Source organism: Zea mays, chromosome 5, assembly GCF_902167145.1.
Source record: "Zea mays cultivar B73 chromosome 5, Zm-B73-REFERENCE-NAM-5.0, whole genome shotgun sequence".
In the NCBI taxonomy this organism is placed as follows: Eukaryota; Viridiplantae; Streptophyta; class Magnoliopsida; order Poales; family Poaceae; genus Zea; species Zea mays.
The window spans coordinates 3,652,793-3,722,026 of NC_050100.1; the positions used below are offsets into that span (position 1 = coordinate 3,652,793).

At 45.0% G+C, this 69,234-nt stretch overlaps 8 protein-coding genes across 12 annotated transcripts; 3 read left to right on the forward strand and 5 right to left on the reverse strand.

The window, feature by feature from the left end:
* The first annotated feature begins 910 nt into the window (after positions 1-910).
* Positions 911-5,473, forward strand: LOC103625788 (probable protein phosphatase 2C 80). The gene is made up of 5 exons (XM_008646187.3): positions 911-1,170; positions 1,347-2,036; positions 3,878-4,202; positions 4,528-4,677; positions 4,847-5,473. Exons 2-5 carry the CDS (start codon positions 1,393-1,395, stop codon positions 5,132-5,134), a joined length of 1,407 nt encoding a protein of 468 aa, XP_008644409.1. The 5' UTR covers positions 911-1,170; positions 1,347-1,392; the 3' UTR covers positions 5,135-5,473.
* Positions 5,474-7,967: 2,494 nt separating this feature from the next.
* Positions 7,968-9,051, reverse strand: LOC100274425 (DNA-binding storekeeper protein-related). The gene has a single exon (NM_001148784.1). It carries the CDS (start codon positions 8,932-8,934, stop codon positions 8,164-8,166), a length of 771 nt encoding a protein of 256 aa, NP_001142256.1. The 5' UTR covers positions 8,935-9,051; the 3' UTR covers positions 7,968-8,163.
* A 2,171-nt stretch (positions 9,052-11,222) lies between these two features.
* LOC103625789 (protein WHAT'S THIS FACTOR 1, chloroplastic) lies at positions 11,223-15,801 on the forward strand. Of its 5 annotated transcripts, none has more exons than XM_008646190.4 (4): positions 11,223-12,943; positions 13,568-13,676; positions 14,436-14,939; positions 15,478-15,801. In XM_008646190.4, the coding sequence occupies exon 1, from the start codon at positions 11,248-11,250 to the stop codon at positions 12,781-12,783; it is 1,536 nt and encodes a 511-aa protein (XP_008644412.1). In that variant the 5' UTR covers positions 11,223-11,247; the 3' UTR covers positions 12,784-12,943; positions 13,568-13,676; positions 14,436-14,939; positions 15,478-15,801. The 5 variants fall into 5 exon arrangements, with proteins under 5 accessions (XP_008644412.1, XP_008644413.1, XP_008644415.1 ...); XM_008646191.4 differs by having other exon boundaries at positions 13,572-13,676; XM_008646193.4 differs by having other exon boundaries at positions 11,223-13,676; positions 15,415-15,801.
* Positions 15,802-16,147: 346 nt separating this feature from the next.
* Positions 16,148-20,324, reverse strand: LOC100193514 (Calcium-dependent protein kinase 7). The gene is made up of 8 exons (NM_001138626.1): positions 19,622-20,324; positions 18,884-19,004; positions 18,516-18,659; positions 18,274-18,426; positions 17,806-17,921; positions 17,499-17,666; positions 17,161-17,391; positions 16,148-16,615 (listed from the first exon to the last, which is right to left on the reverse strand). The coding sequence occupies exons 1-8, from the start codon at positions 20,141-20,143 to the stop codon at positions 16,466-16,468; spliced, it is 1,605 nt and encodes a 534-aa protein (NP_001132098.1). The 5' UTR covers positions 20,144-20,324; the 3' UTR covers positions 16,148-16,465.
* Positions 20,325-30,194: 9,870 nt separating this feature from the next.
* LOC100533151 (uncharacterized) lies at positions 30,195-31,763 on the reverse strand. The gene is made up of 4 exons (NM_001365447.1): positions 31,663-31,763; positions 31,387-31,572; positions 30,621-30,697; positions 30,195-30,433 (listed from the first exon to the last, which is right to left on the reverse strand). Exons 2-3 carry the CDS (start codon positions 31,560-31,562, stop codon positions 30,622-30,624), a joined length of 252 nt encoding a protein of 83 aa, NP_001352376.1. The 5' UTR covers positions 31,563-31,572; positions 31,663-31,763; the 3' UTR covers positions 30,195-30,433; position 30,621.
* A 1,489-nt stretch (positions 31,764-33,252) lies between these two features.
* On the forward strand, positions 33,253-35,413 carry LOC100274254 (Polygalacturonase QRT2). The gene is made up of 3 exons (NM_001148620.1): positions 33,253-34,219; positions 34,323-34,551; positions 34,644-35,413. Exons 1-3 carry the CDS (start codon positions 33,572-33,574, stop codon positions 35,228-35,230), a joined length of 1,464 nt encoding a protein of 487 aa, NP_001142092.1. The 5' UTR covers positions 33,253-33,571; the 3' UTR covers positions 35,231-35,413.
* A 648-nt stretch (positions 35,414-36,061) lies between these two features.
* LOC100277775 (Chaperonin-like RbcX protein) lies at positions 36,062-37,643 on the reverse strand. The gene is made up of 5 exons (NM_001151259.2): positions 37,227-37,643; positions 36,959-37,050; positions 36,788-36,845; positions 36,607-36,672; positions 36,062-36,507 (listed from the first exon to the last, which is right to left on the reverse strand). The coding sequence occupies exons 1-5, from the start codon at positions 37,470-37,472 to the stop codon at positions 36,385-36,387; spliced, it is 585 nt and encodes a 194-aa protein (NP_001144731.1). The 5' UTR covers positions 37,473-37,643; the 3' UTR covers positions 36,062-36,384.
* Positions 37,644-38,609: 966 nt separating this feature from the next.
* On the reverse strand, positions 38,610-40,611 carry LOC103625791 (40S ribosomal protein S2-3). Its single transcript, XM_008646196.4, has 2 exons — positions 39,726-40,611; positions 38,610-38,968 (listed from the first exon to the last, which is right to left on the reverse strand). Exons 1-2 carry the CDS (start codon positions 40,386-40,388, stop codon positions 38,807-38,809), a joined length of 825 nt encoding a protein of 274 aa, XP_008644418.1. The 5' UTR covers positions 40,389-40,611; the 3' UTR covers positions 38,610-38,806.
* Between the last annotated feature and the right edge of the window lie 28,623 nt (positions 40,612-69,234).

Here is a 69,234-nt window from a genome sequence, read left to right on the forward strand (position 1 = left end):
GAATTCCCGAGAGTGAAGAGTTGGAGTCTGAGTCCCCTGGTGCACCGGACAGGTACTGTTTACTGTCCGGTGGCACACCGGACAGTCCGGTGCGCCAGACCAGGGGTGCCCTCGGTTGCCTCTTTGCTCCTTTATTGAATCCAAAACTTGGTCTTTTTATTGGCTGAGTGTGAACCTTTTTCACCTGTATTATCTATACACTTGGGCAAACTAGTTAGTCCAAAGATTTGTGTTGGGCAATTCAACCACCAAAATTATTTAGGAACTAGGTGAAAGCCTAATTCCCTTTCATGCTCGTATGCCCTTCAGATTGCACGCAGAATTTCTTGAGAGGATCAAGGCCGAGTGTAATCTATTACCTATAGCTGGAGCACTGCTCCTCTGAAAGTTAAAAAAACTTTAATCCTTGGTTGTGAAGCACTTAGGAGAAATACAAGCCATGAATATAATAATTGATCATAATAACCACTTATGTAAAATGATGTCATAAAGCTATACAAATGCGCATCTATATAAGCACTACAAGTCTACAACTAAGCTAATGAAGCACAAAATCCATTGAAAAAATAACGATATGGGCCACAATAATTGTAATGTATGTATGATCTATTACATTTACACACTTTATGAGGATTTTGAAACAGGTACTCTGAATATATTGTCAGCAAATCACAAAAGGACGAATACATCTGGTTCTCATCTGGAGTTCATGTTCATTCCATAGAGACTGTTGCGTCCACCCATACCGAATACAGCCCACTAATGAAGGAGCCCACCAAACAGCCCGATTAAAAATCAAGGAGAGCCGATTAGAAATAACAAGGGACACTGGTCATACAATTGGGCTCTAATACGGGCTTTAGAGCCCACTACCCATATAATGGAAGAAAAAACTCACCAGGCCCAAATAATAGAAATCACATTGTCCTGTACTACTAATAGTAATCACATTGTCCTCGTCGTCGTCCTATCTTCTCTTGCTCTTCTCCTCCGGCCTCCTCGGTCCTTGCTCACCCGAACCAGCAACCCTAATCCGTGGCCGCGGACCCGCCGCAAGCTCCATCGCGCGAATAGATTGGGGATTCAGTCGAGGCTACGCGGGAACTGGTCGCGCTCGAGATCTTAGCCTCCGCACCTGAAACCATTGGCTCCATTGCTATTGCTGTCGTGGTAAGAAGATTGAGCCTTGTCCCTGCAAGAATCCGTTTCAGATTTTGTAGCCGAATCGATGGCGCAGGCTGCAGCCTCCGACTTGGCGTCGTTTCTTCTCTCGTGCAGCTCTTGATTTCATTTTGGAATGGCCCGAGTTGCAATCTCGTCTCATGGAATTGTCCTCCTGGTGGCAGGTTCAGGTGATGAAATCTTGGGGAGCGCGCCTCGCTCGGTCCTAAGATGCTGGCGAGCTACGGAGGTGGTGGCCGCGGTGTCCATCTCTCCTCCCACAAGGACATCCTCCTCGGCCGCGGCGGCCGGAGCTTCCTCTTGGGCAACACGTGGTTTCTCCTCTCCACCTACCCGGCGCGCCTCCTGCACACCACGGACCGCCGCGCGCCCGCCGCTTTCTTGGCCGTGATCAACCGGCCCCCCTGCATGCGGCCGCACCGCGCTGGGCAGGGCCTGCTGCAGAGGGGTGGTATTGTCATGGCTGCTTGCGGCTATGCTCTTGGGCGAGCTGAGCTGGGTGCTGCCAAGCGCCAGCAGCCGGATAAGGATCCATCTGCAGGGACGCGCTCCTCGAATGTTGCAGCCACGGGATCACTGGGCAGTGCAGCACGGCCAGACGTCTCTTTTAGGTACAGAGGGGCGGATTCTTGTAAGAAGGTAGCTGCAAGCTTGAAGTCGTCTGAGCCATGGGGGAACAGGGCATTCTGGACAAACGCCGCTGGGCCAGGTTGGAAGTTGAGCTTTGCTGTTGAGCCATGGACCAAGGGCTTTAGCACGTCGTGTGCGGCGCCATATTCTGCTGGAGCCACAGAGCATCAATTATCGCTCGATGAGAAGGTGGATAACTCCACCGTTGCATCTGATTCTGATGGGTATGTACCATATTATTAATGCCTCTATTTTCTGTTTATATTGGGTGCTAGTTTACTCTACAACATGTCCCCTACAGCCTTTACCCCTAAAAAACATTTATGGCATATCAAATAGGCATACTATGAAAATATGTTTCACGATAAGTATAATTGTACTTGTTTGGCTATATAAATGCAATAACAAAGCCTTTTAGTTCCAAACAAGTTGAGGTAGGCTAGAGTTGAAACCCAGCCATTAGTCCTAAACAAGTTGGGGTAGGCTAGAGTTCAAACCCAACCAAAGCCACAAATCAAGGTTCAGTCATGTGGATAGTTTTTTTTTTCATTCGCTCCTATTCAAGGCTAAATCTTTGGGTATATTCTCTTTCAAGACTCCTTTTATTGCCTCTTCTCAACTTTGGTCCTTCTTGTCTCTCTATCCACTTCTATCACGCCTTAGGATCCCATTATGCAATGGTTTCTCTGGAGGTCTCCGTTGGACATGTCCAAACCATCTCAATTGGTTTTGGACGAGCTTTTCTTCAATTGTTGCTACACCTAGCCTATCACATATATCATCGTTCCAGACTTGATCCCTTTTATGGCCACAAATCCAGTGCAACATACACATTTTTGCAACACTAATCTGCTGAACATTACATTTTTGTAGGCCAATATTTTTGCCCCATGCAAAATAATAGGTCTAATTGCCGTCCTATAAAATTTGCCTTTTAGCTTCATTCGTACACTCTTGTCACGTTGAACGCCAGATGTTTGACGCCACTTCCTCTACCTTGCTTTGATTATATGGCTAACATCTTTATTAGTATCCCCATCTCTCTATAGCATTGATCCTAAACACTGGAAGGTATTCTTCTTGGGCACTACTTGACCTTCCAAACTAACATCTCCTTTTTAATGTATAGTAGTGCTGAAGTCACATCTTATGTATTCGGTTTTACTTCTACTAAGTCAAACCTTTGGACTCTAGAGTATCCTGTCACAACTCTAGTTTCATATTTACTCCTGCTCGACTTTCATCAACTAACACTACATCGTCTGCAAAAAAATATACACCAAGGGATATCACCTTTATGCACCTTATGACCTCATCTATCACTAAGGAAAAAGATAAAGGCTCAAAGTTTACCCTTCATGTAGTTCTATTCTAATCGGGTAGCCATCCATGTCTCCACTTGTTTGAACACTAGGCACAACATTGTTGCACATGCCATTAATGAGTTCAATGTACTTCGTTGGAAGTTGGAACTTTATATTTGTCCAAAGTCCACCACATAATATTTCTTGGTATTTTATCGTAAACCCTACTCATTTAACACCATATCTAGGTCTCAATATGGTGTATCGCTAAGAGGGTTATGCCCCAACAGATTTCTTTTGGATTTTGTCTTGATTAGAATGACTAGGTTCAACGTTGGCTCGCCAAATCTTTCACAACCCTCCTCCTTTACCACGGCTCTGCTATGCTGAGACAACATGGGTGGAGTTTGTTTGGCTATATAAATATTTGTATTTTTTAAATATAAACTTGTGGAACTTAAGATAGTTTGACTTAGGACAAAACTAGAATGCAAGTTTTTTGGGACAGAGGCAGTATGTCAGATGCTATGGAGTGGAATATGGTACATCGCCACAAATTCCACAAAATTTAACATAGGACAAAGTTACACTGGTTCTGCATTCATTTCCCTCACATATTATTACAGTCTGCTTTGCATATCCATGTATAATTTTTAGGTTACTTTATGATGAATTGTGCCCATTCTATCTGTTATGTCTAGTATTATCAACTAATACTGGTTTGCATCCGCTGGTGTTTGTTTGTTTCATTTTCTCTACAGGAAGTCACCAGTTTCTGAAAAATTGAAGTTTCTCTCTGGTTCATGTTACTTGCCTCACCCTGATAAGGAGGCTACTGGTGGTGAGGATGCACATTTCATTAGCATTGATGAGCATGTGATTGGTGTAGCAGATGGTGTTGGTGGTTGGGCAGATGTTGGTATCGATGCTGGACTATATGCCAAGGAGCTAATGAGAAATTCAATGAGTGCAATCAAAGATGAGCCAGAAGGGACCATCGATCCAACCAGAGTTTTGGAAAAGGCTTATATGAGCACCAAAGCAAGGGGATCATCCACTGCATGTATCATCACTCTTAAAGATCAGGTGAAGGGCCCATCCTTGTTTTGGATGTTTAGTATCCTGTTTTATTTGCTCATTTGATGTACCTTAGCGAACAGTAAAATGCGCCATAAAGACGTTATTTAAGATTGGTTGCTACAATGCACGAATGATTCTTCAAATTATTTATCGAGTATATGAATCGCAAACTGAGTTCTCGAGAATAGTAAATTCTTTACCCGTCTGTTTTGATGGTGTCAGTTCCAGATTTCTACTTTGGAAAAAGCGTGTGTATTTGGCCCCTTTTGTTTTTGCAATTGATATGCTAGTTCATTGGTGACTTCCACTAATACCACATTTAAACTTGCAGGGTATCCATGCTGTAAATCTTGGGGACAGTGGTTTCGTAGTAGTCCGAGACGGTCGAACTGTTCTCAGGTCACCCTCACAGCAGCATGATTTCAACCTCACTTATCAGCTTGAGAGTGGAGGTGGCAGTGATCTTCCTAGTTCTGCACAAGTGAGTAGATCGCAGCCCTTCTGCTTTGAATGTTTAAGTATAGATTTCCGATAAAACAGATTAATCCAGATGCCTATTCTTCTCCCCCTGTTGAGTTTGCATATGCAAGCTCTGCATCTTACAAAGTATTTTGGCATAATAGTTGTGCTTCATGTTTGATCTATTTTAGGTATTTCACTTCCCGGTTGCCCCCGGTGATGTTATTGTTGCTGGCACGGACGGACTTTTTGACAATCTATACAACAATGAGATAAGTGGTGTTATCGTTGAAGCGCTCAGGGTTGGACTTGAACCTCAAGTTGCGGCACAAAAAATTGCTGCCCTGGCTCGACAAAGAGCCACAGACAAAAATAGGCAGTCACCATTTGCATCGGCCGCCCAAGAAGCTGGGTACCGGTACTACGGTGGGAAGCTCGACGACATAACGGTTGTGGTGTCGTATGTGAAAAGCGCTTGATTCGAGCCTTTCTTTTTATTAGATGTAATGTCAAAATCTTAGTCCCGAATTTAATGGCACATGTGTTCTCAAGGTGTGAAATCCCCTGAGATACTAGAAGCACTCCTGCTGGGTTTAGCCCTGGAATACGTTAGCAAACCATTACACCATTTTACTTGTTTGCCACTGTGAGTAATCTTCTTTTTATATATAATTCTCTAAAACCAGGGCGGTCGTTTCGCCCTTGGAGTTGGAGGGGGAGGATAATGACCTGCTGGAACCAAATTTTGTTGTAAATATTGTCGATTGCCGAATGATAACATGTTGGACTCAATGGTGGATTGTTGATGCTGTTTGAAATGTTTCTCTTGACCCCGGAGAACGGCTTCTCAATATATTGTCAGTATGAGTTCCATAGAATTGAAATGCAAGAGCCAAGAGGGGTGAGACTGATGGCTCTATCGATCTATTTATTAGTATTTATTACGGAGCACAAGAATTTTACGAGCATGAGAAGAGTGATGGCCTCGAAACACCATGAGCCTACGATGCAGTTGCAGTCCAAACGCCTAGGCGGGCGAGTTTGATGCTGCGAATTGTGGAGACTGAGGCTCGCTTCTCACACATTCTCTCAGTATACTATGTTGCAAATTAGCAAACATTGTCTCAGTATAAAAAAATGTTTTGATATTCTCAAATGCCATAGTTCAGAATGTGGGCCCCCGGTGCAAGTTCCATGTGAAAAAAAAACTTCAATACTTCTTGAAAGATGGTCTTAATCTGCAGAACCGAGTCATCGTTGGCATATGACCACTGTTGCTTGTTGAAAAACAAATTTTAATTGTTGGCTGTTTTTAGTTCATTTTGAGAAGCAGCTAAACTGTTTGACACAACTTAGGGCCTGTTTGTTTCAGCTTATAGATTATATAATCTAGATATATTATAATCTATATGTAGTTGTTTGGTAGTTTAGATTATACAAATATAAATAATTCACAAAGACAACAATGCCCTTATTGTTTATTTGAGGTGAGAAAAGAAGGATGACATATATTGTAATTTCTATTTACATAACTATGGTTAGTGGGTCTTTTACCAAAATAATCTCAAATAAGCTAGTCTTGAGGAGATTATGAGATTATCATAATCTGGGGTTTAGATTATATAATCTGAACTCATAATCTATGTGTTTGTTTAACTATTAGATTATTTGCGCTGGATTATATATAGGTCCTGTTTGTTTCAGATTATAATCTCTCCAGATTATATAATCCAGCGCAAATAATCTAGCAGGTAAACAAGCACCTAGATTATCTCATAATCTCCTCAAGAGTAGCTTATTTGAGATTATTGTTGACAAAAGACCCACTACCTATGATTATGTAAATAGAAATTATAATATATGTCATCCTTCTCTTCTTACCTCAAATAAACAAATAAGGGTATTGTTGTCTTTATGAATAATTTAAATTTGTATAATCTAATACATGTATATTATAATATGTCTAGATTATAATCTAGATTATATAATTTAGATTATAATTTAGATTACATAATCTATAAGCTGAAACAAACATGCCTTTAATGTCATAGCAAGTAATGCGAAAACAACAATAGATGCATGATATGATGACGGTGTAGATAACATACACAGGCATGCTGCAAGATTGCTGCTTGACTGTAGCCAAACAGCAACAACCTGCTGCTCTTTCTAATGCTAAATCAGGAGTACATCAAGGAGAATATCAACCTAAAAAATAACACGCCAGCTCTCTAGGAACGAGCTAGCTGAACCTGTAACTCTATGCACAAGTTGCTAAAACTAATAAAGTATGACTTTGCTTCCTTTTTAACACAAGACAGATTGGAAAGGTTTGATAATGGTGGTCATGTGCATGTCCATAAAATAAATGTTGATTGCCGCGTAGAATATCAAGTACATGATGGAAAACAAGGCCCAGTATAGAGTTGCTCAAAACTTCAAACTTGGTAACACGCTCCAATCATTTGACCAAGTTGCAAAACATTGGGATGAAAAATGTTTTCTTGTTCAAAAAGTGAACCACAATGTAACAATTTCAAATGAATGGGAACAGCATCAAACCATTGTGCTTGCGTAGCTGCTTTGTTGCACACATGGCAAAGCACTGAACAGCCCTCTGTACAAATAAGTACCATTAAGGTTAAATGCCAAATTTTGGAGAAAGAGCACATGCATGCGCAATAATTTCCTTTATGGTCAATGTTTCAGGATTCCCTGTTTGTCTATATGCTAGATTAATTAGTTTGTCCATGTGCTATCTGCTTGCTATATTAATTAGTTTACCAATTGAGAACATTGTTCTTCATATAAAAATTCAAAACAAAAGACAACATCTGAACAACTCAGATTTCAAAAATACAAACCATAGGAATATAGAAGAGCTCTTAAGTTACATTTTAGCAATATGACAGCATGTGGAAGGTCAACTTTTCTCCAGGCAAGTTGGCAGGCACAGATACACAACAGTAAATACATCAAGCAGTTCCTTTTGCACTTCCTTTTACACAGGCAGGATGTCAAGGAACTAAAACTATTACAATATGATGCAATCTAAGATGCACTGTGATAAACAGACATGGTATTTAAGGTTACATATCCCCATTGTTGCAAACAGAGTAGCCTGTTAAAAACCAATTAATTAATTAAGATTATTTTGGCGTTATATGTTTCAAAGGGGGCATTTGAGCCACAAAATCGATGTGCAACAATAAGAAACACCCATGAGGGGGGAGTACTCTTCTGTTCCAAATTATATTCCACTTTTTATTTGGAACGGAGGGAGTACCTTTTGAGGTAAAAGTAGACTTTGTGGCACATGGACCTGATTTTCCAATCAAAGAATGAATAGTTGTAGCTTACAGATAAGCACCCTCCACCAATGCCATCCGAAATTTGGCTTTTAACATATCATCAGTCTGCATCATCCGTGTCAGTTGGCTCAGATGTATTTGGAAAGATTAAGAAGCTACATGGTTCCTACACCCGTACACGGTAGTGAGGTGGCGGCCTATGTGTCTTTCTTTGACTTGGGAGGGGCCTGCTGCTTCCATTCCCTGACGAGCTCCTTCCAGAGGTTCCAAATCCACAGGTTGCTGACCGCAATGGCGGTGCCGACAACCAGGATCCAGGAGATCCGCACCCACCACGGAATGACGTCGACGGCCTGGCCGGACAGGTAGAAGGCGGCCATCTTGAGGAGGAAGAGCGGGCCGGCGACGCCCCTGACGAGCGTGTAGAGCGCGTAGAAGGGCGGCGAGAGGGCGCCGTAGACGCGGGCGGCGGCGGGGGACTGGTCCCGCCAGATCCCGGCGAGCGTCCAGACGTTCTGCAGCAGGCTGGTGACCTCAGCGAGGACAAGGAGGACGAGGAGCGCGTAGGCGCCGTGGCGGACGAGGTAGCGGCAGGTCAGGAAGACGAAGAGCGTGGCGAGGTGGTGCGCGATGAAGAGGACGTCGCCCGGCAGGAAGGCGAGGTAGTGGAGCAGGTCCATGGTGAAGTAGGCGACGCTGTAGTCGAGGACGTGGTCCTGGAGGCGCGCGTTGGGCGCGGCGAAGGAGCGGGACTCCGCGGGAAGCGCGAGGATGGCCCCCGCGGCGGCCAGCGCGGCGGGGGTGCCGTGGAATAGCGAGATGAGGCAGCTGGCGCCGTCGAGCCTCTGCCGCGGCGCCCACCGCCGGAACACGACGAGCTGGCCGGCGCAGTAGATGGCGGCGTACATGGCGAGGAACGCCGGGAACAGCCACCGCTCCTCGGCGGCCAAGGACGCCAGCAAATCCATGGCCGGGCCGGGAGCCCGGCGAATCACCGCTGGATCGAGGAGGGTCTGGGGGCGGCGGCGTGGAGGCGGAGAGAGATGCCTCTGTGTTGCAGTTGCGGTTGGGTTTGGTTTGTTGCGGGTGGGGATTGGGGAAGGGGGAGACAGCGAGGCCACAAATATAAACGTGTGCCAAAGCCAAACTGAGATCCAAACGAGGAGGGTTTTTTGTTTCTTTCTTTCGTGTGATTTGAGGTGCTCAGTTTTGTCTGATTACGACCGAGGGCATATGTTTGATCCCATGCGTTAAAATAAAAGTAACTTAAGTTGAGATCGTTTAGTAGCTAAAGATCTAAACAGAAATATTTAAAAATAACTAATGATAAAAAATATCAATTTATTCACTTTTAGATCTTTATTTTTGGATATTTATATTTTTTGGAGGACTTCATTCCAAGAATTACAAATTTGATTTTCCAGATTCATCATGAAACAACTTCAACACATTGGTAAGATAAGGTTCAATAGTGTTTGACTTGCATATAGACTCTAGCTTCCATAATATTATCACACTATGCAAGTTTCCTTAATTACCCTTGATGTAGCGGGTGAAGAAAGAGACATGAATTGGTGGGTCATATAACCAATGACATATGTTGAGTATTTTTTTTGTAACTTCATGAGAATGTATGAAAACCTGTTTGATAGAAAAAGCTGAAATAGACCTGAAATTCTTTAAGTAAAGCTCTCATAAACAGGACCTTAGTTTCTAAGCAACTTTAGTTTTAGCTCCTCAGATCCAAACATGCTTCGATTATTTATATAATATATGGGTTGTGTTTAATATTTTTTTAGAAATTTATAGTACAACACCTACAACAATACATACACACTTACGATGCACGCTTGGACACTCTACCTCTACAGTTCCTCAATACTTATTTTTGGGCACTAACGTATGAGAACAGCTCTAGTGTGGCCTCACACATTAGTGACCCATCTGCAGCTACTTTCCTAAAAGTAACTACAGAGGATCTCGTTGCCTTTGGGACGGAGTATGGTAGAATACATTTTGGGATTAAGGAAGCAACTTTATTAAATACAAAGCCTGGATAGGCTTTCCAATAGACCCCTTTTGCTATGTGTCTCATGTTTTACACCCCACTGTGTACGGTGTTCAGGTGTGACCGAGAAAATGTTAGATTGGCCAACATCAAGGAACATGAGCTTACATAAAAAGCTTTCTGACGAGTACTGATGTGGTTTCTGATTTGGTTGGCATCCAATGGCGAAGTTAGAGTAAATTAGTGCAGGGTGCATATATCTTGAAGGTGCATGATAACCAAGTGTTATATATATGGTGAAAATTTGGTCTAAATCACCATTTCCGTGGGTACATATGCACCCCCTAATTTCTACGTAGCTCCACCTCTATTGGCACTTGTTTGTAGTTTGGATTGTTAATATTTACAAAACCGTCGACATGCAAGTTTTGATTGAAGTACTTTTGGTTGATGTCTAGGATACTTAGATTTTATGTTTGGTTAGTCAGATACTCAGATACCATACAAGGCTACAAGATCGAGTACACATTCTGTATACTAGCGGTAAATTGGTTGACCTCATCGTTCACAATGCTGCTTCATCACGTAGCTTCACCTGGAGAGTGAAGAGGAGATGTTGCTGCTTTCCATCGAACTTCAGCATCTAGATACAATTATGTCTCATTTTATCACTGCATTTACATTTTGTAAACTTGTTTTGATCTGCCTGAACCATCACTCCCCAATGTTGTCACTGACAAAATTCTTGTACCATATTCAGTTTACCAATAATAAGATCAACACTTTTCTGATAGCGTGCATGTGTTCAACAGCGAACTACTGAAAACTTTGAATTGTTTTGCCTCAGAACTCCTCTAACTTCTATAACTCAAATTACATATATGAACTCATCTGATTCATTCTATTTCCTGTTTTATTTATTTATCGTATTTTAGTTTAAAAAATAAATTAGTCATCGACAAATATTCGATGACGAATAAACTACGGAGGATGCAAGATAAGTCCTCGTAAAAAATGCAAGGTACCGAGAAAGTCAACACTCACCAGCATCTAAAGCAGCACTGACTTCCTTGTAAACAGAACTCAAGTTTCAGTTGAACCAACCGGAACCGTGAGAAATCAAAACGTGTATGCTGCGTTTTCGATATTTTCAGCAGAATATCGCGAACGGTTGGAGAAAGCCAACTATTCTCTCTCTATCTTTGTTTTGGCGTTATTCCTAAAAAAAAAAAAACAGAACAAAACCCCACTCCCTCGCGCTCCCTATCCGCACATGAATCGTCCTCCCTCCCGTCTCCCGAAACCTCGTCCGCCGGTTCCCGTCGCCATGGTGGTGGTAGTGTCCACCTCCCTATGCTCCTTCCTGCCCGCGCACCCGTTCAGCCTCGCGCGCCCTCGCCGTCCCCACCCAACGAACCCGACCGCCAAACCCCTCTCCCGTACCCTCTCCATCCGCTGCATCGCCACAACCGCGGCGGGACCCCCGCCGCTCCCACCGCCGAAGCTGGTCCGCTGCCCAGCTCTCGACCGCCAGGCGGCGCGCGCAAGCCGACTCCGCTTTGCGCGCAAGCTCCTCACCCTCCTCCTCTCCAAGCCGCGCCATTTCCTCCCGCTCCGCGTGCTCAACCGCTGCCGCCGCTTCCTCGGCCTCCCGCGCCGCGGCCGCCCGCTCATCCCCATGGTCCTCCGCTACCCGACCCTCTTCCGCCTCTTCCAGGCCCACACCTCCCTCCCGCTCTCCCCGTCCCTCTCCACCCTCGCGGTCGCGCTCACTCCCGCCGCCGAGGCGCTCGCCGCCGATCTTGCGGCGCTCCGCGCCACCGGCACAGGCGCAGGCGCGCTCGCCGCCAAGATCCACCGCCTTCTCCTCATGACCCCGCGCCGAAACATTCCGGTGAACAGGCTCGTCCACCTCGCCCCCGACCTCGGCTTTTCCATGGACTTCCGCGCGACGCTTTGCCCCCGCCACCCGGACCTCTTCAGACTCGTGAACACCTCCCGCGGCCACGCACTCCAGCTCGCTGATCCCCCGCCAACGCCCCCTCCGCCGCCCCTCTCTCTTCGCCCCGCCGCGCCGCCCGACCGCCTCATGGACCGGCCGCGGAGGTTTCCGCACCTCCCGCTCCGCCGCGGGCTTAACCTCCGCCGGGTGCACCGGGACTACCTCCTGCGGTTCCATAGCCTTCCCGAGGTGTCCCCGTTCGAGCCACTGGATGAGGGCGCTAGTCTGGAGATGTTGGAGCGGCGGGCGTGTGCTGTGGTGCGGGAGGTGCTGGCCATGACGGTGGAGAAGCGGACGCTGGTGGATCACCTCACGCACTTCAGGAAAGACCTTGGCTTGCCAAACCGGCTGCGCGCCATGCTGGTGCGACATCCAGAGCTGTTTTATGTCAGTGTGAAGGGGGTGCGTCACTCAGTGTTCCTTGTGGAGGCGTTTGATGATGATGGGAGGCTCCTAGTGGAGGATGAGATGCTGGTTGGGAGGGATAGGCTGGAGGAGCTTGTTCGGGAGGGAAAGCGGATGAGGCGTGCTCGGAAGAAAGGTGTTCTCACGTTCGATGGTGACAGTGATGAGGATGAAGATGATGATGCAGCAGAAGAGGAAGGTTCATTAAAGGTGGATGATGAATTTGGGGACTTGTTTGAGGATGGTGTCATTGGGGAGGACTGGGAGGAGGTAGGCGATGGAGGTGGAAGTGATGCATATGAAGAGTACGATGCTGAATCAGGTGACATGGAGGAGTTTTGGGTCAAGAAGGCTGTGGCTCAAGGACTGGTTGGCAATGGTAATGAGCAGGATGTTTGGTGAGTGCATCAGCTTGTGGGACTGCTCAGGAAGTTAACGAAGATTGAGAATTCCTCAAGTGTGCTTTTCTCAGCAATGCACATAAACCAGTAAGCATCAGTACATATCCGGGTATCTTGGACCTCTTGGTCCCATTTGCCGCCTGTCTGTTGGTACTTGCAAGGTATGAATGTATATACCGCTCGTTTGATTCTGGCTATGCACGGTTATTTCTACATGCATGATAAACATGTTGCTAATCAATAGGATTAGGGGGATGCAAAGGTTGAAAAGTTTTGTTGCATAGCATGGTTTGTAATCTTAGGCCGCTGCTTTATAGGAGTAGGTTGAACATGGATGTTTGATTTGCTGTTAAATAACAAATATGACATCTAAAAACTCTCAAGTAACTTTATCATATTTATGTGCTGCCTTGTATGCTTCTCATTGAGCAGAGCCAAAAGGTCTTGAGTTCGACGCAACCTCTCTGGGTAAGGCTTGCCACCATTATTCCTTCCTCAGAGGCTCAGACCCCACTCATGTGGGAGCCGTCAGCACTGAGTTTGTCATTGTATTCTTCTCATTAAGCAGACAATGATTTTGATCTGCCAGCCACCCAGCCTGCCTCGATTGCATGGGTAGACAACTCTTGTTTGTATCAAGGCTCCCGATTGGCACTTCCTCATCTTCCTCCAGCAATAAAATAAATAATAAAAACCACAAATGCTGAATCACGTTTAATGTACCTTAATCTTCCTAGGCTCTAGTCAGTGGCCTAGGTCCTAACACTTTTTGGAACTTTGTGAAGACAGACAGATGAAGCGGCTCCGTTATCCTTTTACTTTGTTCTGGAGAGGAGCTATTTGGACAGTCACGATGTCCGTCCTCCAGGGCACTGTTTCTGCTTTGATGCTTATGTGAGACTTTTAAACCCACTTTTGAACTCTAATCCTTTGATAAACTTAGTTCGCCTCTCTAACCAAACATCTCGGGCTGAATCAGTCTATAACCCAAAATAATGCATGTGACAATTTTCATTTAATAACTAGCCAGTTGCACGTGCTTTGCTACGGTTGTTATATATCATATAAACATGTATTGAGATATTTATTCAAATATAATTATTGTTTATTTCTAAACACTAAGGTACGTGAGGTCTGGTGGTCAGCCCCAAATTTCTGGAGTAGGGGGGCATAGGTTCGAGTGCTCGCTCTGCACTATTGTTTTGCGGGTTGGAGAACCAGCCGGGGCGAGTGGGGCAGACCCAGAGTGTCAGCACGGAGGGTGAAGCCGTGTTAGCACGAGGTGCCCACATTAGGTTTTTAATAGAGTTGTATAGATTATCTTAAAAATTTATAGTACATAATGAGCATTGCAATTGCAATGATCACATGTGTATTGTGAACTTTTTGCGGTTGCATCCGTTCTTTTGGTTGTTACCTGAAGTCCTGAACACATTTGCATTGTTGTTTTTTTGTTGTGGAATCGTATTATAGTTTGTTTCACGTACTGCAATGTAACAATGATTTATTCCTTTTTCTTGTTCATGGTTCCGTTGGCTTCAAAGCTTGTATGTCGTTTGTATATCTAAGCACAGTACTGCTCATTGCATTTGGGTTTCATGGATTTTGTCTTCATTATCTTATATTTGTTATGCACCCTCATTTTTTGTGCAGGAGGCATGCTCTCTTACTTCCCAAGATCTCTTGCACGGAAACACATCCAAAGATAGCACAGCTTCTAGAACATCACAAACCTAATGTGTCACTTCTTATGCTAAAGTGTGCAGAGTGCGATAGCTTCTCTGCTACAGAAAACTTTGAAAAAGATGGCGTTTCATCTCTTAAGGAGGCAGCCACTGTATCCGTGTTAGAGTTGAATGTGCCCTCCTGTCAGAAGCGTTTATGTATTATAGGAGGTACTGCTCTAAGGTGAAAGAGCAATGCTCAGCAGATATGATACATGCTGAGGATGCATTCAAAAGCTCTTGGATTTATCATGCTGAGGTGATGATGGCTGAGTTTTGTACTGTCTGCATTGAAAAGAATTTAATTGATAAAATGATTGATCTGCCCTGGGATTCCGAGGAAGACAAACATCTTCACAAGTTCCTCTTCAACTCTGCTCGAGAAGTGCGCATGAAACCAAATGATAGTCTGCTTGTTGTCTACTACCTTGGGGTAAATATTCTGATTTTCTTTCCTTTTCTTTGTATTTGAAACCAGATTAAGAGGCATCCAGGAAATTACTAGTGGAACTAAAACTCTAGGATATCCTGGTATGATGAAATTGTCGGGCTCATTTGTGTCATTTCTCATACTGATTTATTGCATCTGTTTTATTTGACATGCACATCTTTCAGATATATTGAAATTACAAATATGATGCTGGTGTAGCATTTTTTTCCCATGCATACAGAGTCTGTCGTATATGATTATTTTAATCTAGGACAAAAATTGGTGCTTATGATTTCTTATATATATATATATATATATATATATATATATATATATATATATATATATATATATATATATATATATGCATATTCAAAAAGATTCACTAAAAGCATCTCACGATGCTGTACTACTTTTAGAAGGCATGGTTAAAGGTTTCCTCAACACCTAACTTCTTGCTTTGCTCTCTTCAACACAGAATAAATATGTGGCGCTTGCGTCAAATTTATGCGATGTGCTTTGATTTTCTTCGCCCATACAGATACAGGTCTCTGGATATGCTGAGAAACCTTTCATCTTAAATGGAACTGGTGTAGCCCAAAATGGCCCTGCTAAAAGGTCTGTCTCTGGATATGCTGGCTACCAGCCAAGGATAACATCTTGATTCTGCACGCTGGTTTGTGGCGATATGTTTCGTCGTGGTCCTGGTTTTAATTTGGGAGTTCAAAATGTAATATCAGTGGAATGAAATTCGTGCGTTTTGAGTAGCTCGGGGTATAGAATTTGAATCTGACTACGTTTCAAATACTAGAGTTAGATGACTGCAGTGGCTGGCTTCCAGCTTCTTTATTATTTTTGTCTATTATTCTCCTATCTGTCAATGTGGCCGGTTTACAGTCAATTAGCGCTAACAGAGGCTACATCATTCAGTGACAAAAAAAAATAGTGAATGGTGAAGGTATACAAACTGAGCTGTGTGTTGTGATAATATTCGTCAGTATTCTCAACGGGTATCTAAACCATTTTGTTTCGTCGTCACTAATACGCTGTGGCGGGTTCAGGAATTGAATCAAAGAATGCTAGTAAGATAAAGCTAAAACCACACCGTCCTTCTTTACAGCCAGCAAGAGCGAGGGTCGCGACGCGAGCAGCTTGCGTGCAGGCATTCACACGGTTTTGCAGGGCAATCACCATCGTCATGCATTGCAAGCACACAAAACAAATTCTACTTACAAGTTACAAGCAAAGCAAGACTACTCGTGTCTTGTGCTACTCCAGCATTCTTTGTCAGCACACGCTGCTGCACCCATCTACAATACGTACGTTGTACGTGCATCTTTCTTCTACAATCACAAGCCCAAGAATCACAGCTCCAGCTGAGGGTTCACCGTGTAATGGAAACAGAACGTGGAGGTGGAATCTAATGACCTGACTGACTGTCTGACCAACCAACAAAAACCCCGCACAGCAAAACAAGCAAGCAAGCAAAGAGACGGACGAACACCAGCACCACCACTACACTCGGCGGCCTACCGTGTGTCGGCGCCGAGGGACCCGTCCTTCTGGAGCTTCAGGCTCAGGTTGCTGAACCGCTGCCGCGAGTACTGCCGGGAGGCCTTCCTCCAGTCAGTGCCGGCCTTCATCATCGCCGCGAACTCGTCGTAGCCTATCTTCCCGTCCTGACAGAAGAAAAAAAAAATGACACCTTGTTGTTAGGTCGGCTACTTTTAATTACTCGAAAATCACAATCACATCGCGTGACACGCCCCTCACGCCCGCCTTATCCTATCCTTCCAACACTGTTCTCAGTCCCAGACGCTGGCTATTCTATAACAATGCAGGTTTATTGCAGTCAACTACTATGCATTAGTCAAATAAATTAAGTCCCTGCCTGGCAACTAGCAGCATCTGGACCTTGACCGGGTCATGCGACCATGGACTAAGGCATACGGAGTACTTCAAAAAAAAACCCCAGAAACTACCGTTCAAGTGTATAAGTGGATTGTCTACCTTCCCCCAACAGATTAAACTTTTATGTTAAACTGGTTGGTTATCAGTGCGTCCACTCTAACGTGATATCAAAGCAAAGCTAGAGATCCGCAATCGATAATACGAGTTTGTTGCTTAGCATTTCTAAGAACAAAGTACACTAGCGTTTTACCAACACAAGTGTTGTACAGGCTAAACCTTTTTTTTTCTGCCTAGGGAGGTAGATTTTGCTGACCTTATCTGTGTCCACGTCCCGGATGATGCCACCGATGATGTCTTCATCACTGCCATCCAGTTCATCAGCCAGTGCCTCTCTAAGCTCCTCGATCTCTATGTACCCACTCTTATTCCGGTCGAAGTATGCGAAGGCCTTCTGGATGTGTTCGTCGTTGCCTATCTTCCTCACGTGGACAGACACCGTGACGAATTCCTCGTAATCTAAGGTCCCGTTTCTGTCGACGTCGGCCTGCAGAGCGTTGGAAGTAGCATTTAGTTAACGAGTTTGTCTTGTCCAGGATATTTTAGCACTACGTAGTGTAGAGTGTCTTTGCTAATAAGGAGTAAGTAACTCACAGCATCCATCAGTATCTGAAGGTCTGAATCATGCATTTGGTTTCCCAGCTTACGGAGGCCGGCCTTGAATTCCTCGAATGTTAGCTTGCCGTTCTTGTTCACGTCCATCTTATCGAACATTTGCTTTATGTCAGCTACTTCCTCCGCAGACAGATGCTCAGCAATCACCTGCAGATGGCCAAGCATAAAATCAGACCACTTTAACAAGATGATCCCCCATGTACCATTCTTCTTGTATTTTACGTGCGCCTTCTATGTCCAGTAAGGAAGGTGGTTATGTCTGCTACCAACATGCAACAAATCTTACCCTTAGTGCTTTCTTCTTTAACTTGTTCATCGCAGCAAATTGCTGCAGTCTTGCTCGGACAGTATCGCCAAGAGAAACGTCTGGCGTGTTTTTAGAGTCATGTAGCCATGGATGCTCTGCCCATTCAACTATCATTGTCAGAAAAGCAATGAAAGAATAATTTCATACATACAATTAGTAAAACCAAAGTAATTTCGAGCATCGTATTCCAATAAAATACACTATAACAGAATAATACAAGTACAGGACATTAACTCTTTTGAATAGCAAATCACACTCGCATAGTCATATAAATCTTCTGTGTTTGTACAACTCCCAGAATGAGAATTTTAAGGGAAGTCTGGCTCATGTCAGCCAATACGTGATTCTGCCACATCACCAATTAAGACCTCAATTTTCCCTAACAAATAACAATCATAGCATCCTTAAACTCATGGTGCGATAGGAATATGTGATAGTGAGGCTTACCAAGTACTTGTGCTGCAGTAAACCGTGTCAATGGATTTGGGTCAAGCATGCGCCTGACAAGATCTTTAGCAGGCTCAGATACTCTGGGCCATGGTTCTCTTTTGAAATCTACCACAGATCGTATGATTGCCTGCGCTACTCCCTGTTCGGTTTCTGCGTAGCATCATGAATATGGGATTACGATGGTGTTCTAACTTACAGTATTAACACGCATGCATTCCAGACCAGAATTTGAAAGTTACCTGCCCAAAATGGTGGTACACCACAAAGAAGTATGTAAAGTATCACTCCAGCACTCCAGACATCAACTTCAGGGCCATAGTTTCGCTTCAGAACCTCTGGGGCCATGTAGTATGGACTGCCTACAATTTCCGTAAATCGCTCACCTAAATGCGAAAGCCAACAACTATTCTGTAAAGATATGCATATGTCCAATATACTGCATCAATGAAGTTGGTTCTATTTTGCTGGGAAATGAAGCACACTATAATGGGAAACTACATACAGACACTCCTCTTTCTTGTTTTCCATAGGCACAAGTGCACAACAAATGCCATGCGTCCAGAAATTAATTGAATTGATTGCTCATTAGTTGTTCGTGAAAACATACCAGGCCTGAAGAACACAGACAGGCCAAAATCAATTGCTTTTAGAGGGGAACTGTCCTTGCTTGCATATAAAAAGTTCTCTGGTTTAAGATCCCGGTGCATGACGCCATGCCTGTGGCACTTCTGCACAATGAAAAGAACAATGATTAATGTCACGAGACATGGAATGAAGCAAAAAATCAAGTTATACTGTTTCTGTAAAAAAAAACAAAAAAAAACAGTGCAATGAATAAAGTAGAAAAAATGATGTTGTGTTGCCAATGTAACTCTACTACAGATATTTGTAGTAAAATGTGTTTGACTAAAATAGTTCCTCAAAGCTAATTTACTACGATCTAATCAAGCTAATTTATTACGACCTAATCAAGCTAATTTATTACGATCTAATCAAGCATTTATTGCAAAAACTAGAACCAAAGGTTGAAAACCCATTGAAGCTTATCTGGCTCAGCTGAAAGCACGTTTCATGGTCGTCAGATGAGACAAAAATGATCAATACCCGTTCATGATTCATGACCAGTCACCAATTCATCAAAATATCAGCCAGTGCCAACTTGAGCAATAAGCAAAGAGGTTTCCTAGTCTGACTGTCTGAACTCTAATTTCGTATAAATGAATACAAAAGAGTAACAGACACTACTAGTAGCAACCATGCAACTTTAGTACTAGTACTGTAGTAAACAAGAAGCTAGTAGTAGTAGCAAACAAGAACCAAGAAAAGGGAAGAGAGAGATGCTCACCTGGACGACCTCAACGATGGTTCGCATGACGGCGGCGGCGGCGCGCTCGGTGTAGTGCCCGCGGGCGACGATCCTGTCGAAGAGCTCCCCTCCCTCGCAGAGCTCCATGACGAGGTGCACGGCGTCTCGGTCCTCGTAGGCGGCGCGGAGGCTGACGATGTTGGGGTGCGGCGGCATGTGGCGCATGATGTCCACCTCCCGGCGCACGTCCTCCACGTCCACGGGCGTGCGCAGCTTGCGCTTGGATATGGACTTGCACGCGTAGCGCGCCCCCGTGGCGGGCTCCGTGCACAGGTACGTGACGCCGAACTCGCCGCGCCCCAGCTCGCCGCCCAGCTCGTACTCCGCGCCGAGGTCCCGCCCCGTCGGGTCCCGCAGCACCACCAGGCCCGGGCGCGCCGGGGGCGGCGGCGGCGCCGCCGCGCCGCGGTTGTAGGCGACGTTGTAGGGGTTCTCCTTCTGCTTCTTGGGGCGGGTCTTGCCGCTTCCCTCCGTCGACGGCGCGGCGCAGCAGTTGCCCATGGTCGCCGCGGCCTCCTGGAAGCAGCGAAAATTTTAGGGGAAATCGGTGCCCAGTGAGCTAGCTAGTTTGGACTTGCAGTTCAGCGGAGGCGGCGACTGACTGGCTGAAAGGGAACGAACAGCGCGAATTGGAGCTGGGGGAAATTCCGTAGGCTTTGTTTGTACTGGGGCTTGGCGTGTGAGCTAGGGCGGGGGCGGGTGACTCCACTGGTTCTGGAAGCGGGCACTATAAAAGCCAGCGGCCAGCGCAAACTAGTAGGAAAGCTGCAAACTTTCTCGTGGTTTTTTTTTTTTGTGTGGAGAAGACTGCCAGTTGAGCGAAAAGATCCGGCCTTTTTCGGGGACTTGGTGGAGATGGTGGAGGTTTCAGCGGAACCAGTACTATGGAATGGATAGGATAGATCCCAGGAACGGAGCAGCTGGAAATGCGTGAGTCAGCAGTCAGCAGTCAGCACTCAGCAGAACAAGGGCAAGGGGAAATAAACACTGGTCAGCTACTGTCCAAGAACAGATTTTTTCCCCCACCCAACAGATTCTGACTGGAGTGCAGACTGTACAGTAGTAGAACGGGATTGGATTGACATAAAGATCAACGGACGAAAGGGATTATTTTTCAAAATCGAACCGCAGGAGATCTTTTTTGGAACGCCGCTGTCCTGCAGAAGACTCCGAGGTTTGAAAGGCGGACACTTGTCCGGGAGAGACTTTGGGTGGGTGGAATTGGAAAGTGGAATCAGACTATCTTCAGCGGTTCCCCCTAAATTTGCACCTCTATATCCCACTACAGCGCCACATCAGCACACTCTCTTCCTCTATATCTCCTCCCTCTGCAGCGGTTCCCCTATATCATTCCTTTATACCCAACTACGAACATAAAATATCAATTTCCATACACATTCATCATCTATTAATATTTTTTTCACCACTGATAAATACCGGTGTGCACACATATCAAGAGAAGGGGGCCGTTTGGCGCGTCCCTAGCTGCAGAGGGAGCTCTCTAGCTGTAGAGGGAGAGAGAAGCCAGCGACCATATAGAGGGAGGCGTAGCGTGGACCGTTGTAGAGAAAAGGAGTACTCTGTAGCCGCTACAGGTAGAGGGGAGGGTCTCTGGCGGGAACCGTTGAAGGTAGTCTCAGACGTCGTCGACACGCGATGGATTGGAAAAGAGGGTTCGGTAAGCAGAGGAAAGCGATGTTTTTCTTATGAATCGTGACTTGGAGCACCTTTTTGTTTTATTGAAACACTTGCCTAGGGGCTAGGGCGCGCTGCCCAGGTCAGGTGTGTTTCATTTTCTCCATGCAGCGTCGGGGTAGTGTTCGTGTTAACGAGTGAATGGAAAAAAAAAGACATGTTAAGCTAACGAGCCAGCTCAGCTCGGCTCGTTAAGGTAACGAGCCACAGAGTCAGCTCGGCTCGGCTCGTTAACGAGCTCGAACTGGCTCGTTAAGCTCGCGAGCCAGAACAGAAAAAAAATGTACATAATAATTATTTTTTAGTTAATTTTAAACTAATTTAACAATAGAAAATAGTAATTATACTCATCGTTTCACAAACCACGTCAATATAACACCAAATTAGCACAATTCATCACTCATTAATTCACAATTCACATACATCTTCATCAGTTTAACTCATAATTATATTTGCATAGACCAAATTAACATATTGACATAGTTAATTAATCATCAGTTTAATTAATAGGCCATAGACACCTCACATATATATAGCATGTTCATCAATTATTCTGTAAATGATATGCATATAGTTTCGTTTTGCTAGAATATGTTAGCTCGTTTAACTCGCGAGCTGGCTCGTTAACGAACCGAGCTGGCTCGTTAACGAACCGAGCTAGGATGTCAGCTCAGCTCGTGAAAAAATTCAAACGAGCCGATCCGAGCCGAGCCGAGCTGACCATGAACCGAGCGAGCCAGCGAGCCACGAGTATTTCGTCCAGCCCTAGCTTCAGCTCACTTCATTTTTGCACAATAGCCCTCCCACCAGTCCAAATTATTTTTTTTGGTCCTGTCCTCAATCCCTAGCCACGTACAGGAGAGATAAACTATATAAGGGTCTTTCTGAAAAACAACATATAAACCGTTTTGCCAAATGATTTTTCAGAATGGCTTTGGCTCATCTAAATAAGTGGTTTCACCTCGTGAGCCAGAGCCAAAGCCGTTTTTGGAGAAGTCATAGCCCTGCCAAAGGGCCCCTCAGACGTCGTCGACAAGCGATGGATTGGGAAAGAGGGTTCGGTAAGCAGAGGAAAGCGATGTTTTTCTTATGAATCGTGACTTGGAGCACCTTTTTGTTTTATTGAAACACTTGCCTAGGGGCTAGAGCGCGCTGCCCAGGTCAGGTGTGTTTCATTTTCTCCATGCGGCGTCGGCATGCACATTAGACCTCAAGATCCGCAGCAGTCTAAGAAGAGGTCGTCGGGGTAGTGTTCGTGTTAATGAGTGAATGGAAAAAAAGACATGTTTGTTTGGTCGTCAACCTTGGCCGCCATGGAGTCATCGGCTATTCTATTCGCCAGTCGTTGGTTGACAAGCGGGACTCCTTGACGAGATCAACGTTCGATTGAACCACCAGTGGGAGTGCGGGTGCAGCAGAAGCTTCCGTTCAGTCCAGTTCAAGCTTCGCCTGACTGACAGGAAGGCCGAGCGATCAATAACACGAACTGGACTTCGTCAGGGTCCAGAATCAATAACACGAGGATGGAAGCAGGAGGCGCGGTCCAGATTCCAGAATCCGTCCTTCTGTACATTTCGTCAGGTTCCAGAATCCAACACCAGAGGGATCAAGATGTTCAATGTGCTGACACCTGCTGCAGTTTTGCCTGGGGGGCCTGGAATCTGTTCTACTCGCCCTCTTCTTCTCCAGCACGTTTATTTAGGGGATATTTGGTTTCTAGGGACTAAGGCTGTCTCCAGCAGCGTCTCCTAAATTTCGTCACCTAAAGGAATATTCCCTGTACTTTACAAGACACTCTAAAAGATTCTGTCCTCTATATCTTCTGTGTCTCCAGCAACGTCCCCTAAATTCGATCCCCTAAAGCTACAGTGTTAACAGAATTCGTTTTTTCTTTTCTTTTTCTGTTTTCTTTGTTTTGTACCCATTTAATGGTACTGAAAGGATGCTAAAAATTTTGTAATGAATAAAATTTCAAATAATAATCTAAAAACTAAGGTTCATTAATAATTTCGAAATTTACAAAACAAATAACATTGCAATTTATGTTCTGTGCAATTATTGTGGAAAAAACGTGACAACATATTTGAATCGTACGAAAAAAATGTTTACGAATTCACATGCTTCCACCGTAAGCCACGACACTTCTTCAACAAGCCATTGTGTAGCTTCGGCTGCACGACAAGCGCATGGCTTCTCTCCGAAGCGTATCCCTTCTATAAATAATCACTACTTCAACACTTCACTCACACTTCGCATACACTCATCCACAACAATGGACCGGTTCGTAGATTCCAATATTTTTCTTAGGATGGCACAAGACATGGAAGATGAAGACCATGAGCTCGAGGTTGCGACGTACCAACATCGTAGGCGTCATGCACTTAACGAGCGTCGGTACGCTGGTTCCATTCCCGGTCGTGTTCGAATCCATCGTGACCATATCAGTGGTGATGCAAGAATCCGAGCCGACTACTTTTGCGCCCAACCGGTTTACACGGATGCACAATTTCGAAGGAGGTATGTTTATTCATACGCACATGTATTAACGTCCATAGTACGTATTTGACAATTGTACTAAAAAAAGTTTGCAATATAGGTTTCGCATGCGTCGCCATGTGTTTGAGCGTCTCGTTCTTGCTGTGCAACAAGTGGATCTGTACTTCGTTCAACGTCCAAACTGTGCCGGTGAGCTAGGCCTATCTGCCCTTCAGAAAGTTGTTGCTGCCGTACGTATCCTTGCATACGGTGTTCCTGCTGATGCCGTTGACGAGTACGTACGAATTGGAGAATCTACAGCACATGAGGCTTTGAAACACTTTTGCACTGTCATACAAACTACTTTTGGGGGGTACTATCTTAGGAAACCTACTCCTGCTGATATCGCTAGGCTTCTCCATGTTGGAGAATCACGCGGCTTTCCTGGTATGCTTGGTAGTGTCGATTGCATGCATTGGGAGTGGCGTAACTGCCCAACTGCATGGAAGGGGATGTTTACCGGTCGTGGTAAACACCCTACAATGATCCTCGAAGTTGTTGCCTCATATGACTTATGGATTTGGCATGCATACTTCGGCATGCCAGGTAGCTGTAACGACATCAATGTTCTTCAGCGTTCTAACTTGTTCGATTCGCATCTTCATGGTGATAGTCCACCAGTGAGTTTCTCCGTCAATGGACACACCTACAACATGGGATATTACCTAGCAGATGGTATTTATCCGGACTGGCCAGCGTTTGTGAAGACAATCCGTCATCCGTATGATGTGAGGACCCAACATTTTGCCACTGTTCAAGAGTCTGCTAGAAAAGACATTGAACGAACATTTGGAGTACTACAGAAGCGATGGGCCATAGTTCGTGGTCCTGCATATGGTTGGTCTCCACAACACATTGGAGATATCATGAAAACATGCATCATATTGCACAACATGATCGTAGAAGATGAAGGACCTTCGTCTATGAACACAAGCTTTGACAACATCGGAGTTCTGGCGGATACTAGTCATGGTTCATTTTCCGAGCGCAATGAGTATATCAACAACAGGTACGACCAACTACATGATCCAGTGAAATATAATCAGTTGCAGGTTGATCTAATCCACCACCACTGGGCGCGGCTTGGATCTGGAGCTGCTTAAGTATGAAGTTTATGTCTGCCATGTGTAATGCTATAATTGAGGAATGATATAAGAAGTCCACTATTATTAAGCAACATGATTCAGTTCTAATATGACAGAACATAAATTTGTCGAGTTCAGAAACATTAAATTGTTCTCGAAAACAAATAAGAGTACTTCCTCAACGAGTACAATGAACATTCACTTGCTTGACGACGAGCTTCCAGTTACCCTTGCCAGAATCTCCTGTTGTTTTGCCTCGTAGTACTGGCGAAGAAGGGGGTTACATTTTGTCAAATCCATGCTCAATATGAGAACCTCATGTTCCGTGTCCTCCTTCACCTTTTGTCGTTCCATCTTCATCTTCTCTAAGTTTAGCTTCTTCCTCTCCAATATGAGTTTCTGCCTCTCCTGTTTTTTCATGAACTCCAACTTCTTCTCCTCAGTTGAAGCTACTGATTTGTAGACAGATAACCGTTCCAAAGAGAGCTCACCCATTCGTGTTAGGTACTCCGAATCAGTGGATGATGTGTTTTCTGATCTTTGCTTCTTTGCCTTTTCCTTTGCTGAATCACGACCAAGCGGCCTTTTGGAAGTAAAGCTTGAAGGAGCTGATTCTTCAGCAGCGTCACAGTCAATAGTATTTGATTGGGTACCAATTGGGTTGGGTGGAGGATTTTGAGTGCTCATGTGCTGGTCCATCCATTTAGGTTGATCCTTCAATATGGACCAGCAATGTAAGAAATGGAAGGGCTTCTTTTCAACAGCAGCAAAACGAGTAGCCGCAAGCGAAGTCTGCAAAACAAAATCAGTTGGTTGTGTCGAAGCTTGTTAGCTTGTTCTCAACATTTACTTACAAAAGGTTGTTAGCTTCTTGTCAACATTTACGTACCTTATCTGCATCAGTCATGCCACTTGGGTTTTGTCGAAGCACAGCCATCATGTATCCAGAAAAGGTAGAACATTGAGTTTTGATACTGTCCCACCTGCTCATGAGAGATTTCGTAGACCTCTCTGGCATTGATCCTCTACGGGAGTTGTATGCCTCTGTAATCCGATTCCAAAATCCTTGACGCTTCTGACCAGTGTTCACAATCGGATCACAACTGACAGCCAACCAAGCTTGACACACCCTCATATCCTCCTCAGACGTGAAATTGGCTAGCTTTGTGCGTTGAGGAAGCTTCTTGACTGGAGGTGGTGCTGGTGAGGCCTGGGCTGGTATATCAGGCGCAGGAGGAAGTGCAGTGTTGTCAAACTGAGTGCCATCATCCTCGGATAGGAAGCTGCCATATTGTGCCATAACTTGGTTCCAATCCGTACCCATGCTGTACATTCAAGGAAGTCACGTAAGAACCATGTCAAATGAAAGCAGAACCATGTCAATGTTAACAGGACAGACACAAGAAACTCAGAAGTGGTGCACACTACATATATTGCAGACTTCATAACATTTTACAGACCACGTTAACATAAACATGTCATGAACATCGCGTCCGGATAGTTTTCGACAACATAAACATGACATCCAGTAAACCACTGACTTGTGACACACATCTGTTGTGTTCACATACAAAAGAGTACTTCGACTCACATAAACCTAACACATACACATATTCCTTAGGTGCATGCTAATCTAGTAGGGATAGGTGTCGTCGGTGGAGTAGTCGCGTCCATCGTCGTAGCCGACGATATCGTCAGGATTCAACTTGAATCATAATCAAGCAGAAGCTCATCCTCTGTTTCTGATGATGAGGCAATAGGAGAAGGGGCCATGTGCTCCATCTCCCAGTCTTTTTCCAGAGCTAGGTGATCAAGGTCCTTGGCGAGGTCCTCGATCTGAACTAAAGCACGATTCATTTCATTGAGGACTGGTCCGCTAACAGGTTGGAAGGCACCGTGGACGACATCGACGATGTCGGCACAACGCTGCTCCACTACTTTGATTAAATGAGCCAGTGCTCTTCGGAGCTTTGCGTTCTCCGAATCCATGGTCTACATAAAACATATGGTTGTGTTAATATATGTGGACCTAGTATCGTGCTTTAGTTGAGCTAGTATCGGCAGTAGGCAGTTGAAATGAGCACATGAGTAATGAACATGAATTATGAAGATAAAATCATCAATCAGTGTGTCAAACGAATTGCCCAAGGCATTGTGAATACACCTGGATTCGTAAATGAAACAAAGCTTGTACCAGAAAGATATTTGGTTAATCTGAACATCAATTTTGAAGAGATAGCATAATGCTCATGATTCAGTCTGTCTAAAACAGTCCCCATGTATTTGTACATACACATCGATCAATACAACAGACAATTGTTGTACCACAATAAAATTTTGTGTAATGGGAACCAAATGTATGAACAGAAAACATAATGGTCAAGGAACCCTACATCCATCGAATGTATAACCCTAAATCCGTAACCCTAGATGTGGACGAGTTCTACCATTTGAAGTACTAGAATCATAGAAAGCAAAATCGATCTTCAATGTTTACCTTTTTTTCTTCGGATCTGGACCACCCGACCTAATGGACGACGATGAAGAAGGTGGCGTCGAGATGCGCTTGCGTTTCTCCCCAGCTTCCTTCATCGGCTCCGTCGATCTTCTCAACTTCTTGGCGATGGCGGTTCGACGGCGACGAACACCCACGGAACCACCCGCTCCTTGGATCTTTGAGTCGTCGGCGCCGACCTCCTTGCCTCCAACCACCGCGAGCGGTCCGCCTCCGGACCCGCTCGAGCACGGCCTCTTCGAGCCCAGCTTGGGCGGCGCCGCCGAGGAGCAGCGCCGCGAGCCCCCCTCGCCGACTTCGATGGAAGTCGCCAGCGACGGCACAACAGTGACTACGGATTTTTCACCACCGCGCGAGCCCGAGCCCGAACACGGATACCGGACGTCTGGATTTCTCCACATCTAGCGTGCGTCCGGCGTCCTCTAAAATTTAGAGTGCGATATAGAGTACGTTGCTGGGCGCGTTGGGGACGTGTCTGAACCCTATATTAAGGGTACCGGACGGTTTACCGTCCCTTGCTGGACACAGTCTAAAAACCAAACACTCCCTTAAATACAGAACTGAACGTTTCGCATCGCCACGGAGACGAGGAAGAGGGGAATCTGCCATTGGCATGCCATGATGCTCCAGGAGAGTCGAGGACTTCTGCGGAAAGCAGTTAAGCAGATCACTCGGACAACGTCGTAAAGTGCTGTGATCATAGGGTTGTAAAGTGATGTGCTATTTTTTTTAAGGATGTGGTTGAGTGCGCGGAATCATCAGTGTAACTCATTGTCACGGTGTTATCATGGCATGGCATGGTCACGTCCATAATCATCATGAGCATCATGTGTTTTAATTCCATTTTTTTATAAAAAAAAACTGCACCATACGCCAAAAAAAATTCGCACTTTCTGGGTTTCATCAGGATCGTCTGTGTGACGCGTTACCAGTGGTTATGACAAGATCGCGTTTATAACCATCATGGGCACCGTATGTATTTTAATTCCAGTATTTAAAAAACTACATAAGCATAATTGAAAGTCACCTAGCGGCTTTGAATGAAACTGTACAAACATATATAAATAAACTTTTAGTGACTTTTAGCGTCTTTCACCGTACAGTTTTTAGCATTTTTTATCGCTCACAAGTCACAACCCAACAACGGTTTTCTCACAGCCCACAACAACTATTTTTACAGCAACAACTCAACCAAACAGACCCTAATGTTTAGAGAGATTTTTGAGACATCAAACTGATTTGACTAGGAACGCCGAACTATACACTATGGAAACGCGCTAACGATCAGTAATGACAGTGTTATCTCATGAATAATATCATGCTCTGCACATAATCAGAAAACTCATTTAAAACTCATTTGAGAAATGGGAAATTTGCTATTTTGTCACTCTCAGTTGTAAACTTCTCTATTTTAGACTCAGGCCCACAAATCATAGACACAGATGGTCCCACAAGTCATAGACAGAGGGTCACATAATAACATTTAGCCCACGTTAAAAAGGCTAAAATAGCAAATTTTTCTTTGAGAAATATTCTCCATCGCGATCAGATTATAACCGTTTGATTCTATTCTCGAGTTGATTTTCTACCTTTCATCTATAGATCTTAAAATAATACTATGCATCATCTTTTGTCTTTTAATTTAACAAGTACACATAGCCAACAACTGCATTTACAGAAATCGTAGCAGAATCTAGTCAATTATCTATAAACGTCATTAGGTGCTTTTGTCACCTTTGGTCATATAAATTAGAATGAACTAGTTCTAACGGTGTCAATTCCCTCAACACAGCAGCCTTATGAGGCTTACGAGTTGCTTCGATTGCACGCAAGAACCTTTTGAGTTTCAGGATAAAATTTGTACCTACTTAGCTTGTCATGTAACCAAAATTTCTATGGCATAAGCACGAATGCCAAATATCTGTCTCACTGGCTCACACGGTTCACAGGTTTAAAACTGACGTCACGCAGAGACAAGTAAAACAAGCATCCGCTCATAAACTTTGCCAATAAATGATTCATGCTTCGACATTATACATTTCTTAGACTCAAGCGCAATTTAGAATCATGTAGACATAGTAATGAACCGCTAATTAAATTCTTTTTTATTAACAGGACATGCTCAATGTTCTTGAACGACAGTCTTGGAGGTCTCCCATATAACTTGGGCGCGCAAGTGCTACAAGCCTACAACCGGTGGCGAACCCAGACCCTAAACAGGTGTGCCAAAAAATAAAATTGCTAGTAAGTACTGCCTCCCTCAGGGAAAATTCCAATTCTAGCTCTGTTCCAGTGCATGTATCTAAGTTTAACCAAGTTTATAAAAAAGAATAACTATATCTATGATACCAAATAGATATTATATACAAATACATATTCCAAGAGTACTATAATGATATTTATTTGGTATGAAAACATCAATATTTTTTATATAAATCTGGTCAAACCCAAGATTGTTTAACTAGATATTATACTAGAGGTTGAGTTTATTTGAAGTACACAATCACTGAATCACACCAGTGTTGCATATGCAGGATAACATGTACTCCCTATGTTCCAAATTAAAAGTCATTCTAGCTATTCTTGTTAGGAGCTATCTATCTAGACACATTTCTTATTAAAAGCTATGTATCTAGACACTATATATATCTAGATGCGTAGCAAAAGCAATATATATATAAAAGGCAGAACATTGGAACGGAGCCACGGAGGGAGCAGCATGTTAAAAAGATAATAGAGATTTTGAGAATAGACAAATCATTCTGAATGTCATCTGATGATCTGAGATGGACCAAATGCATAAACTGAGAAAGTTGTAACGCTAAACAAGAAAACCAAAAGTAGAACCTCAGTCAATACATCATGTGTATATAGAGAGAACTTTGAAGCTTCATGCGCCACAATTGATGACCAGAAACAGTGCTCATCCAACTGGCCCAAGAAGTTGGAAAGAACAATGAGCTGTAGCAAACAAGAGGAAACATAGGCAAGTTAGAACATGACCCCTTTTTTTTAAAAAAAAAACAAACTAGTTAGAACATGACACGAACGGTCTCAACTGCCATCATCTGATAAAAAGTTAGTTGAGTTGATCCAATCATTAACTGCAATGTAAGTGTCAGCAGGTGAGAATGTGATACCGGCTCACCTTAAGGTTGCTGCCGCTTTTTCTCAAAAGCTTTCTTCCATCGCTTTTGATCAAGGGCCAATGTCATGTCTTGCCAACTGGTATAAATGGCATCATATGTCAATCAACATGTATTGCGTAAGGGAAACAGCAGGATGTTCATAAAGGATAATAAAGATTTTATAAGCAAATACACTGTGCATTCACAATGGGTGGAAAGTTTTCTTATGCGTCACAGATGCTAAGGATAACGTCAAAGAGTTGAAACAGACACAACAAAAAAAAAATGGCATTTCCTTAAGTATGAAATGATGGTTCATGTAAACTTTGCAAATCCCAACACCTAAGACTTGAGAGGTACCATAAAAGCAAGGAGAACTAAATTGAAATCCAGAAGGGATGGCCCCAAACATTTATACAGTATACACATGGCATCTTGATGCCATAAGGTTCTGTAAAACCTATAGATAGGGTACAAAAACCATGCATGTTTTACAAATAGGTTACCACTGATCAACGAAAATAATGTTATAGAAATAATGAGAACTTTTTTTGGTAATTTTCCCACTTAAAGACGACAATTATTATGGCAGTCGTATTGGTGAACCTACTAATACTCTAATTTTGAATTTACACAACAAAAGTCAAGTTAGGAGGAGTATAGGTGTTGGGCATACATATTGGGGTGTCGGTATGCAAGCAAGAAGCGGTTACCGGTACAGAACCTAAGCGCGAGCATCAGAGACACCGAGAGGAGAGACGGTACGGGGGTCGGGGGGGAGCTCACGTCGCCGGTAGGGACTTGAGGCGGGATGCAAGCGCGGAGGCGTGGTGGTGGACGCAGGCGGCCGCGCCGAGGGCAAAGGCGCCGGTCCAGGTGGAGATGAGCCGCTGCGGGTCGGAGTGCGGGACCGCGGGGTCGCCCCTGTACGCCCGCGCCCAGTAGTCGTCGAACTCGCCCATCCTCCTCCCCCTTGCGGGCACAAAGAGCGCTTGAGTTAGGGTTTATGCGCTCGGTTTCGCACGGCGGGAAGGGGTAAGGAGGGAGTAGGGGGGGCGTTACCTGCTGGGCGTTCGTCGCCGGAGACGGGCCCGATGCAGACGTGGGGGGCACCTGGTGTAGGGCGGCGGCACGCGGTGGGAGCCGCGAAGGGGAGAGAGACTGAAGAGAGGAGTGCGGGGCTGTCTGGATAAGATGCAATAATCGCGTGGAGGTTTTCACATGGGCTGGCCCAGATCTACCAAATGTAGCATCATGGGCCTGTCTTGTCTCTGCCCCGCGCAGGCGCAGCGATGTGCTTTGTGTTGTGTCTGTCCCAGCGGCCAAACCTTTCGTGCTCGTGAAGGGATATTTGTATTTCGCACAACGAACATTCTCCGTCTCCGCGGCCGACTGCAGTTGTACGAGTACGACCGATAGCGCACGTGCAGGACGAGGGCGGTGATAATTTCGGTTCGGCATATGTACTTGGAACTGAACCATGTTTTATACAATATATTATAATATACGTAGTAGTATATATATCCCGATATGAACATGATTGATGTCCGGAAGCAACGACGTAATGATGCTACAGTATTCAACGTGTCGATGCAATCTAGACTGATGCTAGCTACTTTAAATTTCTTCACTTTTCGTGTGCTGGAAGAGAGATCTGTCGATTAACGCCGCCCCGCCGACCCAAATGAAGGCCGGCCCCAAGCTAAGTACACACGCATCACGTACAACGTCTCCGTTTAATTTGGGCCGTAGAGCGAGGTCAACCTCCATGACATATTACCACAAAAACAAACAGTGTCATCTACAGTTCCGTGTCTCTTATTTTACACACTCTACTAGAGACATGGTAAAGAACGATCAATTCCATCTCTGAACCTTCAAAATGATCATTTAAGCCACATTTAGGCCTTGTTCGGTTAATCCCGTTACACATGGATTGAATAAGATTTAAAAAATTAAAAATAAACTTGACTTGCTTGAGATTTAAATTCATCTAATTCTACTCAATCCACATGGATTAAGAGCTAACTGAACAAGTCATTATTATGTTGAACCCCCGCTGTATGGCCGTATGGGTAGTACGGCAGCAGCTTCCACTTTTCGTGAAGCTGCTGGATTGGAAGATGTACCAGGGCCGGCCGGCCGGCATAACTAACGACGGCGGAGCGATCACACATGCACATGCGCTCGTCATGGTCATGGCGTACACGTACCTCTAGCTATCCATCTGCAACGTCGTCGACCGTCTCCATGCGTCCAACCTGTGACGGAGAGGGGAGAGCGAGACACGCCATACATCGTGAGATGGCAGCGGGGCTGTCCACTCGACGATCAACTGAACTGCCTCTACGTACGTGGTCAGCTGACGACGACGAAGACGTTCAAGATCCATGGACGAGAGGACGACGACGACACTGATGTGGCGCATAGATCAAGCTAGCCAGTTAGAAATCAACATGCATGGAAACGTGATCATACAGCTAGCTACACGTATCTGCTCCCATGCACATGCAATTGGAGAATCTATATGCAACCCTTGCTTCTACCTGCACGCATGTATGTATATATCTAATCATCTGCCAACAGGCCGGCCTATATATAACAACCATGCCATGACGATGTGATCGATGCCATATGCAGCCTAGCCTAGCCCATTCTTCTTCACACACGCAACAGCCAGCGTGCACAACCCCTCTCGAACGATCCGTTCCCCCTCTCGTCGCGCCTCCAGCTCCAAGAATCCAGGCTCCAGCAGCGAGTAGCAGCCCGTGAGCTGAGGCTGATCCATGCTCCACATCCAATCACACACACACACACACACACATCAAGCCCGGCAAGCAAAGCAATTCATTCGGGCTGGCATTTTTCATCAAGTCTCCTGTCGTCGTCGACGACCTTGCTACTAGCTCATATATAACCAGGCCGATACTAAGCTGCTAAGCGTATAGAGTTAACCTGTCGCCGATCCTGCATGCATTCGTCCTTATTATTACTATTAGCTATGCCGACAACAATGGTGGTGGCGGCGGCGGCGGCCCGTACAGATAAGCCGCGGCTTATGTGGTTGCCGCCTCTCGTCGTCGCGCTGCTCTTGCTGTCCGGCGCCCTACTAGAGGCTGCCGCCGCCGCTGCGGGCACGAGCACCACCTCGGCCGATGACGCCGCGAGCTCGACCAGCTCCTTGGCCGCCGAACGAGCCGCCACGGGCCGCCGCAGCAGGTTGCTGGTGGCGTCGCAGAGCACGTTCTTCAGCCTGGACAGCTACGGCGCCCGCGGCGACGGGAGGCACGACGACACCCAGGCGCTGGCCAGGGCGTGGGAGGCGGCCTGCTTCTCGCCGCGGCCGGCCGTCCTGCTCGTCCCCGGCGGCAAGCGCTACCTGCTGAAGCTCGTCGCGCTCTCCGGCCCGTGCAAGTCCAGCGTCACGGTGACGGTGGAGGGCACCCTGGTGGCGTCGCGGGACCGGTCCGACTGGATTGGCGGCGGCGGCGGCACTGACCGGCGGCGCCACTGGATCGTGTTCCGTCAGGTCGACGGTCTCACCGTCGGCGGCGGGGGCGCCGTCGACGGCAGCGGCGAGACGTGGTGGAAGCACTCGTGCAAGATCAATAAGGATCTCGTACGTGCATGTGCATGTGCATGCATATATGGATGCATTGTTATACTGCTTTATTTACCGTACGTAAAGCTCAGAGAGTGCTTTTGCATTCGCGTACGTGCAGCCATGCGAGGAGGCGCCGACGGCGCTGTCGTTCCACTACTGCACGAGCTTGAGGGTGCATGACCTGAAGATCGTCGACAGCCAGCAGATCCACGTGTCCATCGAGGATTGCACCGGCGTGCAGTTGACAGGCCTGTCGATCACGGCGCCCGGCACCAGTCCCAACACCGACGGCATCCACATCACACGCAGCAGGGATGTGCAGGTCACCAACTGCAAGATCAAGACTGGTAATTAAGCAGCATTTAGATTTAGCAGACTCTATTAGAGTTTGGCTTGTTGCTAAATTCTGATGATGGACTTCAATTGCATTGCATTGCAGGTGACGATTGCTTGTCCATCGAGGCAGGGACGCACGACCTCCACGTGTCGCAAATCGTGTGCGGGCCAGGTCACGGGATCAGCATCGGGAGCCTAGGAGACGACAACTCGAGAGCCGAAGTCTCCGGCATCACCATAGACACGGTGCAGCTGTACGGCACGACCAACGGAGCGCGCATCAAGACGTACCAGGGCGGAAGCGGGTACGCCAGGGACATCACGTTCCAGAACATGGCCATGCACGGCGTCGAGAACCCGATCGTCATCGACCAGGACTACTGCGACAAGCGCCAGGCTACGTCACCGCCGTGCGAGGCGCAGGGGTCGTCGTCGTCGTCAGCGGTCGAGGTCAGCGACGTCGCGTTCAGGAACATCCGGGGCACCACCGTCAGCAAGGACGCCATCAAGCTGAGCTGCAGCTGGAACGTCCCCTGCCATGGCATTACCCTGCAGAACATTAGCTTGGAGATGCTGGGCGGCAAGGGTACGGCGGAGAGCACCTGCCGGAACGCGAGGTGGAGAACGTCCGGGACGGTTCTTCCGCAGCCGTGCACCTCATTCATAGACCTGGGGCACGGTTCCAACTGAGCAGATTTGTTCGGAGAAGCAGCATGCGCGACATAGTGTGTGTGTATATTACACAGTATAGGGTATCTCAATGAATCGATTTCTGGTTACAGGAGATAAATTAGGGTGTGTTTGGTTGTAATGACAGAACAAGATAGGATATGATGATCGATTAAATAAGGTTCTTTGGGTTAAGTACGTCAGATGACATTTCTGTCTCGACTGTCTCACAACCAAACGCATCCTAACGGGTATACAGATGGCTTGTGACAATCCATATCGGTGGTGGGTTTTGGTTACTGTATGGCGCAAATTAATTACAAAACACAAAGCAAGTGGTTAGCAACCTAGGCAGTCTTAAGCAAACGATGAGTCAATAATATGAAAACAGACCTCTGTCTTAGAACCCTAACCGAGTGAACTTGCACTGCTCATAGCCTATTTTAATTTGAAATGTTTGACCACTCTTTATAAAAAAGCTATTTAGCTGGGTTTTTTTTAATGGCCATTGTGGTTTATAAGTCAACAAGCAGCTCTGCGCAGCTCCCTCTCAGATCATTGCCCGTTTTTCCTACGCAACCAACAGCGCTCTGGGCCCGGGTTCCAGTAAGATAGATGGTTTTTGCATAATCTCCAATGGAGAATGATTCTGGGTCTGGAGATTGCCCAGGAACGAGACGAAGACGACGCAGGGCAGGACCCTATATATCAACGCAAGAAGCAGAACTAGCAACAAGAACTGAGAGCAACGTCATCCTGGCCAGTTTGCCCGATCGAACGCTCGCGACTGGTTCAGGTAGAAGAGGGTTCCTGACTACCGTACAGAATGCTTTCATCAAACAGCCACGTACGGGGCGCAGAAATATTCTATTACAACGTATATCCCCGCACATGTAAATTTAGCTACTACAAGGTAAGCATTTTTGCTTCACTTAGACCGACTGTAGAGGCTTAATTGGGAGGGCAAAACGGCACTGTTAACACCTCAAACAGTGATTGCCTGCCCAGAGAAATGTATACTGTCTACTACAACTCCGATTATATACAACCCACTGACTGGCTGGCTGACTGACTGACTGATAGAGAAACCCAGAGTGCTGCTCTACATGCTAATAGAAGGAGCTAAGCTTGATCAGCAACCCGAAAGGACTCGGCGCCTCCGCAGGCATCAGGCATCAGCCGATCTTCTCCGTGCTGCTGTCGTCGGTTGGCCAGATGACCGTCTCCATCAGCCGCTCCCGCATCAGCGCCAGGTTCTCGTCGGAGATCTTCTCGTACGTCTTGGCATGGTCGCATTTCTGACAGACAGACAGATTAGCCAACCAAAATGTCAGGCCTCATATAATGTAAAGTCGGCGAAATGCAGGCCGCACCAGCACCTGCACCCCCTTAGTTACCTTTATCCATTTCCCGTACAGGTGAAGCCTGGTGACCATCACTCGCTCTGCGAGCTCCTGCCTCTCCTGCAAGGTGATGAGCAGCAGAGCCAACTGCTGTGTGAGCCCGACTCGCCGAGGAAATGCTTTTGTGGATTTATACGTGCAGCGTGTGTGACTGTGCCTGTGCCTGTGCGTATACCTTGCCGAGAGCACGGAGGAAATGCTTGCCGTCGGTAGGCTTGTTGACAGCGACGAAGCTACGTACAGGTACAGCAGATGGAACAACAAACACAAGAAACAAGCATGTTTACACGACCGTGAGCAGGGAGAATTCAGAGCATAATAACAGAGAGGAGTGGATCTGTGTTACTTGTAGAACCAGCGGTAGCTCGGCGGGTTCAGCTCGTAGAGCTGGGTCAGCACGGTCCTCACGGCCTTGTAGGTGAAGTAGTTCATCAGTTGCTGCGACCACAAACAGCAGGGGACAAGTTCAGGAAAGCGGGGGCAAAAAAAAAAAAAATGAAATGAGCGAAAAAAAGCAAGCGCTTTGAATTTCTCCACCCAAATTGAGACCAAATCCAGCACAAGCAATCAAAGCTGCTGACATGAATGATGAATCTAGTTTGGTTTTGACGTACCCGCTGGACGTCGTCGAAGGAATCCTCGTACTGTCCCGCGAGGTTGCAGACGATGCCGAGGCCCCTCTTGCTCCTGCTCCTGCTGCCGATCCGGCTCTGCCTGAGGGCCCAGGCCGAGCACGCCGGGCGACGAGCCTTCCTCTTGCAGTCGCCGGCGAACAAGCCGGTACTGCTGCTGCTAACCAACCCTGACCCTCTCAGCCCCGCCACGCCCACGGCCGCCGGCATCGCCTGAACTCCGGACATGCTGTCTGTGTACCTATTCTTCTTCTTGCAGCAGCACGTTTCGCCTGGTCGCCGACCTGGCGAACGGGGAGCAGCTTAGCAGTGGCGTGGACGCGTGGTATAGAAGAACACCAGGTGGCCCAAGGGACGGAGAAGAAGACGACTTGTATAGTGCTGTTTCGCTTGCTCGCTAGCCGCTCCGTCCCCGTGGCTGGCTTTCGCGCTGCCCTGCCTGTCACTTCCTCTCACCAACCGAATTTTGTGCGGCCCAGGGCGCGCGGCAGCCCCAGACTCGGAGAAAACCGAGGATTCTGAGCGGAATTCCCGCGCGCCCCCCGCGTGTCATGGGCAGGTTCGGCGAACCTACGACCGCAAATGTTAGTTCCCCTCGCGCACCTCGTCGCAGCAAAAGAGTAGACGCCAAAAGGGAGCACGAGTGCCCGGTGGCCGCAGGGTAAAGAAAGCAAGCCCAAAAGGAGGGCTCAGCCGCTCAGGGCTCAGGCACAGGACAATTCAAGCCACTCAAACGAAACGGGCAATACAGTACCACAATCCAAAACTTTACATGACTATCAAGATAGCCAAATTAAAACGTTTAAGAAGCTGATAAAAAAGATAGATAAGTCTAAAATCAGATGACCAGCTATGAAACACTAGAATCAGGCCTAAGGCTGTGCGCAACGCAGCCCCCTCGCCATCCCCCTCCCCTTGCATGGCGGCTGTAGGGGACACCCTACGGCCGCAGCGGTGCCTCTACAGCATCCCCTACGTGTCGGTCCCTTTCTCTCTCCCTCTAGATCTAGCGTGTCACTATTCATCACCCTAAACACTGTGCTATGGGTCCACGAGTAATTGTTAGTAGATAAAAAATTGATAGTTGATATAAAAAATGATATTTTATAGTTGTAGTGGGGTATAGAGGAGTATTTAGGGGGAACCGCTGCGGGAAATGAAAAAATAGGGGAAAAATAGGGGAAAAAAGTGATACAGGAGGAAAAATTTAGGGGTAACGGTTGCGGATAGCCTAAGTAAACTGCAACAAATGACAATGGAGCAGACTACTTAACAGAGTCACGCAACACATTCACAGCACAGAGGCACTTAGCAGCAGAACTGCATTCAAGTCACCCAAACACAAGCCTCCAAAAGCCTTCACCGTGAAAAAAACACTATCATGAGATCATTATGTAGCATTCATCGATAAAAAGTGCCATAGCATAATCCAAAACTTGACAGTACAGAACAGCATCCAGGACAAAACAGAACCCAAAATCGACTCCGGCAGTTCTTAGCTATAATATAGATACCGCATTTAGACAAGCACCCGACGAGTAGAGCTCTCCACTCAAACCATCCTAAGCCTCTACTGTCTCAGTTGGGGCCTCGAGCACAAGGCCCTTGGTGGGCTTTGCCAGCAGGTCGGTGTACTGCTGGAACGGGGCCATGGAGAACTTGGTCTGGCTCCAGAATTCAGGAGTGAGGAAGCCGTAGGTCTTCATCAGGCAGTCGAAGGTTGCCTGCAACAAAACCAAACCAAACCAAATGACTTGGACATGGCTCTGAATAGACATCTACAAGAATGTAGGATTAAATTGCATACAACCAAAGATAATAATAACATATGCTAATATGTAAATGTAGCCACAGAACGGACTTCAGAATTTTTCAATACTTCATGTTTCAAAGCTACTAATATTTGACTAAACAGTGATGTTATGTAAATTTATAACGTTTTTTTAAAGATCCTAAGTTTAGAACTTTAGAGACAACATTATTGATTCACGAACTAAGTTCATAAAAATAATAAAGCTAGTACATCCAAGTATGAATTAGAACCTAACATGAATATATCATAACACAAACAGTGTGTCCACTGCAACTTCAAAATCACAAAAACAGAACTATCATATCGCATTAGTAACCATCTCTTTGGACTGAAAGAAGTGGATAATTATGTACGAGCAACAATGTCTGAAGTACTACCAAGTTAATCGATCACATCTGATGAAGTGAAAGTACAAAAACAGCACTCACTACATATCGCATATGCTGCATGATCAAATAACAGTGCAAAAAATTCAACATTTCACATGAACCCATTCAGATACCAGCAGCAATATACTATGACTAACTCATCGTTGCACTCATTAATACCGGTGCTAACTGCTAAGTTGCAGCCATTGCATATGTCTAGTACGTACTAAACATTTCACATGAGTAATATAGAAGCATCACGTCAATAACACGGATAAGAGCGAGACGTCTTTGTAGTACCTTGACGAAGTTGCCAAGGGTCTTAGTGGAGCCACGGGACGAGGTGAAGACATCCTCAATGCCAGCGAACTGCAGCACCTTCTTGGGCACGCGCGCGGCGACGATGCCAGAACCCCTGGGCGCGGGCACCATGCGCACAGTGACGGAGCCACACTTGCCGGTGACCTTGCAGGGCACGGTGTGGGGCTGTCCGATCTTGTTCCCCCAGTACCCCCTCCTGACGGGGACGACGGAGAGCTTGGCTAGGATGATGGCGCCGCGGATGGCGGTGGCCACCTCCTTGGCGCACTTGACTCCCAGGCCGACGTGGCCGTCGCCATCGCCGACAACGACGAAGGCCTTGAAGCGGGTGCGCTGCCCGGCACGGGTCTGCTTCTGGACGGGCGTGATCTTCATGACCTCGTCCTTGAGCCCCGGGACGAGGGTCTCGACGATCTGGTGCTCCTTGACGGGGAGCGAGTGCAGGTAGATCTCCTCGATCTTGGTGATCTTGTTCTCCTTGACAAGGCGGCCGAGCTTGGTGACGGGAACCCACTTCTCTTCCTCTTGGCGCGGGCCACGGCGGCCGCCGCGACGCCCACCACGGTCACCGCGCCCGCCGCGACCGAAGCCACGGCCGAACCCGCCGCGCTCTCCACCACGCTCGCCGCCGCGCTCCGCCATGGTTAGGTGAGTGAAGGGTGGGGTGGCTGGGGCGCCCCTGAGATTGATGGGGGATGAGGGTTTGGGGCTGCGGCGGCGCAAAGAGTGGTAGTTCTGGAGGAGAACAGTTATTTATACGGAGGGATGGAACTAGGGTTCTCTCGGAGATGCTGCGGCGGAGACCGTGGGCTGAAATGGCCAGGAGTCCAGTAAACGTTCCTGGATTGCTGCTAAGGCCCGTTTTCTATTAAGATAAATAGATTGACCTTCGAATTTGTTTATGAAAAAAATATTTTACCTCCCTCAGCTATCATAAAATGAGCCTGTTCTTTCTTTCTTTAAGCACGCAATGAGTAGGCCATAACAAACGATTCACCAAAATGGGACCACAAAATTGTAGCTACGAATTAATTATAAAAATCATATATCTAAAGATATCACGGGTAAAATTAGTTCTATTTTATACTATATTTTTCAAAGAAAATGAGAAAAACTATACAAATGAAGTGACAAACATGTGTCCGGTCTTGAGAGACGATAAAAAAAAGTCGTCTAATTTTATGGTTAAGGATTAGTCTGGCAACCCAAATTTTCCAGGTGATTTCTATTTTCCCAAGAAAAAACTAGTTCGTTTTCTCTTAGAAAAATAGAAATCCCTTAAGAAAAATGGAGTTGTTAAACTAGCTGTAAGAGAGGGAAAGATGTTTGTTGCTATAGTTGATGGAGGTAAAAATGTTCATTTGTTGAACCAGACCCACAGCAACCGGTCCAGTTTTTTTTTGGGTCCACCACGTCGTTTGACTCGGCCCAATGGCAACTGGACTCAGAGAAGTACTACTTTGCATGTCGATGGGTCCGTCCATTCTCGTGTTGATGGGCTATGAGAAGTACTACTTTCTGTTTTCTGTTGCCAGTTGTATGAAATCTGGCCTAACTGGCTTTTCAAAGTTAGCTAGACCGACTTTTTCTTGGATTTCAAATTGATCTATTTCTAAATCGGTTTTTTGTCGTGGGAAATAGAGAGAAAAAAATTAAAATTATTTCCTACTGAGACCATCCTCTATGTATATGAAAGGATCATGTTTGATTGTAGTATTCAACATCAATTGATAAAAAATACATCAATTCGTCACGTCTCCTCTCCTGATAAGGTTTATGTGAGTGTCGATCCCAGGACTACATAGAAGGATCAACGTCAGTTTAATCGGTCTCTAAATTAAATTTGTTGGTCCACTATGTTCTTGCTACGTTTAAGTTTATATAACATTTTTTTGATGTATGAACATATGATCTACTCCCTTCGGTTTCCTATTAGTTGTCGTTTAGGGCAACGACACGGCCTCCAAAATATAACTTTGACCAATGTTTTTTGTTAAAATACAAATGAACTCTTAATACATTTGTACTTTTATAAAAGTACTTTTTATGATAAATTGGTGCATATAAATATTAGGTTCCAAAACTAAATAACAAAATAGTAATTTGTAGTCAAAATTTTATAAATTTGACTCGAACCTTATCTAAAACGACAACTAATAGGAAACCGGAGGGAGTATGTCTCTTTTGGAATGAACCAGTTTGTTTCTAAACGAAAAATTGGCTCCAATTAATATGGTCGTCGGGTCCTGGTGGGTTTTAATGCATGTGTATCGGACGTAACGTGACGATGATCTAGGTCAATATTACTATAACAAAGATTGAACAACCGTGGTAGAACTTAGAATTAATTAAAATTCAACCCAATGACCTCGGCGTGGTTCTCTTGACCAAAGTCTGTCGTCATACTTCCTCCGTCTCATATTTTAAGTCAAATATTTTCAACTTTGATAGTTAATAACAAAATAATCATAGATATCGACTACATAAGAATGCAATTATTAGATTTATCATTAAACCATCTACCATAATAATATATAATTTCTGTAATTTTAAAATAACAATTTTTATATATATTGTTGATCAAATTTTAAATACCAACTTAGGATGAATCTTTGTGACCTTTAAAATATGAGACGGGGAGAGTACGCTATTAAAGACATTTTAGATAACTTTTATTCTTATAAATTTTATTTTATTGCATAATTTTTTTTTATTTTCTCTTTCTTCATTTAAAATTATTTAATAATTATATTTTCATAGTATACCTATTCGACGTTGTTTGACACCAAAATGAGCCGGCGGACTGTCTGGCCCTGAGGCCGGACGGTCCGCGCCTGTGGGCCGGACGGTCCGCGCGTGCGCAGAACAGATTAGGGTTCCGAGTTTTGTGCTATGGTTGTTAGCTAAAATCATGGGATAAGCTCGGAAATTAGTTTGTAAAGGGTCCAGCCCCCCTCCTCTATAAATAGAGAGGTATACGGCCGATTTGTAATCAACAATCGAATCAATACAACTTCTATTCGCATTTTATCCTAGGAGTAGTTCTAGTCTAGTTTAGGTTTAGCCTCTCAATCCCCAAATTCTCCGCCTCTCCTCGACTCTACGTCGATTAGAGGAGTCTAGGTCGGCCAGCCCGAGCCTAGACACCACCTAGAATCTCTACTCCCCGACGGGGTCCCTCCCGGGAGCGAGATCCAGGCGCCGTCGGCGATCTTCCGCCGTCCCTGCGTACGCGCGGACCGTCCGGCCCCAGGACGCGGACCGTCCGGCCGTCAGGCAGGAGCCCTAGCCGCGCACCAGGCCGCGGACCGTCCGGCCCCAGGCCGCGGACAGTCCGCCCTTGCGCAGAGAGCACCACCGCGCCTCGCACCAGGCCGCGGACCGTCCGGCCCCTGCGCGCGGACCGTCCGCCCCTGTGCAGAGGGCACCGCCACGGTTCTTGTTGAGTGTTTGGCGCTCCGAAAAGGCGTCAACATACTTTTTGGCGACTCCGCTGGGGACAACACATATAGACCTATCAAATCGGCCCTCAATGGCCGGTTCAAAAGATAGCTCTGAGGTTTCCACCAGCAATATCATCACACCGACATGGGAAGCCTTGCCGGCTGAAGAACAGCTCCTGTTCGAGGAACGCCAGGAGCAGCTGATCCAAGAAGCAAAGGCAAAGTTCCTGGCTGACTTCAAAGTGGACAGGAACAACAAAGTCGTTCGGCAACGGGCGACAGATCTGGCTTCGCTCCGACCTACTACGATTACCCCAAATGTAAGTAGCACCAACGAACTCCAATCTCTTAAAGCTTACATAGACGAACAGCAAGAACAGATGCAAAATATCATAGGGGTTATGCAAAACGATTGTAGGAGACTAGTACGTGCATTTGATAAATCTAGTATAGCAAATTTTCCTTCACACGAGGTTGAATTAGGAGATAATACATGTAATACATCGGTTAAAGGTTGTCACGACCAGTCACAACCCCCTTATGGGATGCCGATGGACACGTACCCTGAGCAAACGCAAATCGGCAGTAAACCAGCCGATCTACACATGTCCGGATCGTCCGCTCGCGAGCGCGGACCGTCCGGGTCAGCCACAGTCGGGCCCATTTTTAATGAGTTACCTAGACACGCACCCGAGCCACCACATAGGGCACCGAATTTAAACTATCCAGTCGGACGGTCCGCATACAACGACGGACGGTCCGCATATAATCACGGACGGTCCGGGTACGTATCCGGACAGTCCGCGCATGAGTCTTTTGAGGGGGATTATTACCTGAATCCTCGCCCGTCCCAGCAACACTTCCCATCACATTATGCAATGCACCAGCCCATTAATTCAGGATCCAGAGCCCAGGAAAGCTTTTCGGCCCCACCTAGAAGGCCGGAAAGAAACGATCAAACATATGAGCCATATAGGGCAAATGGAAATGCACCACGTAGCTCAAACCAATGGGGGGAACGACAACATACTAACATGCAACCAACCCCACCTACGTTTGACCAGAGAGCCGGTGGTCTTGCACCGGCTGCCATTGGTATAGTGAGGGAAGAAATAGCCGGGGCGTTCCGAGATAAGCTCGGAGTAAGCATGATCCCTGGGGGGCAATCATATCGGAAGCCTTATGACAGCCGATTTGATCACCACCCATACCCACAGGGAACCAGGATACCCGAGTTTGCAAAGTTTTCGGGTGACCAAGGAAAGAGCACGCGTGAGCACATAGGCCAGTTCCTAGCACAATTAGGAGAATTGGCCGACACCGAAGCATTCCGTGTGCGTTTTTTTCATTATCCTTAACAGGGACTGCATTCACATGGTATGCCACGCTCCCTCCTAATTCCATTTTGTCATGGGGAGACTTAGAGCAAAAATTTCATGAACATTTCTTCTCTGGTGATTATGAGCTAGATTTAGTAGACTTAGTGACCCTACGACAAGAAAAGGATGAATCGGTTAGTGATTATATCCGGAGATTCCAGGATACGAGAAACTGATGCTTTCAAATTCATTTAACAGATAAACAACTGGCGGGAATAGCCTTTGATGGATTGCGTTATTATTTAAAAGAGAGATTAGAAGGCATCCAGTTCTTTACTCTAGCACAATTACATCAGAGAGCTTCGGCTTGTGAAAGCCGAAGCAAAGAACTAGTCAGAACGGTTCATCATAATGTCCCTATAGTAGAACACAATCAAAGTAGTTCGGACGATGAACCAAAGAAAGTTTACACTGCCGAAATAGTTTGGCCCGAGCAGGCCAAATCTTCGGCTTGCTACTCCTTGCAGTCAGTTCAAAAGGAACGACAGGAGGAGGTTAAGTTTACATTTAATGTCGGCAAATGTGATAAGATATTCGATGAATTACTAAAAAATGGTAACATTAAAATTGATTATATCGTTCCACCTGCCGATGAACTAAAGCGTCGCGCATACTGCAAGTGGCACAACTCATTTTCCCATGCCACTAATGATTGTAATGTGTTCCGACGACAAATTCAATCGGCCATTAATGAGGGACGATTGAAATTTCAGGAGGACACGGAGCCCTTCCCAATGAATGTGATCAACTTTAATGGCAAAAAGGTCCTAATTCGGCCCAACACAGCCGATAAGGGTGAAAGGGAAATAGGCTCAAACCTTTTCCTAAATGATTTTGGTGGTTGAATTGCCCAACACAAATAATTGGACTAACTAGTTTGCTCTAGATTATATGCTCTACAGGTGCCAAAGGTTCATCTACAACTATACTAAATCGACTGTCCGGAATACCGTAGATTATTCCGGACAGGAGAAGCTTTTTGGAAAATCAGGCCAAGCGCGGACCGTCCGGGTCTTTGCGGCAGACCGTCCGCGACACCTAAATAAACCTCGGACAGAACCAATGCAAAAACATGTGTCTCTACTGCGGACCGTCCGATGGAAGAGCAAGCACCGTCCGAGACCACGCGCGGACCGTCCGGGCCCTTGCGGCGGACCGTCCGCGTCACCGCTTTGACTTCGACCAGGAACTACAAATCAGGGACAGTCCGACTAAACCGCGGACCGTCCAGCTACAACGCGCGGACCGTCCGGCTATAATTCGCGGACAGTCCGCAGGTGAAGACCTGGTTCAGCCCGAAGGTGACAAGTTGATCAAAAGGAATTATATAGCTGGTGCGGACCGTCCGGGACCAAGGGCGGACCGTCCGCGTGGTGTCACCGAGGCAGATAGCCGTTGATCTAACCGTTGATCTGTCAGAAGTATCCGTTGAAGATGTCAGAATCGACCGTTGGAGGGTCGCGGACCGTCCGGGCCCTAGCCGCGGACCGTCCGCCAGTGCAATTTCTGGCAGATGCGCCCCAACGGCTATATGGGTGGTTGAGGGCTATAAATACCACCCCAACCGGCCACTTCAAGGTGGGGGAGCCCAAGCAACATTCCAAGTCATCTAGTTGACATACTCAAGCCCTCCCAACCACATATATTCATTGATCCATCCTATACACAAGATTTAGACCACTACAACCAACACAAGTGCCACAAAAGAGAGAGCAAGCAAAAGAGAGCTACTCATTTGAGTTCAGCACTAGTGCCTTGTGAGATTCATCGAGAGATAGTGTGTGCTTCATCTTTGTGTTCATTTGCGCGTGGAGTTTTGACTCCCATTGAACTTCCTCCAAAGTTTTGGAGGCTTGTAAAAGCTAGCAAGAGACACCAAAGATTGTGGTGGTCCTTGTGGGATCGAGAGTGATCCTTGAGAAGAAGAAGAGCTCACCGATCCTTGTGTGATCGGGGGAGAGAGGGAAAGGGTTGAAAAAGACCCGTCCTTAAGTGGACTCCTCAACGGGGACTAGGCCTTCGAGGGCCGAACCTCGGTAAAACAAATCACCCGTGTCCATTGTGTTTATTGCTTGTGATTTGTTTGCTTTCCCTTGCTCTAAGTTTTCTTGTACCATTATTTGCTAATTTCATTTGGTATTGCTTCAAGTTAAATTTCCATTTAGTGAAGCAACACGTTGCAAGAAAGAACTTGTTCTAGTGCTCTTCTCATCTAAGGGTTCTTGCTTTGTTATTCTATAACTTATTAGTTGTATTGATTTATCTCTCCCGCATTATTTAGCAATACTCCTTTCAAGCAAGAACTTAGTTTCTATTCTCCGATATTTGTATATCTTGTTCTAACCACTAATCAAGGGATCTAGTTGGGAGATAAAGTTTTAATTTTCAGGTTCCGCCTATTCACCCCCCCCCTCTAGGCAACTTTCAATTGGTATCAGAACTAGGCACTTCATCTTGAGTCTAACAACTCGAAGTGATGGCTCATAGAAGATCCCAAAAGAACAAGAAGACTCCTCCAACGAACGCAACTCAAAAGGAGGTAACTCTTGAGATATTATGTGATGATTGTTCTAATTATGATTCATGGTCTACTAGTGTGATAAATGCCTTTAGAACCATACATCCTCAATTAGAACAAATTATTGACAAGAGTATTTTTCCCTCTAGTTTTAATGGAAAAATTAATTCCGAGGAGGATCAAAGATGTTATCGCTTAAACTACCTAGCTTTTGACATCTTAAACAATTCTCTTAGCAAAGAAGATTATCGTGCCTTCATATCAAACTATGACGAATCCATTCCCGATGCGCATGATATTTGGACTAGAATTAAAATCAAGTTTGATGAGTCCAAACATAATAGTTCATTTGATGCCTCTACTTCCTTTAGTTTTTGTGATACTAACCCTTGCAAGGAAGAAGGAGAAAATGAACGATGGAGACCAAACGATGAATCCACCTCTCCAAAAGGTTTGTCTTCCCATTTCGATTCCCACATGTGTTGTGTGGCTAATGAAAATGATAGCGGAAGCACAAATGAGGATGAGGAGGAAGAAAGAAGCTTTGTGCATCTCTACGCTCGCCTAAGCCAAGAAGATAAGGCGGTCATGCTCAAACTTCTAGAAAGAGCGAGAGAGCAAAGCGAAGCTCGTCAAAGGCTAGAAGATATTCTCTCCATAAAGATGCAACACTTTGACGAGTTGACTAAAGAACATGAGGAGCTAAAGTGCTCTCATGTTGATTTGGTCCAAAGGTATGAAACTATTTCAATTGAGCAAGATAACGCTTCACATTGTATCGCTCAATTGGTAAATAGGAATACCTTGCTTAAGGACCAAGTGGAAAAGCTAAAAATTGAAAATCTAGCTTTTCAAGAAAAATATGATATGCTCCTATGCTCTCATGAAAATCTTAGAGATGATCATATCATATTAAACATTGCTCATGAGGTTGTGATAGAAAATTTAAAATCCCAACAACCTCACTCATGCACAGGTGTTCATATTGATACTATATTACCATGTGCTAATGCTTGTTGTCCGTCGACAAGCAAATCTTCTTTTGAGCTAGAATTTGCAGGAACAAATGATAATACATATCAAAAGCTCAAAGAAGAAAATGAGAGGCTAAAGATGAGCTTGACACAACTTAAAGGGAAATGCATCGCTCAACGTTCTCAAGATAACCGTGATCACATGGTGAAGAAGCTTGAGACGGGAACAACCATGGCATGCACTACATTCCTTGAAGAGAATGTCAAGGACTTGAGGATTGTCAAGAGGAAGAAGCAAAAGATGAAATTCAATACCTCCTCCAAAAGCCTCAACCTCGCCTCCACAAAAGGTAACATCCAAGGTAATAATCAAGCCACACTTCACACTAAGATAAATAAGAAGTGCAGAGAATGCTTCGAAGAGGGACACTTGATTAGGTCATGTCCCTACATTAAAAATGGCTTGATTATTAACAAGGATGATAGACTTTGTTTTAAATGCTCCGAGAAGGGACACTTGCTTAGATCTTGTCCTCATTTAAAACAAAAAGGCATAGGGTTAGAAAAGAAAGTTTTTACTAACCATGTAGCAAGCAACAAACAAGGAAAGAAGAAAACTTCAAAACTTGAAAAACGCCTATGCTACACATGCCGAAAGAAGGGACATCAATGCAAGGACTGTCCCATTGGTAACAATTCCACTCCTAGCTTGTCAATTAATTCTCATGTAACTAGGAAACCCAAAATTGCAACTTGTGCTAGAAAGGTAATGAGTTTACCTAGTGCTAACACAAAGGACTTTTGGGTTCCTAGATCTTTGTTGACTAACCGTGATGGACCCATCAAGCGATGGGTACCAAAATATGCTTGACAAGCTTTGTACGAGAAGGAGATGATATGAAGTCTTTGGGGTGCTTGAGAGAGTTCATTCAATTCTTATCAACTCAAGCTATCAATCTTCAATGATCTATATACATGATTGACCCAAGGTTATTTTTCAAATTGCTATGTCTTAAACTCATATCATCTCGAGGAAGATATTAAATGTTGTAGGAAGTGAAGAAATATCATGTGCAAAAATCAAGGCCTGCAACATGGAGGAAAGCCAAAGGATGGTAACACTTATCTTTTAAGTGCAAGTATTTTAGAATATCAATTCTTATGTGTCTTGTGTAGTCACATAGAAAGATTGAAGCACTTCAAATGCCTTTAAATCTATATTACCATTCTTTGAAGAATTTCCTATCATATGGTAGATTGCATACTCATCATTTCCATTCTATGGCAATCTTCATGCTTTAAATTGTTGGAAGTACCACATGGCATGTTCTTCGCTAGTCATTCTATTATTGCCATGATTCTAGATATAGAGAGACATTTCAAGTTCTTAAAAGAATAAGGTGTCATGTAAGGAATTCAAATCCTTAGGACACTTATAAAAGGAAAACTCTCTCTATAACTAGAATAGTGAGACTAATAATTTTATCTAAGTAACCCAAGTAGTCTCACTTGTAGAATAGGTTTCTCTTTGGAAAAGCATGTAATCTAACATGAAATGAAAAATCAATCCAATAATTTATGATGCACCTCTACTTGCTTAAATTGGATTTGATTCTTTCACATTTATCGCTTTCCATATCATGAATTAGATTTATTCCCATAATCTTAAAGGATTATTTATGCTTGTTTTATGAGGTAAAATTGAGCATAACATCATCTATGAATAATCTAGTTCATGCTATGAAGTTTCCATGCTTTTAGTAATATAGCTTTTCATTCCCTATCAAAAATGATTACTAAATGGAAACTAGTGCTTGTGTTACTAACATTTCTCTTAAGCTTACTTATAAATATGCCAAAAGAGAAAAGTGCACAAGCCTCATGGGTTGATCTTCACCCAAAAGAAGAAAGGTAAAAGCAAAGGTATGGGAACTCATCTTCTTAATTAAGTTTAGTTCCCATCTCAATGAGTATTTAATCTAAAATTATCATATTCTACCCTTGTGAGGAATAGATTCTTTATTGGACCGAAATTAACTAAGTATGCATTTAATATCATATTCATAAATGCGCTTGTCCATTAGAATCTAATTCATGCCTTTGCTATATCTGTTCTCATATTGACTTGTTTTTTTAGTAATGATTAATAAACTCAATATGGAGAAGTAAATTCCTATGATTGATCAAATGGTTAAATAGTGCATATTCCTCTTTTCCTATAATGTGCACTAATGCTAGGGATTTTACTTCATGTTTATGTGACCTATGGATGATGAATTGTCTTTATTTTCTATCTAAAGAAATCATCATTCATCTTTTACTCCCTTGTGCTATTAACATCTCTCTTGAGTATTTTCATTAAGTTTGGAAGGAAAAAGAGTCAACTATAAAGGGAGGACACTCACATGAAAGACATTAAGTGAAACAACACCTACTTGGACAATAAGTTTGTCAAGAGCATCAATGGTGTGGTTGTGAGTATTCTAAATCTTTTTCATTGTGAGAATACAAGGCTTAAGTTGTTTATTGCAAATCTTATAAGCCTTGATCAAAGATAAATAGTGCTTCTCCCCATTTGCCCTTAAAAATAAGTGCATCCCAATTCTTTCATTTTTGATGCATATCTCTAGGGGGAACCTATTTCTATATCTTGATTATTTTGAGACTAGCACGTTATCTTAGAAATCTCATATTATCTCTTGTATGAGAACAAGTTTCTCATAAGGCATGCTACTACATTTCAATCCAACTTGATAAATTATTGTCACCTTTATCAAGGATTGTAGCATTCAATGTTAAAGTAGCATACTTATCGGATTCTCCTATTTATGCGCATATTTGAAAATCTAATGCCTATGTTGTTCTTTTGATCGCATCTATTGTATGATCATTGAATAACTTCAATTATCACTTATGCTTCTTAGTGCTTCATGCAATTTCAATTTGATTTCAATTGGTAATTTCAATCGACATCTATATTGATATGCACTAAGTTAAAAGGAGAATTCATGATACATTTATGCAATTTGTGATCTACTTGATATGTAATAACATGACTTAGAAAAGGATCACAAGTTGTAGATCTCTCTCTTGTACAAAATGTTTCCATATATTATCTTGAGTACAGGTCTTAAAGCAACTAAGACTAAGGACAGAGCACAATGAAGAGAGCATCATCATGTAAAGGTACAAAAAGGTAAAACCATTCAATACTTATTTATACATGTACCTAAATCTTCCTACATTCCTTGCATATCTTGTATAAAAGGAAGAGAAAGCATGTTCATGCATTAAACCTGCTTCATACCTAGTTTAACTTCTCAAACATTCATTTTTTTAAACTGGGTGAAGTAATTTTATTGTCAAGGAGCTTAAAGCTTAACCTTGTAACGAGGATAAGCTACCTTTTGTTCCAAAGGTGGATGGTCCTTAAGTCTCCTTGAAATCCTTAAGGGTAAATGCTTGGGATATTTATAACATGCTTTCATAAGTGCATAAAATGTCATGAGCATCACACTTTTACTATGACACAATGCACTTTACACTCTTTATGATATAGACATGGTCTCATTAACCTAATTATGTACACTTGGCATTTTAGACCAAAAACTTGTTTTCCTCTCTATGCACATATTTAGGGGGAGCAATCTATATTGTAAAGAATTGATTAAGCTTAATTGACATATCTTTTTAAATCATGTCTCTTTCCTTTGGTACATTTGCATATTTCTTATCTTTCATTGTGTGCCAAGGCTAAGACTAATATGTTTTCATGAGCATCTCATGTATTAAGTCTTAGATTGAAAGGGAAATGGAGTATTCGGCAAAGGCATCGCTTCCACTCAACTCCATTGGTATTATCCACTCTTTGCCGGTATCTCGCCATCTCTCCGTCTTTGGTATAATCTTCACTCATGTTTTATTTGCCAAAGGGGAGAAAGTAGTTAATTGAGGGCCTACATTTCACTCTAAGTGGCCGTTTTTGGCGATTCATGCCAAAGGGGGAGAAAGTATTAGGCCCAAAGCAAAAGGACCGCACCACCACCTCCTAATTTCAAAACTAATGATTTTCAATTGGTAAATTTCACATTGGTATCTTATTGTGTTCAAAAGGGGGAGAAAGTAGTATTTTCGAAAGTAGTATTTTCAAAATTGATATCTTAAAACCCTCTTGAACACTAAGAGGAGGATTTCATTGAGGGGGAGTTTTGTTTAGTCAAAGGAAAAGCATTTGAAACAGGGGGAGAAAATTTCAAATCTTGAAAATGCTTCTCAAAATCTTATTCATTTATCCTTTGACTGTTTTGCAAAACACTTTGAAAAGAATTTCCAAAAGAGTTTGCAAAAACAAAACAATTGGTGCAAGCATGGTCTAAAACATTAAATGTAAATTGGTCTAATTTCAAAGTAACCTTTGCACTTACCTTATGCAAACTAGTTCAATTCTGCACTTATTTATTTGCTTTGGTTTGTGTTGGCATCAATCACCAAAAAGGGGGAGATTGAAAGGGAAATAGGCTCAAACCTTTTCCTAAATGATTTTGGTGGTTGAATTGCCCAACACAAATAATTGGACTAACTAGTTTGCTCTAGATTATATGCTCTACAGGTGCCAAAGGTTCATCTACAACTATACTAAATCGACTGTCCGGAATACCGTAGATTATTCCGGACAGGAGAAGCTTTTTGGAAAATCAGGCCAAGCGCGGACCGTCCGGGTCTTTGCGGCAGACCGTCCGCGACACCTAAATAAACCTCGGACAGAACCAATGCAAAAACATGTGTCTCTACTGTGGACCGTCCGATGGAAGAGCAAGCACCGTCCGAGACCACGCGCGGACCGTCCGGGCCCTTGCGGCGGACCGTCCGCGTCACCGCTTTGACTTCGACCAGGAACTACAAATCAGGGACAGTCCGACTAAACCGCGGACCGTCCAGCTACAACGCGCGGACCGTCCGGCTATAATTCGCGGACAGTCCGCAGGTGAAGACCTGGTTCAGCCCGAAGGTGACAAGTTGATCAAAAGGAATTATATAGCTGGCGCGGACCGTCCGGGACCAAGGGCGGACCGTCCGCGTGGTGTCACCGAGGCAGATAGCCGTTGATCTAACCGTTGATCTGTCAGAAGTATCCGTTGAAGATGTCAGAATCGACCGTTGGAGGGTCGCGGACCGTCCGGGCCCTAGCCGCGGACCGTCCGCCAGTGCAATTTCTGGCAGATGCGCCCCAACGGCTATATGGGTGGTTGAGGGCTATAAATACCACCCCAACCGGCCACTTCAAGGTGGGGGAGCCCAAGCAACATTCCAAGTCATCTAGTTGACATACTCAAGCCCTCCCAACCACATATATTCATTGATCCATCCTATACACAAGATTTAGACCACTACAACCAACACAAGTGCCACAAAAGAGAGAGCAAGCAAAAGAGAGCTACTCATTTGAGTTCAGCACTAGTGCCTTGTGAGATTCATCGAGAGATAGTGTGTGCTTCATCTTTGTGTTCATTTGCGCGTGGAGTTTTGACTCCCATTGAACTTCCTCCAAAGTTTTGGAGGCTTGTAAAAGCTAGCAAAAGACACCAAAGATTGTGGTGGTCCTTGTGGGATCGAGAGTGATCCTTGAGAAGAAGAAGAGCTCACCGATCCTTGTGTGATCGGGGGAGAGAGGGAAAGGGTTGAAAAAGACCCGTCCTTAAGTGGACTCCTCAACGGGGACTAGGCCTTCGAGGGCCGAACCTCGGTAAAACAAATCACCCGTGTCCATTGTGTTTATTGCTTGTGATTTGTTTGCTTTCCCTTGCTCTAAGTTTTCTTGTACCATTATTTGCTAATTTCATTTGGTATTGCTTCAAGTTAAATTTCCATTTAGTGAAGCAACACGTTGCAAGAAAGAACTTGTTCTAGTGCTCTTCTCATCTAAGGGTTCTTGCTTTGTTATTCTATAACTTATTAGTTGTATTGATTTATCTCTCCCGCATTATTTAGCAATACTCCTTTCAAGCAAGAACTTAGTTTCTATTCTCCGATATTTGTATATCTTGTTCTAACCACTAATCAAGGGATCTAGTTGGGAGATAAAGTTTTAATTTTCAGGTTCCGCCTATTCACCCCCCCCCTCTAGGCAACTTTCAAAGGGCAAAGACAAAGAAGTCATCATCGGCAACGCACGGGAGGCCGATGGAAACAACAAAATTTCTTGTAGGAAAGTGATGGCCGAGAAGACTCCTGATGGAGGGGAGACACTGAAGGTAACCATCACAAACTCCAGCGCTGGGGGGCAAGCACAGACAAGGAGATATGCGCGAGAACCCATACTACACATCGCGGACGGTCCGGTGTCCAGGCGCGGACGGTCCGTAACATCACCGGACGGTCCGGAGCGTTCCTGAAAGGGAATTAGGCTTACACCTAGTCCCTAATTAATTTTGGTGGTTGAAATGCCCAACACGAATAATTGGACTAACTAGTTTGCCCAAGTGTATAGATTATACAGGTGTAAAAGGTTCACACTCAGCAAATAAAAAGACCAAGTTTTGGATTCAACAAAGGAGCAAAGGGGCAACCGAAGGCACCCCTGGTCTGGCGCACCGGACTGTCCGGTGTGCCACCGGACATGTCCGGTGCACCAGGGGGACTCAGACTCAAACTCGCCACCTTCGGGAATTTCCAGAGGCACTCGCGCTATAATTCACCGGACTGTCCGGTGTACACCGGACAGTGTCCGGTGCGCCAAGGAGGAGCGGCCTCAGGAACTCGCCAGCTTCGGGAATCGCCAACGGCTAGTCCGCTAAAAATCACCGGACTGTCCGGTGCGACTCCGAGCAACGGCTACCTCCGCGCCAACGGCTCTCTGCGGTGCAATAAATGCGCGCGCAGCGCGCGCAGATGGCAGGCTTGCCCATACTGGCACACCGGACAAGGAACAGTAGATGTCCGGTGTGCACCGGACACCCTGGAGGGCCCACATGTCAGAAGCTCCAACGGTCAGAATCCAACAGCAGTGATGACGTGGCAGGGGGCACCGGACTGTCCGGTGCGCCATCGAACAGACAACCCTGCTAACGGTCAAGTTTGGTGGTTGGGGCTATAAATACCCCAACCACCCCACCATTCATTGTATCCAAGTTTTCCACTTCCCAACTACTACAAGAGCTCTAGCATTCAATTCTAGACACACCAAAGAGATCAAATCCTCTCCAAATTCCACACAACGCCATAGTGACTAGAGAGAGTGATTTGCTTGTGTTCTTTCGAGCTCTTGCGCTTGGATTGCTTTCTTCTTTCTTGATTCTTTCTTGTGATCAAACACTCACTTGTAATTGAGGCAAGAGGCACCAATTGTGTGGTGGCCCTTGCGGGAAGTTTGGTTCCCAAGTGATTTGAGAAGAGAAGCTCACTCGGTCCGTGGGACCGTTTGAGAGAGGGAAGGGTTGAAAGAGACCCGGCCTTTGTGGCCTCCTCAACGGGGAGTAGGTTTGCAAGAACCGAACCTCGGTAAAACAAATCCGCGTGTCACACTCTTCATTTGCTTGCGATTTGTTTTGCTCCCTCTCTCACGGACTTGTTTATATTTCTAACGCTAACCCGGCTTGTAGTTGTGTTTATATTTGCAAATTTCAGTTTCGCCCTATTCACCCCCCTCTAGGCGACTTTCAATTGGTATCAAAGCCCGGTGCTTCATTAGAGCCTAACCGCTCGAAGTGATGTCGGGAGATCACGCCAAGAAGGAGATGGAGACCGGCGAAAAGCCCACTACAAGTCACGGGAGCACTTCATCGGAAGAGTCCCGCACCAAGAGGAAGGAGAAGAAGAAGGACTCCTCCAAACGGAAGGAGAAAAAGTCTTCCTCTTCTCACCACAAAGAGAAGAATGAAAAATCTTCTTCCCACAAGCCGCATCGGAAAAGCGACAAGCACAAGAGGATGAGGAAAGTGGTCTACTACGAGACCGACACTTCATCAACATCGACCTCCGACTCCGATGCGCCCTCCGTCACTTCTAAGCGCCAAGAGCGCAAGAAGTATAGTAAGATCCCCCTACACTACTGATAGTCGCCTAGAGGGGGGGGGTGAATAGGGCGAAACTGAAATTTATAAATATAAACACAACTACAAGCCGGGTTAGCGTTAGAAATATAAACGAGTCCGCGAGAGAGGGCGCAAAACAAATCCCAAGCGAATAAGCAAGTGAGACACGGAGATTTGTTTTACCGAGGTTCGGTTCTTGCAAACCTACTCCCCGTTGAGGAGGCCACAAAGGCCGGGTCTCTTTCAACCCTTCCCTCTCTCAAACGGTCCCACGGACCGAGTGAGCTTCTCTTCTCTAATCAAAGCCGGGAACAAAACTTCCCCGCAAGGGCCACCACACAATTGGTGCCTCTTGCCTTGATTACAATGGAGTTGTGATCTCAAGAACAAGTGAGAAAGAAAAGAAGCAATCCAAGCGCAAGAGCTCAAATGAACACGGCAAATCACTCTCTCTAGTCACTAGGGTTTTGTGTGGAATTGGAGAGGATTTGATCTCTTTGAATGTGTCTAGAATTGAATGCCTAGAGCTCTTGTAGTAGTTGAGAAGTGGAAAACTTGGATGCAATGAATGGTGGGGTGGTTGGGGTATTTATAGCCCCAACCACCAAATGTGGCCGTTGCTGGGAGCTCTCTGTTCGATGGCGCACCGGACAGTCCGGTGCACACCGGACAGTCCGGTGCCCCCTGCCACGTCATCGTTGTCGTTGGATTCTGACCGTTGGAGCTCTGACATGTGGCCCCGCCTGGATGTCCGGTGTACACCGGACATGAACTGTTCATTGTCCGGTGCATCGGTATGGGCGCGCCGGCCGACTGCGCGCGCAGAGCGCGCATTAAATGCGCTTGCAGGTGACCGTTGGCGCGGAAGTAGCCGTTGCTCCGTGGTTCACCGGACAGTCCGGTGCACACCGGACAGTCCGGTGAATTTTAGCGGAGCGGCTGCCGCGCGAACCCGAGGCTGGCGAGTTCCGGAGGCCGCGGTTCGTTGGCACACCGGACATGTCCGGTGCACACCGGACAGTCCGGTGAATTATAGCGCGCCGGCCTCCGCGAATTCCCGAGGGCGAAGGGTTGAAGTCGAAGTCCTCTGGCGAAGGGTAGAAAACAAAGTCTACGGGCGCACCGGACACTGTCCGGTGCACACCGGACAGTCCGGTGCCTCCAGCCAGAGGTGCCCTCGGTTGCCTTATTGCTCCTTTGTTGAATCCAACACTTGGTCTTTTTATTGGCTAGATGTGAACCTTTTGCACCTGTATAACTTATACACTAGAGCAAACTAGTCAGTCCAATATTTGTGTTGGGCAATTCAACCACCAAAATTATTTAGGAACTAGGTGTAAGCCTAATTCCCTTTCAATCTCCCCCTTTTTGGTGATTGATGCCAACACAAACCAAAGCAAATATAGAAGTGCATAATTGAACTAGTTTACATAATGTAAGTGCAAAGGTTACTTGGAATTGAGCCAATATAACTACTTACAGGATATGCAAGGAATGTTTCTTTCTTATATAACATTTTGGACCACGTTTGCACCACATGTTTTGTTTTTGCAAATTCTTTTTGTAAATCCATTTCAAAGATCTTTTGCAAATAGTCAAAGGTACATGAATAAGAGTTTGCAAAGCATTTTCAAGATTTGAAATTGTCTCCCCCTATTTCAAATGCTTTTCCTTTGACTAAACAAAACTCCCCCTAAAAGAGATCCACCTCTTAGTGTTCAAGAGGGTTTTGATATACCATTTTTGAAATACTACTTTCTCCCCCTTTTGAACACAATAGGATACCAAATGATAAAGACTTTTGGAAAGCACTAAGTTTTTGAATTTGGTGGTGGTGGTGCGGTCCTTTTGCTTTGGGCTCATTTCTCCCCCTTTTTGGCATGAATCGCCAAAAACGGAATCATTAGAGCCCTCGAAGTAAGTTCCTCCCCTTTGGTCATAAGTAAATGAGTTAAGATTATACCAAAGACGAGGTCCGGTCCTTTTGCTTTTGAGCTTTTACTCTCTCCCCCAAGGATAGAGTCCTTTTTTTTTGATGCTCATTTCTCCCAAGGGATAGAGAGTTGCTCGGAGTGATGGTGAAGCATGAGTTACGGAGTGGAAGCCTTTGTCTTCGCCGAAGACTCCAATTCCCTTTCAATATACCTATGACTTGGTTTGAAATAGACTTGAAAACACATTAGTCATAGCATATAGAAGAGATATGATCAAAGGTATTCAAATGAGCTATGTGTGCAAGCTTAGCAAAAGAAATTTCTAGAATCAAGAATATTGAGCTCATGCCTAAGTCTGGTAAAAGATAGTTCATCAAGTGGCTTGGTAAAGATATCGGCTAATTGATCTTTAGTATTAATGTAAGAAATCTCGATATCCCCCTTTTGTTGGTGATCCCTAAGAAAATGATACCGAATGGCTATGTGCTTAGTGCGGCTATGCTCGACGGGATTGTCGGCCATTTTGATTGCACTCTCATTATCACATAGCAAAGGGACTTTGGTTAATTTGTAACCGTAGTCCCGCAGGGTTTGCCTCATCCAAAGTAATTGCGCGCAACAATGTCCTGCGGCAATGTACTCGGCTTCGGCGGTGGAAAGAGCGACCGAATTTTGCTTCTTTGAAGCCCAAGACACCAAGGATCTTCCCAAGAACTGGCAAGTCCCCGATGTGCTCTTTCTATTGACTTTGCACCCCGCCCAATCGGCATCCGAATAACCAAGTAAATCAAATGTGGATCCCCGAGGGTACCAAAGCCCAAACTTAGGAGTATAAGCCAAATATCTCAAGATTCGTTTTACGGCCGTAAGGTGTGATTCCTTAGGGTCGGATTGGAATCTTGCACACATGCAAACGGAAAGCATAATGTCCGGTCGAGATGCACATAAATAAAGCAATGAACCAATCATCGACCGGTATACCTTTTGATCCACGGACTTACCTCCCGTGTCGAGGTCGAGATGCCCATTTGTTCCCATGGGTGTCTTGATGGGCTTGGCATCCTTCATCCCAAACTTAGCAAGAATGTCTTGAGTGTACTTCGTTTGGCTAATGAAGGTGCCCTCTTGGAGTTGCTTGACTTGGAATCCTAGAAAATATTTCAACTCCCCCATCATCGACATCTCGAATTTCTGTGTCATGATCCTACTAAACTCTTCACATGTAGACTCGTTAGTAGACCCAAATATAATATCATCAACATAAATTTGGCATACAAACAAGTCATTTTCAAGAGTTTTGGTAAAGAGTGTAGGATCGGCCTTGCCAACTTTGAAGCCATTAGCAATAAGGAAATCTCTTAGGCATTCATACCATGCTCTTGGGGCTTGCTTGAGCCCATAAAGCGCCTTAGAGAGCCTATAGACATGGTTAGGGTACTCACTGTCTTCAAAGCCGGGAGGTTGCTCAACATAGACCTCTTCCTTGATTGGTCCGTTGAGGAAGGCACTTTTCACGTCCATTTGATAGAGCTTAAAGCCATGGTAAGTAGCATAGGCCAATAATATGCGAATTGACTCAAGCCTAGCTACGGGTGCATAGGTTTCACCAAAATCCAAACCTTCGACTTGTGAATACCCTTTGGCTACGAGTCGAGCTTTGTTCCTTGTCACCATACCATGCTCATCTTGCTTGTTGCGGAAGACCCATTTGGTTCCTACAACATTTTGGTTAGGACGTGGAACTAAATGCCAGACCTCATTCCTCGTGAAATTGTTGAGCTCCTCTTGCATCGCCACCACCCAATCCGAATCTTGGAGAGCTTCCTCTACCCTGTGTGGCTCAATAGAGGAAACAAAAGAGTAATGTTCACAAAAATGAGCAACCCGAGATCGAGTAGTTACCCCCTTATGAATGTCGCCGAGGATGGTGTCGACGGGGTGATCTCGTTGGATTGCTTGGTGGACTCTTGGGTGTGGCGGTCTTGGTTCTTCCTCATCCTCCTTTTCTTGATCATTTGTATCTCCCCCTTGATCATTGCTATCATCTTGAGGTGGCTCGTCTTCTTGATTTTGCTCTTCATCATTTTGAGCCTCATCCTCATTTTGAGTTGGTGGAGATGCTTGCATGGAGGAGGATGGTTGATCTTGTGTACTTGGAGGCTCTTCGGATTCCTTAGGACACACATCCCCGATGGACATGTTCCTTAGCGCGATGCATGGAGCCTGTTCTTCACCTATCTCATCAAGATCAACTTGCTCTACTTGAGAGCCGTTAGTTTCATCAAACACAACGTCACAAGAGACTTCAACTAGTCCAGTGGACTTGTTAAAGACCCTATATGCCCTTGTGTTTGAGTCATAACCAAGTAAAAAGCCTTCTACAGTTTTAGGAGCAAATTTAGATTTTCTACCTTTTTTAATAAGAATGAAGCATTTGCTACCAAAAACTCTAAAATATGAAATGTTGGGCTTTTTACCGGTTAGGAGTTCATATGATGTCTTCTTGAGGATTCGGTGAAGATATAACCGGTTGATGGCGTAGCAGGCGGTGTTGACCGCTTCGGCCCAAAACCGGTCCGGTGTCTTGTACTCATCAAGCATGGTTCTTGCCATGTCCAATAGTGTTCGATTCTTCCTCTCCACTACACCATTTTGTTGTGGCGTGTAGGGAGAGGAGAACTCATGCTTGATGCCCTCCTCCTCAAGGAAGCCTTCAATTTGAGAGTTCTTGAACTCCGTCCCGTTGTCGCTTCTTATTTTCTTGATCCTTAAGCCGAACTCATTTTGAGCTCGTCTCAAGAATCCCTTTAAGGTCTCTTGGGTTTGAGATTTTTCCTGTAAAAAGAATACCCAAGTGAAGCGAGAATAATCATCCACAATAACTAGACAGTACTTACTCCCGCCGATGCTTATGTAAGCGATCGGGCCGAATAGATCCATGTGTAGGAGCTCCAGTGGCCTGTCAGTCGTCATTATGTTCTTGTGTGGATGATGAGTGCCAACTTGCTTCCCTGCTTGGCATGCGCTACAAATCCTGTCTTTCTCAAAATGAACATTGGTTAGTCCTAAAATGTGCTCTCCCTTTAGAAGCTTATGAAGATTCTTCATCCCAACATGGGCTAGTCGGCGGTGCCAGAGCCAACCCATGTTAGTCTTAGCAATTAAACATGTGTCGAGCTCAGCTCTATCAAAATCTACTAAGTATAGCTGACCCTCTAACACACCCTTAAATGTTATTGAATCATCACTTCTTCTAAAGACAGTGACACCTATATCAGTAAAAAGACAGTTGTAACCCATTTGACATAATTGGGAAACAGAAAGCAAGTTGTAATCTAATGAATCAACAAGAAAAACATTGGAAATGGAATGGTCAGGTGAAATAGCAATTTTACCCAAACCTTTGACCAACCCTTGATTTCCATCCCCGAATGTGATAGCTCGTTGGGGATCTTTGTTTTTCTCATATGAGGAGAACATCCTTTTCTCCCCGGTCATGTGGTTTGTGCACCCGCTGTCGAGTATCCAACTTGAGCCCCCGGATGCATAAACCTACAAAACAAATTTAGTTCTTGACTTTAGGTACCCAAACTGTTTTGGGTCCTTTGGCATTAGATACAAGAACTTTGGGTACCCAAACACAAGTCTTGGAATCCTTGTGTTTGCCCCCAACAAATTTGGCAACTACTTTGCCGGATTTGCTAGTAAGCACATAAGATGCATCAAAAGTTTTAAATGAAATGGCATGATCATTTGATGCATTAGGAATTTTCTTCTTAGGCAACTTAGCATGGGTTGGTTGCCTAGAGCTAGATGTCTCACCCTTATACATATAAGCATGATTAGGGCCAGAGTGAGACTTCCTAGAATGAATCTTTCTAATTTTGCTCTCAGGATAGCCGGCAGGGTACAAAATGTAACCCTCGTTATCCTGAGGCATGGGAGCCTTGCCCTTAACAAAGTTAGATAAGTTCTTTGGAGGGGCATTAAGTTTGACATTGTCTCCCCTTTGGAAGCCAATGCCATCCTTGATGCCAGGGTGTCTCCCATTATAGAGCATGCTTCTAGCCAATTTAAATTTTTCATTTTCTAAGTCATGCTCTCTAATCTTAGCATTTAGTTGAGCTATGTGATCATTTTGTTTTTTAATTAAGGCTAGGTGATCATGGATAGCATCAACATTAATATCTCTACATCTAGTACAAATGGAAATATGCTCAACATTAGATGTAGAGGGTTTGCAAGATTTTAGTTCAACAACCTTAGCATGCAACATATCATTTTTAGTTCTAAGGTCGGAAATAGTAGCATTGCAAACATCAAAATCCTTAGCCTTAGCAATTAGTTTCTCATTCTCATTTCTAAGGCTAGCAATGGAAACATTTAACTCATCAATCCTAGCAAGCAAATCAACATTATCATTTCTAGGATCAATGCAAACATGAGAATCTACCTTAGCAATTAATTTAGCATTTTCATTTCTAAGGTTGGCAATAGTGTCATGGCACATGCTTAGCTCACTAGATAATTTGTTACATTTTTCTACTTCTAGAGCATAAGCATTTTTAACCTTAACATGTTTCTTATTCTCCTTGATTAGGAAGTCCTCTTGGGAGTCCAAGAGATCATCCTTTTCATGGATGGCACTAATTAGTTCATTTAATTTTTCCTTTTGTTCCATGTTAAGGTTAGCAAAAAGAATGCGCAAGTTATCCTCCTCATTTTTATCATCATCCTCATCACTAGATGTTTCATATTTAGTGGAGGACCTTGATTTTACCTTCTTTTTGCCGTCCTTGGCCATGAGACACTTGTGGCCGACGTTGGGGAAGAGAAGGCCCTTGGTGACGGCGATGTTGGCGGCGTCCTCGTCGTCGGAGGAGTCGCTTGAGCTTTCGTCGGAGTCCCACTCCCGACAAACATGGGCATCGCCGCCCTTCTTCTTGTAATACTTCTTCTTCTCCTTTCTTCTTCCCTTCTTGTCGTCGCCCCTGTCACTGTCACTAGACATAGGACATTTTGCAATAAAGTGACCGGGCTTACCACACTTGTAGCAAACCTTCTTGGAACGGGGTTTGTAGTCCTTCCCCTTCCGTTGCTTGAGAATTTGCCGAAAGCTTTTGATGATTAGGGCCATCTCCTCGTTGTCGAGCTTGGAGGCGTCAATTGGTTGTCTACTTGGTGTAGACTCCTCCTTCTTCTCCTCCGTTGCCTTGAAGGCCACCGGTTGCGCCTCGGAGGTGGAAGGCTCGTCAAGCTCGTTGATCTTCTTGGAGCCCTTAATCATGCATTCAAAACTCACAAAATTCCCGATAACTTCCTCGGGGGTCATTAGTGGATATCTAGGATTCCCACGAATTAATTGTACTTGAGTGGGGTTAAGGAAAATAAGAGCTCTTAGAATAACCTTAACCACTTCGTGGTCATCCCATTTTGTGCTCCCGAGGTTGCGCACTTGGTTCACCAAGGTCTTGAGCCGGTTGTACATGTCTTGTGGCTCCTCCCCTTGGCGAAGACGGAAGCGACCGAGCTCCCCCTCGATCGTTTCCCGCTTGGTGATCTTGGTGAGTTCATCACCCTCGTGCGCCGTCTTGAGTAGGTCCCAAATCTCCTTGGCGTTCTTCAATCCTTGTACTTTGTTGTATTCCTCCTTGCTTAGGGAGGCAAGGAGGATGGTTGCGGCTTGGGAGTTGAAGTGCTCGATTTGGGCCACTTCGTCCGTGTCATAGTCCTCATCCCCTATTGATGGTACCTGTACACCATACTCAACAACATCCCATATTCTTTTGTGGAGAGAGGTTAGATGAAATCGCATCAAATTACTCCACATAGCATAATCTTCACCATTAAAAGTTGGTGGTTTGCCTAATGGGACGGAAAGTAAAGGTGTATGTTTAGGAATGCGAGGGTAGCGTAGGGGGATCTTACTATACTTCTTACGAGGGGGGGGGGTGAATAGGGCGAAACTGAAATTTATAAATATAAACACAACTACAAGCCGGGTTAGCGTTAGAAATATAAACGAGTCCGCGAGAGAGGGCGCAAAACAAATCCCAAGCGAATAAGCAAGTGAGACACGGAGATTTGTTTTACCGAGGTTCGGTTCTTGCAAACCTACTCCCCGTTGAGGAGGCCACAAAGGCCGGGTCTCTTTCAACCCTTCCCTCTCTCAAACGGTCCCACGGACCGAGTGAGCTTCTCTTCTCTAATCAAAGCCGGGAACAAAACTTCCCCGCAAGGGCCACCACACAATTGGTGCCTCTTGCCTTGATTACAATGGAGTTGTGATCTCAAGAACAAGTGAGAAAGAAAAGAAGCAATCCAAGCGCAAGAGCTCAAATGAACACGGCAAATCACTCTCTCTAGTCACTAGGGTTTTGTGTGGAATTGGAGAGGATTTGATCTCTTTGAATGTGTCTAGAATTGAATGCCTAGAGCTCTTGTAGTAGTTGAGAAGTGGAAAACTTGGATGCAATGAATGGTGGGGTGGTTGGGGTATTTATAGCCCCAACCACCAAATGTGGCCGTTGCTGGGAGCTCTCTGTTCGATGGCGCACCGGACAGTCCGGTGCACACCGGACAGTCCGGTGCCCCCTGCCACGTCATCGTTGTCGTTGGATTCTGACCGTTGGAGCTCTGACATGTGGCCCCGCCTGGATGTCCGGTGTACACCGGACATGAACTGTTCATTGTCCGGTGCATCGGTATGGGCGCGCCGGCCGACTGCGCGCGCAGAGCGCGCATTAAATGCGCTTGCAGGTGACCGTTGGCGCGGAAGTAGCCGTTGCTCCGTGGTTCACCGGACAGTCCGGTGCACACCGGACAGTCCGGTGAATTTTAGCGGAGCGGCTGCCGCGCGAACCCGAGGCTGGCGAGTTCCGGAGGCCGCGGTTCGTTGGCACACCGGACATGTCCGGTGCACACCGGACAGTCCGGTGAATTATAGCGCGCCGGCCTCCGCGAATTCCCGAGGGCGAAGGGTTGAAGTCGAAGTCCTCTGGCGAAGGGTAGAAAACGAAGTCTACGGGCGCACCGGACACTGTCCGGTGCACACCGGACAGTCCGGTGCCTCCAGCCAGAGGTGCCCTCGGTTGCCTTATTGCTCCTTTGTTGAATCCAACACTTGGTCTTTTTATTGGCTAGATGTGAACCTTTTGCACCTGTATAACTTATACACTAGAGCAAACTAGTCAGTCCAATATTTGTGTTGGGCAATTCAACCACCAAAATTATTTAGGAACTAGGTGTAAGCCTAATTCCCTTTCAACTACCCTCGCATTTCCAAACATACACCTTTACTTTCCGTCCCATTAGGCAAACCACCAACTTTTGATGGTGAAGATTACGCTAGGTGGAGCGATTTAATGCGATTTCATCTAACCTCGCTCCACAAAGGTATATGGGATGTTGTTGAGTTTGGTGCACAGGTACCTTCGGTAGGGGATGAGAACTATGATGAGGATGAGGTGGCCCAAATCAAGCACTTCAACTCTCAAGCAACAACAATACTCCTCGCCTCTCTAAGTAGAGAGGAGTATAACAAAGTACAAGGGTTGAAGAGCGCCAAGGAGATTTGGGATGTGCTCAAAACCGCGCACGAGGGAGACGAGCTCACTAAGATCACCAAGCGGGAAACGATCGAGGGGGAGCTCGGTCGGTTCCGGCTTCGCAAAGGGGAGGAGCCACAACACATGTACAATCGGCTCAAGACCTTGGTGAATCAAGTGCGCAACCTCGGGAGCGTAAAGTGGGATGACCACGAGATGGTTAAGGTTATTCTAAGATCTCTTATTTTCCTTAACCCTACTCAAGTTCAATTGATCCGTGGTAATCCTAGATATACTAAAATGACCCCCGAGGAAGTTATCGGGAATTTTGTGAGTTTTGAGTGCATGATCGAAGGCTCGAGGAAGATCAACGAGCTTGATGATGCCACCACATCCGAAGCTCAACCCGTTGCATTCAAGGCAACGGAAGAGAAGAAGGAGGAGTCTACACCAAGTCGACAACCAATAGACGCCTCCAAGCTCGACAATGAGGAAATGACGCTCGTCATCAAGAGCTTCCGCCAAATCCTCAAGCAAAGGAGAGGGAAAGACTACAAGTCCCGCTCCAAGAAGGTTTGCTACAAGTGTGGTAAGCCCGGTCACTTTATTGCTAAATGTCCATTATCAAGTGACAGTGACAGGGATAACGACAAGAAGGGCAAGAGGAGAGAAAAGAAGAGATACTACAAGAAGAAGGGCGGCGATGCCCATGTTTGTCGGGAGTGGGACTCCGACGAAAGCTCTAGCGACTCCTCCGACGACGAGGACGCCGCCAACATCGTCGTCACCAAGGGACTCCTCTTCCCCAACGTCGGCCACAAGTGCCTCATGGCAAAGGACGGCAAAAAGAAGAAGGTTAAATCCAACTCCTCCACTAAATATGAGTCTTCTAGTGATGATAATGCTAGTGGTGAGGAAGAAAATTTGTGTACTCTTTTTGCCAACCTTAACATGGAACAAAAAGAGAAATTAAATGAACTAATTAGTGCCATCCATGAGAAGGATGATCTCTTGGACTCCCAAGAGGACTTCCTAATCAAGGAAAATAAAAACATGTTAAGGTTAAAAATGCTTACGCTCTACAAGTTGAAAAATGTGAAAAATTGTCTAGTGAGCTAAGCACTTGCCATGAGATTATTGACAACCTTAGGAATGAAAATGCTAGTTTGAATGCTAAGGTTGATTCACATGTTTGTGATATTTCAATTCCCAATCTTAGAAATGATAATGTTGATTTGCTTGCTAAGATTGATGAATTGAATGTATCTCTTGCTAGCCTTAGAGTAGAAAATGAAAAGTTGATTACTAAGGCTAAAGAACTAGATGTTTGCAATGTTACAATTTCCGACCTTAGAACTAAAAATGATATGTTGCATGCTAAGGTTGTAGAATTAAAATCTTGCAAACCCTCTACATCTATTGTTGAGCATGTATCTATTTGTACTAGATGTAGAAATGTTGATATTGATGCTATTCATGATCATATGGCTTTAATTAAACAACAAAATGATCATATAGCAAAACTAGATGCTAAAATTGCCGAGCACAACCTAGAGAATGAGAAATTTAAATTTGCTCGTAGCATGCTTTATAATGGGAGACGCCCTGACATTAAGGATGGCATTGGCTACCAAAGGGGAGACAATGTCAAACTTAGTGCCCCTCCTAAAAGATTGTCAAATTTTGTTAAGGGCAAGGCTCCCATGCCTCAGGATAACGAGGGTTACATTTTATACCCTGCCGGTTATCCCGAGGACAAAATTAGGAAAATTCATTCTAGGAAGTCTCACTCTGGCCCTAATCATGCTTTTATGTATAAGGGTGAGACATCTAGTTCTAGGCAACCAACCCGTGCCAAGTTGCCTAAGAAGAAAATTCCTAATGCATCAAATGAACATAGCATTTCATTTAAGACTTTTGATGCATCATATGTTTTGACTAACAAATCCGGCAAGGTCATTGCCAAGTTTGTTGGGGGCAAACACAAGGGCTCCAAGACTTGTGTTTGGGTACCCAAAGTTCTTGTTTCTAATGCCAAAGGACCCAAAACAGTTTGGGTACCTAAAGTCAAGAACTAAATTTGTTTTGTAGGTTTATGCATCCGGGGGTTCAAGTTGGATACTCGACAGCGGGTGCACAAACCACATGACCGGGGAGAAAAGGATGTTCTCCTCATATGAGAAAAACCAAGATCCCCAACGAGCTATCACATTCGGGGATGGAAATCAAGGTTTGGTCAAAGGTCTTGGTAAAATTGCTATATCTCCTGACCATTCTATTTCCAACGTTTTTCTTGTTGATTCATTAGATTACAACTTGCTTTCTGTTTCTCAATTATGCCAAATGGGCTACAACTGTCTTTTTACTGATGTAGGTGTCACTGTCTTTAGAAGAAGTGATGATTCAATAGCATTTAAGGGTGTGTTAGAGGGTCAGCTATACTTAGTAGATTTTGATAAAGCTGAACTCGACACATGCTTAATTGCTAAGACTAACATGGGTTGGCTCTGGCACCGCCGACTAGCCCATGTTGGGATGAAGAATCTTCATAAGCTTCTAAAGGGAGAGCACATTTTAGGATTAACAAATGTTCATTTTGAGAAAGACAGGATTTGTAGCGCATGCCAAGCCGGGAAGCAAGTTGGCATCCATCATCCACACAAGAACATCATGACGACCGACAGGCCGCTTGAGCTACTCCACATAGATCTATTCGGCCCGATTGCTTACATAAGCATCGGCGGGAGTAAGTATTGTCTTGTAATAGTGGATGATTATTCTCGCTTCACTTGGGTGTTCTTTTTGCAGGAAAAATCTCAAACCCAAGAGACCTTAAAGGGATTCTTGAGACGGGCTCAAAATGAGTTCGGCTTAAGGATCAAGAAAATAAGAAGCGACAACGGGACGGAGTTCAAGAACTCTCAAATCGAAGGCTTTCTTGAGGAGGAGGGCATCAAGCATGAGTTCTCTTCTCCCTACACGCCACAACAAAATGGTGTAGTGGAGAGGAAGAATCGAACTCTATTGGATATGGCTAGAACCATGCTTGATGAATACAAGACTTCGGATCGGTTTTGGGCGGAGGCAGTCAACACCGCTTGCTACGCCATCAACCGGTTGTATCTACACCGAATCCTCAAGAAGACATCATATGAACTCCTAACCGGTAAAAAGCCCAACATTTCATATTTTAGAGTCTTTGGTAGCAAATGCTTTATTCTTGTTAAAAGAGGTAGAAAATCTAAATTTGCTCCTAAGACTGTAGAAGGCTTTTTACTTGGTTATGACTCAAACACAAGGGCATATAGGGTCTTTAACAAGTCCACTGGACTAGTTGAAGTCTCATGTGACGTTGTGTTTGATGAAACTAACGGCTCTCAAGTAGAGCAAGTTGATCTTGATGAGATAGGTGATGAAGAGGCTCCATGCATAGCGCTAAGAAACATGTCCATTGGGGATGTGTGTCCCAAGGAATCCGAAGAGCCTCCAAGTGCACAAGATCAACCATCCTCCACCACGCAAGCATCTCCACCAACTCAAAATGAGGATGAGACTCAAGTTGATGAAGTAGAAGATCAAGCAAATTAGCCACCTCAAGATAATAGCAATGATCAAGGGGGAGATGCAAATAATCAAGAAAAGGAGGATGAGGAAGAACCAAGG

What these genes read in the sequence shown, in the direction of transcription:
- LOC100277775 (NM_001151259.2), bottom strand. Translation starts at nt 37,472, where the DNA reads ATGTCCGGAGTTCAGGCGATGCCGGCGGCCGTGGGCGTGGCGGGGCTG. An exon ending in AGCTACCGCTGGTTCTACAA is followed by an intron (nt 36,846 to 36,958) that starts GTAACACAGATC and finishes ACCTGTACGTAG; the next exon opens with CTTCGTCGCTGTCAACAAGC. An exon ending in TCCTCCGTGCTCTCGGCAAG is followed by an intron (nt 36,673 to 36,787) that starts GTATACGCACAG and finishes ATCACCTTGCAG; the next exon opens with GAGAGGCAGGAGCTCGCAGA.
- LOC103625791 (XM_008646196.4), bottom strand. Translation starts at nt 40,388, where the DNA reads ATGGCGGAGCGCGGCGGCGAGCGTGGTGGAGAGCGCGGCGGGTTCGGC. An exon ending in CCCTTGGCAACTTCGTCAAG is followed by an intron (nt 38,969 to 39,725) that starts GTACTACAAAGA and finishes GTTTTGTTGCAG; the next exon opens with GCAACCTTCGACTGCCTGAT.
- LOC103625789 (XM_008646193.4), top strand. Translation starts at nt 11,248, where the DNA reads ATGAATCGTCCTCCCTCCCGTCTCCCGAAACCTCGTCCGCCGGTTCCC.
- LOC100274254 (NM_001148620.1), top strand. Translation starts at nt 33,572, where the DNA reads ATGCATTCGTCCTTATTATTACTATTAGCTATGCCGACAACAATGGTG. An exon ending in GCAAGATCAATAAGGATCTC is followed by an intron (nt 34,220 to 34,322) that starts GTACGTGCATGT and finishes GCGTACGTGCAG; the next exon opens with CCATGCGAGGAGGCGCCGAC. An exon ending in CAACTGCAAGATCAAGACTG is followed by an intron (nt 34,552 to 34,643) that starts GTAATTAAGCAG and finishes ATTGCATTGCAG; the next exon opens with GTGACGATTGCTTGTCCATC.
- LOC103625788 (XM_008646187.3), top strand. Translation starts at nt 1,393, where the DNA reads ATGCTGGCGAGCTACGGAGGTGGTGGCCGCGGTGTCCATCTCTCCTCC. An exon ending in TCATCACTCTTAAAGATCAG is followed by an intron (nt 4,203 to 4,527) that starts GTGAAGGGCCCA and finishes TTAAACTTGCAG; the next exon opens with GGTATCCATGCTGTAAATCT. An exon ending in ATCTTCCTAGTTCTGCACAA is followed by an intron (nt 4,678 to 4,846) that starts GTGAGTAGATCG and finishes GATCTATTTTAG; the next exon opens with GTATTTCACTTCCCGGTTGC.
- LOC100274425 (NM_001148784.1), bottom strand. Translation starts at nt 8,934, where the DNA reads ATGGATTTGCTGGCGTCCTTGGCCGCCGAGGAGCGGTGGCTGTTCCCG.
- LOC100193514 (NM_001138626.1), bottom strand. Translation starts at nt 20,143, where the DNA reads ATGGGCAACTGCTGCGCCGCGCCGTCGACGGAGGGAAGCGGCAAGACC. An exon ending in CCATCGTTGAGGTCGTCCAG is followed by an intron (nt 19,005 to 19,621) that starts GTGAGCATCTCT and finishes TTCATTGTGCAG; the next exon opens with AAGTGCCACAGGCATGGCGT. An exon ending in TAAAGAAGAAAGCACTAAGG is followed by an intron (nt 17,667 to 17,805) that starts GTAAGATTTGTT and finishes GGCCATCTGCAG; the next exon opens with GTGATTGCTGAGCATCTGTC.
- LOC100533151 (NM_001365447.1), bottom strand. Translation starts at nt 31,562, where the DNA reads ATGGGCGAGTTCGACGACTACTGGGCGCGGGCGTACAGGGGCGACCCC. An exon ending in CTCAAGTCCCTACCGGCGAC is followed by an intron (nt 30,698 to 31,386) that starts GTGAGCTCCCCC and finishes CATTTATACCAG; the next exon opens with TTGGCAAGACATGACATTGG.